We start from the raw sequence: 60,948 nt of genomic DNA, 5'->3' as shown, positions 1-60,948 counted from the left end.
CAGAAATGGCTACATTACTCTTTATTTCATCTGCTAGATCATTAATAAATAGATTGAAAGGGATTGGACCTATTACTGACCATGGTGGGACTGCTAACAGTATCCCATTTTGAATAGGACCCATTTAACAACATTCTTTGCCTTCCACCCCCCAGTTCTCTATTAACATACACACACTGGCCCATATGCAATTCACTTTTCTTTTTTAAACATATTTTATTGTCAAGTTTTTAGTTTACACCAATTGCTATTAAGATGTCGCCATAGGTACACACAAATACATGGTCTTTAACACAATAACAAGGAGATTGGTGAACAGTGCATATTTAGTGTTTCTTCTTTAGAACCCAAAAACCCTTCAAACCAGCCCTCCCTAACACAGAACCCAAAACAAACTCCCTTTCCACTCTCTTTGTGTAATTGTAAAACCAAATTGCAACCAGAATATTAATACCATATCAAGATCATGTTTACACATCACAATTTCTCCTCAGGCTTTATGCTTTAGCACCCCCAGCGAGTCACTAATATCCTTCAAACAATACCACGTGGTCGATACAAAGTTTACCATTTGCTTATTAATTTCATCAAGTGTCTAGAATAAATTTCCTCCAAACTTTAAAGAAACCTTTGGATCTTTTCTCCACACTCTGGTACACATATAGTATAACTTTTCCAAAGTAAACATAGACAGCATTTCTTTCCTTAGCATAGATACAGAAGGTTACCCTGGAGATATCCATATTTGAAAAATAACACGTTGAGCCATTGCCAATATGATATGAAAGAGCGCTGATGGCTTACATTTATTGTCCTCTTCCCCAGAGCCATAATAGTTAAACAGACAGAGCATAACCTCTCTAGTAACTGTTTTAGAACACATCCTATTTGCATAAGTGATTGCTTGATCCCAAAAGTGACCTATTATGTAACAGTCCCAGATGAGGTGCATTAGGTTCGCATTAGGATGAGCACACTTTGGACAAGCCAAAGTGTAATGAGAGGGGGATGTCTATACTTAAAGAGACTCTGTAACAACAAAAACCTCCCCTGGGGGGTACTCACCTCGGGTGGGGGAAGCCTCCGGATCCTAATGAGGCTTCCCACACCGTCCTCTGTCCCACGGGGGTCTCGCTGCAGCCCTCCGAACAGCCGGCGACAGAGCCGACTGTAGCTTCAATATTTACCTTTGCTGGCTCAAGCGGGGGCGCTGTGGCGGCTTTCGGCACGGAAATAGTCGGAAATACCCGATCTCCGTCGGGTCCGCTCTACGGCGCAGGCGCCGGAAACTTGCGCCTGCGCAGTATAGCAGACCCGACGGCGATCGGGTATTTCCGCCTACTTCAGAACCGACAGCCGTCAGAGCGCCTGCGCAGGAGCCAGGAAGGTAAATATTACGTCACCGCTGCACGGAGGGCTGCAGCAAGACCCCTGATGGATGGAGGACGGCGTGGGAAGCCTCATTAGGATCCGGAGGCTTCCCCCACCCGAGGTGAGTACCCCCCAGGGGACATTTTGTCGTTACAGTTCCTCTTTAAAGTGGATCCAAGACAAACTTACTTATTGCATAATTGTGTTCCTTTCATATAGTTTATAGGGCATTCCTCAAGCCAAATACTTTTTTTGTTTCGTTTTAATACTCAAATTCCCTATAAACTAAACAAGTCTCGCCCACAGCTTCCGTTGAAGCTGTTTGCAGCTAGATTTGCTGTGTAAACTATCTACACTTTAGATATATTCCGAATATTTGTATAGCGCTTTTCTCCTGTCAGACTCAAAGCGCTCAAGAGCTGCAGCCACTGGGACGCGCTCAAGAGGCCACCCTGCAGTGTTAGGGAGTCTTGCCTTGAACTCCTTACTGAATAGGAACTGACCCTAGCCAGGATTCGAACCCTGGTCTCCCATGTCGGAGGCAGAGCCCTTAACCAGTACACTATCCTGTCCCCTAGATAAGATATATAGACAAGTTACTTATTACATTTAGTTTTTCATCACGGATCTACTTTAACCACTTGCCGACCACCCACAGCCGATGTGCGGCGGCAAGGGCTGGGCCCAAACGACCGCAATACGCCCATCGGCGGTGGCAGCGGGCGTGGTTATGTGGTGATTGCGTCATTCGTGACGTGATCAGCCGTTGGCGACAGGGTTACTAGCTGCCTGATCGCCACATACAAAGTGTATAATATGCTTTATAATGTATACAAAGCATATAATACAGGTTGCCTCCTGCCCTGGTGGTCCCAGTGATCGAGGGACCACCAGGGCAGGCTGCAGCCATGCAGGTAAGCACCCAAGCACACTGATCTGCCCCCCCTTCCCTCTGATCGCCTACAGCACCCCTCAGACCCCCCCTGCCCACCCCTCAGACCCCTGTTTGCACCCAATCACCCCCCTGTCAATACTATTTTTATGATTAGGTCCTAAACTGCTCCCTGGGGGCTCCTGATCACCCCCCCCCACAATCTCAGATCCTCCCCAGACCCCCCCCCCCCCCCGTGTACTGTATACATCTATCCTCCCCTGTAATCACCTGTCAATCACTCGTCAATCACCACCTGTCACTGCCCCCAGATCAGACTCTAACCTGCCTCTTACGGGCATCTGATCACTCACCCACACCATCAGATCGCCCGCAGATCCACCCTCAGATCACCTCCAAAGTGCATTATTTACATCTGTTCTTCCATCTAATCACCCACTGATCACCCATCAATCACCCAGTCACCACCTGTCACTGCTACCCATCAGATCAGAACCCTATCTGCCCCTAGGGCACCCAATCACCCGCCCACACCCTCAGAACGACTTCAGACCCCCCCAGACCCCCCCCCCCGTGTACTGTATACATCTACTCTCCCCTGTAATCACCTGTTAATCACCCGTCAATCACCCCATCACCACCTGTCACTGCCACCCATCAGATCAGACCCTAACCTGCCTCTTACGGGCATCTGATCACCCTCCCACACCATCAGATCGCCTGCAGACCCACCCTCAGATCACCTCCAAAGTGCATTGTTTACATCTTTTCTACCATCTAATCACCCACTGATCACCCATCAATCACCCCCTGTCACCACCTGTCACTGCTACCCATCAGATCAGACCCTAATCTGTCCCTTGGGCACCCAATCACCCGCCCACACCCTCAGAACGCCCTCAGACCCCAGCCCTGATCACCTCGCCAGTGCATTGCTTGCATCTATTCCCCCCTCTAATCACACCTTGAGACACCCATCAATCACCTCCTGTCACCCCCTAGCACACCTACCCATCAGATCAGGCCCTAATTCGCCCCGTGTGGGCTCCTGATCACTCGGCCAAAGCCTCAGATCCCCCTCAGACCCCCTTCCAAACACCTCCCCAGCGCATTGATTGCATCTATTTTCCCCTCTAATCACCCCCTGAGACACCCATCAATCACATGCCCATGTTCTCTACTGCTTCCTGCACTTCAGTGCCAATACAACCTGTCATCGAAGAGGCCACCCTGCTTATGACCAGTTCCTCAAAATTTGCCCCCTCATAGACCACCTGTCATCAAAATTTGCAGATGCTTATACCCCTGAACAGTCATTTTGAGGCATTTGGTTTCCAGACTACTAACAGTTTTGGGCCCCTAAAATGCCAGGGCAGTATAGGAACCCCACAAGTGACCCCATTTTAGAAAAAATGTAGAAAAACCGAGAGCACAATATAGTGTAGTATGTTAAAACATAAACGAAGTAAGGCAAATCAGTGAGAAGAATATACTCACAAACGTGGGTTACCACACAGGAGACCACTGTATAAGCAGGTGAGGAGATTAGACCTGTCCTCACTCAGGGATAAGAAGTCGCTTTCTGTAGATGAGAAAAAGGGGTAGATCACCCCTCCACCAGGGGTGGACACGATTTTGCAGTAGGAGAACAGAGGCGCCAGCAGAATAAAAGTGGATACAATTTTTAAAATTTTCTAGGAGGAAGTGGTGGACTTACCTCCATAAAGCAGACACGAAAGACTGTCTGAAAAGTAGCAATCACATGTATTATATAGAACCCCAAAAGAACATTTTTGGGGTACTGTATAATAAATGTGATTGCTACTTTTCAGACAGTCTTTCGTGTCTGCTTAATGGAGGTAAGTCCACCATTTTAGAAAAAAGACACCCCAAGGTATTCCGTTAGGTGTATGACGAGTTCATAGAAGATTTTATTTTTTGTCCAAAGTTAGCGGAAATTTATTTTTATTGTTTTTTTTCACAAAGTGTCATTTTCCACTAACTTGTGACAAAAAATAAAATCTTCTATGAACTTCTATGAACTAAAATGGGGTCACTTGTGGGGTTCCTATACTTCCCTGGCATTTTAGGGGCCCTAAACTGTGAGGAGTAGTCTAGAAACCAAATGCCTCAAAATGACCTGTGAATAGGACGTTGGGCCCCTTAGCGCACCTAGGCTGCAAAAAAGTGTCACACATGTGGTATTGCCTGAAAGGAGTCGTATCTATTTAAGTTCATGTCAGATATCAGATGCTTTAGACTACTTCATTTCCTGGCGCCAGGACATGTCACATAACGTGGTTAACAGGACACACACACACACAGGAGTTGTGAGCACAAATTATGCTGGTTGTTTATTACAATTGCTTTCCTTATATCCTACTCAATACAGGATTTTGCTCATGCGCAGTTTATCATCATATGTCACCATAATTACAGAAAGTCATGTGATTTACGAGAATTAACACAGTTCAATGATCACGGGGAAAACATGTTATTTATGACCTTGCAGATGTCCCCATTGGGGAATTTATGGGTTTTGCCCAGAGAGAAGAATTTGGCTATTCTTTACCTCATGCAGCCAGCCAGCTCTTCCTGCACAGATGTGTGTGGGTGGCTGATTGTTCTATAGACACATTAATATCACCCTGAATAGATACATGAGACACAGACTTAGATACATGTATGCTTGTATATGAAATTGATCTATATACTAATATATATACATACATATATATATATATACATATATACCTACATATCCTTTCAGTCCCCCCTTTGGTCATTTCTTCCAAAGGAAGAAGATGACCATACTAAAGCCAATACCTAAAGCAGGCAGAGCTAGCATCACAGTGGGCAAAATTTTTGGTCGAAGTCTCCTAATGGTCAAACCACGAATAGCTATTTGGTAAAGTACTCATAACAAAGAAAATGATTAACTAACCTGTAACCTTAAATAATCAATTAACCACTTTGTCCTCCTTGACGTATAAAAACGTCAAGGAGGACAGGCGCGCTCCCGCGCGCTCCCGCGGCCGATCGCGCGCGTGCACGCGCACTCCCGGCCGCGGAGTCGGTAGCCACGGAATCAATGTATCGGGCTGGGGAGCCCGATCATTGATTCCTCTCCCCCGCTGAAAAAGCGACAGCTTCTCTCGGAAGCTTCGCTCTTTCTGAAGCTGTGTCCCTCTAAGCGTACATTGTACGCTTAGAGTGACGTCATGTAAAAAAAATCGAGATTGCCATCTTGTGGCCAAAAAGTAAAACTACAAGCAAATACCCAAAAACATTACACTACACCAATATTTCCCCAAATAAAACACTTTTATATCCCACCCTCCCAAAAATGCCCACATAAAATGTTTAATAAAAAAAACAAAAAAAACATTACTATAAAAAAAAAACAACATAAATATTTACCTAAGGGTCTAAACTTTTTAAATATCTATGTAAAGATGAAATATTTCTCTCTATTTTTTTTTTTATAAGCTTGTAAATAGTGATGTATGCAAAACGGAAAAAATGCTCTTTTATTTCCAAATAAAATATTGTCGCGATACATTGTGATAGGGGCATAATTTAAATGGTGAAATAACCGTGACAAATGGGCAATAACAATACGTGGGTTTTAATTATGGTTGCATGTATTATTTTAAAACTATAATGGCCGAAAACTGACAAATAATGAATTTTTTCATTTTTTTTCTTATTCTTCCTGTTAAAATGCATTTACAGTAAATTGGCTCTTAGCAAAATGTACCCCCCAAAGAAAGCCTAATTGGTGGCGGAAAAAACAAGATATAGATCAGTTCATTGTGATTAGTAGTGATAAAGTTATAGGCTAATGAATGGGAGGTGAACATTGCTCGGATGCATAAGCTGAAAACGACTGAGATGTTAAGTGGTTAAACAATGTTGGCCAATCTAATGGCCGAACAAATCAGAAAAATCAGAAAAGAACCAAATCAGAAATTATTCAGGAAAAAACCCAATAATTATTTTTCCTGATGCAAGAACATTTCTCTTTCCTGATGTGATCTAGTAAAGATCTTATGCGGACTACATGTGAGGGTACACTCATGTGTTTAACTTAGCCTGCGCCAGGGATATTTCTCTTAGATCAATATAAGAAGCTTTCTTATCTCAGCACTTACTCCAAGAGAAACTTCCATCTGCTCTATTTTAGAAAAGGGCTTGTCTAAATACTAGGCCTCAGGTAGGCCAGGGTCAAAAACCCTTATGATGGCAACTAACTTATGCATAAGGTGGCTATATTTGGGAGATAGTGGTCTTGACTCGACAACCATTTGTGAGGCATGGCAAACTTCTCACCTTCCATCAGCCATTGTACTCCAAGCTATCTCTGTATCCTTTACTCAAAGTCACACACTCCTGTTAACCCAGGGGGTGGGCACCAACCCAAATACAATCATACTCAGGCCTTAATGCCCAGAGTACAGAGGCTGAGATCAGAAATACAGGAGTACTACCAGAACTCACTAAGCAAGTCAAAACGTAGCTACAGGCCTCAGTACAGGACACATCTGTGAGAAGGAATGCACAGATCACAGCAGAAATCTAGGGAATAAGGCTACATGAGACCCTCAACATCTTTGGCCTTCCAATTATCCCATATTAAATATACCAATCAGGTTGCTCAAGGCAACTGTGTTGCTGTGAAATTGTAGTCCATCACACCAATCATACTGACCAAAGTCTGTTATGCTTGCTCAGACAAACAGATACAGCTCTGATTTAACAAGGGAAGGGAATGTTAACTAATTGACTTTTTACCACAGTAGTGGTAAATATCTATACAGACATACTACAAATCAAAGCAGAAAAAGATGTAACTAATAGCAACCGCTGCCAAAGATACTCTTTCTAGGTCAGGACTAACAGGACAACTGTAATGATGGCTACCTTCAGATTTAACCATACTAGAAGGACTCTGCTAATCACACATATGGACACTCACCAACTATATTCACAATCAGGATAGGACACAACACAATAGCAATATGGACCCTTCACAAAACAATTATGGCCAGATTGAATCTACTGAAGACCAAGGTATCAGAGAATAGGAGACTTGTTCCATGAAAATTGCCCACTGAGATCAGGTCTGCTGAATTATATGTGTAGTAACACATATGCGTATGTATGTATATATATATATTTTACTGTCTGATAAATATACAATTTTATAGTTATCTGGGTTGAAGAAAGATGTGTGTACATAAAGTTTAACCAAAAACAAAGCACCACACCGGCCCATTTCACTGCTGATCCAGAGGAAGGCAAAAACCCTTATAGGGCATAGTGTAATTAGCCCCAGAAAGGGAAAAATTCCTTCCCGACTCCAAAATGGCAATCAGAAAAAATCCCTGGATAATCAGCACTTGGCCTTATTTAGTAATTGAGATAAAAAAAATATCAGCTCATTACATATCAACCCATTATCTAGCTTACAAAAACCCTAATCCTAATCTTTACTTAACGAATGATATAGCAAAAAAAAGGCTTTTTACTATTCAGAAAGCATTAACCCACAATGTGACTTCCAACTAACTCTCCATCTAGAATATCCTTAATATCGTAGCCCACCCCTCTAGTACTGAACCAATAGAAGTAATTTTTAGATAAACCAAGGTTTTCCCCATAGCTACTATTAATAGCTTTCCTATGGGCCCAATACACATAAGAATGTCCCACAATCCATACAATCTTCCTGGGTCTGAGATCCAGATCTTGTTCCATTCTTCAACAGATGACACACGCAACTATGAAACTGATGAAAAGTCTCTTTTTGGGATTCAGGACTTAGTTGAACTATTTCACCCAAAACAGTGGATCCAGTAGAAAATCCTTCTGTAAAGATAGCCTCAGGATAGCCTCTGGTCCCTCTGGATGGATTCATCTGGATGGGTTACCTCCGGATGGACTCCAGTCAGGCAGTCTTATCCTCCTCAGGATAGATGTCTGGCAAGTTGTTTCTGAAAGAATAAAGAAAAATGTGCGAGTATCATGTTTTTCCCAAAAATCCAATAAGTCATTTATTTTTCCTAGTACTTGTAATACTACTATGATTCATACTCTCCACCATCAACTTCAAAACATATTTATCGGATCTTTCTATGATCCTAACGGATCTCTCGCAATACCCCGTTCGCATGACGTCGTGTCGCTGTACCCGTGCGAGTATGTGACTCCATACATGGCAGAGAGGATAAATTCCCAATGAATTTTTACACCATAATGAATTCCCATTTTTCCATTACAAGTCACCATAATGAATTCCCATTTTTCCATTACAAGTCACACTCTCATACCAAACCCTAAATAGTGATGTATTTAAAGAACTTAGGTGGCCCTAGTGCAGCCTCACTACCCCTTCTTACTACACCACTACATGAAATGACATGACACAGATCACTAGGCCTGAGCAGGGCTGGACATGTGTATAGACAACAAACTAACATGACCGTTCCATATACCTCCTTTCCCCCATTTGACCATACATTAAAGTTATTTTAATGTCTGGTCAGAGTTAGTAAGCTATAAGGCATACTATGAGCAGGGTCCCAGTACAGGGTTGGATCCCCTTCCGGGTTTAAAACTACAGACATACAAAGAACATCTTTAGTGTCCTTTTCCCCATAGTGCGCTTAAGGTACTATAGCTATAGTTGTCCCCGAGACACACTTCTATAGGCACATATACAAAGAACAGCACTACAGAGACTAGGCTAAGGCCTCCTTACTAAACAGACACTGAACTACAGATCAAGCAGAACAGAAATTAAACTCCTGTCAGAGGTAAAGCTTCTAAGCAGCACACTATAAAACAGTGTATGTTTTCTCTCTAGAGTCTTCAGAACAGTGAAAAATCTATAGTATGACAACATCAAATAACTCTACAGTTTGTCAAAAAGTTCAAGCAAACTAAAATAAACTATTCTCCTAAGGATAAAAAATGTACTTATTTTCTTATGCTGCGTGCAAGGATTTTGGGCTTATAAAAAAACATATATTCTCACTAAAACCACGAGTGACTTAGAGTCAGAGCCTTAAACAACTCTCTGCTAATATATGTCATTAATTACATACACGCAAAGATGTTGTGTCACCCGCAGAGGAGATATTAATTTAAAGGAGGTGGATTTATTAACAGGAAGAGGGGTTATTAAGGTCAAAACCCCACCATTGGAAAGGAATTCCCATAATCTAAAGGGTGATATGAAATAAACAGCAATCGTGACCCAGAACTACACATGCGATCTTAATTGACCTAAAACTGTATACCTGTCCTGACTATTTAATATGTCCTCAATGTTTTCCATACATTTTCCCAAATGAATATGGCTTTCAGAGTTTCACAATATCCACTAAAATATAAGTACAAACAGTATACAATGCATTATTTTTTCTCAATAGTTGCATGGCATTTAGAAATATTGAAGTTACAATAACTGTGCTTTATCAGTATGGCTTGGAGGAGGAGCAAGCTGAGAGAATTCGTTCAACTGGGTGACCAGGCCAGTGAAGAATTAAATTAGACACAGTTTAGTTACAATAGCACGTAACACTTCAACAATGAGTTGCAAACACCATTAAATGCCTTTTCTGCTGCGATTTATATAAAATACAGCCTACCAACTATGATACAATATTCAAGAAGGAACTTATCCATGGAGAACTATTGAGTAAATCATTTGAATCTATATGCTTCAAAGCTACAAGCTATATAAATTCTGTCCAAATATGAACATTATTCTATCAAACTTATGGCAAACTACCATGCCATGGGGAAATGATTTAACTCTACTCACTTGTATAAGTCTGGGTGACAAATGTCATCAGTTAATTAATCCACTTTAGACCAAGGGAATTAGGTTGTACTAAAAACTCAATTCACTTTACACTATGAAACTAAGGTAACACAGTGACGTAGCAGCCAGTGCTCTCGCCTTGCAATGTTATTCAAATCTCTGCCTGGTTAACATCTGCAGGGAGTCCGCATGTCCTCCCCGTGTCTGCATGGGTTTCCCCCAGGCACTCAGTTTCCTCACCCCAAAAAAAAACCCACAGACAAATCTATTCTGTAATATGAGAAACTTCATTCACATACATATAGACCGGGGTGACAGTTGGTAATTTTAATCTAAGGACACTAAGTTTCAGGAAAAAAAACATTCTCAAAAAACTTCCTATACTAGACTTTTGGACTTATTTAAAGACTGCCACGTGTGTAGTGAACACAGAAGCAGGTATATTAAAGAAAGATAGGGACAAAAGAAATATATATATAAATTATTCACTGTTCCAAATACTCCAATAATATAAATCATAAAATACATATATACATATGTATGTATACATGCATACAGATATATGGTATATTTTAAATGTACTTTTTTCCTCTGAAAAGTAGTACGTTAGTTCCTCTTTTTTCTGCTGGCAGAAGAAAAAAACCCACAAACAGGTGTTTTGTGCAGCCACCCGGAAACACCAATTAAAGAAAGAAAAAAAATGAATCCTTTGTCACAGAACCGGGCCTATTTAGATACAATTTAACTCTTTTATTTCTAACTATTAAGAATACATCCGTATATATGCAGAAATCATTTATTAACAGAAAAAAAAAGAGATAAAAATACTACTATTTCATAAGGCAAATATCCCTGACATTTCTCCATATATACGGACATATATGTTCTCAAATAATCTAATGTTTTAATGTTAAACCCCATTAGATTAAAAAGTAATAAACTTTGTACTTCCTCATTTCTGTACTCATTTTACTTTTCCTGTCACTGACTCCTTCAGAAGAGGAACCCACACAGATGTTGGCAGGCGTAGATTAGATCCCTTAAAAATGACATGTCCTCATCTTTAACCCTTTCAAACTTAAAGGGGAATTCTAACACTATTTAATAAAACTAATACTTTCTGATTATTTCAGAATTACATCTGCATTTAGCTAAAAACCTGGTGTAGGTTTTACATTAGGGCCCCCCTCCCCCAAGAACTTTATACATAGCAATTGATACAGACTGTGATAGAGAGTGGACCCTTCGGGGCCCTTCTAGACCAAGGGCCTTGGTGTGGTCACTACCTCTACACCAAGCATGTACTCAATACAATCTCTCAATTTACACACAATATATATGAATACATTATGATACATGGTATTTTATAACTATATCCTAATTTACAGGAATTACATTACTATATTTCTGAAATTTTCTCTTACAAAAAAAGCTTATATTAAATGACCCATGGATAATTCAGATAATTTCTGACGGTCAATGTACAAATCTCAGTATAACCAGATATTTGTTAAATATGGCATCTGAAACCAGGTTTGTACGTACATAGAATTTATACTGTAGATTTTGATAAGTGACCGTTCTCATCCGAATTTCATGAGTGTCCCCAATATTACTAATCATCTCTTTAGAAATCTTCAGAAAATACAGTAATGATCTTATAACACTTTATATAATACTTTGTCATCGCTGGCGCAACCAGACGGAGAACAGACATAAAACACACATTACTAGTCAAGATTAATACACAAACAAGACAGACTTGGACATATATAATTCTAATCACCGTTAGACATGGTTCTTTAACCAATTGTATATGGATTGAACTATTACTCCTCTCTCCCCCCCAAGGGAATGACAGCCCAAGACTAATATACTATATTATATTCTAACCAAAAATGAACAAAATATTTTTCTTCCAGATATTCTGGCAACACAAAGGTTCATAAATTTCATCTATATTAGGGATTGGGATAGGAAACATTTTGACAATATTTTGACCCATTGATCTAATTTCAGTTTTATACTGTAATTTATTGGCCCTCTATTAAATCTATGTGTCAAATATAAGATATTGCCGTACCAATAGACAATTCTTATCTAGATAAATTATAATTTATATATTTTTAAACTTTATCAACACTATTTTTTTATCAATAACTACTATTTATCAATAATTCTATCTATAATTCCCATCTCATGAGAACAAAACAAACTTTGTCTAGGGATTTTATCTTTCTACAACCTCACTAAACCCAAACTGTTTCTCAGAATTTAATAACTTTTTTCTTAACCTTACTAATAAAACAGATTATTAGTTACAAAACAAACGCAGACAAATAATCTAAAACATCTGAATCTTATCTGACATTATAAAAACCTTACAAAAATAAACTGTAATAAACCCATTCAAAACCTAAGAAGAACTACAAATACCCAGAAATCCATACCATATGGTGTCCTGTTCATTTCCCAAATGAACTCTATTTTCTTGCCAAAAGAAAATGTATTGAAGTTGATCAGACTTCAAATTTGCTAGATTTTTCCCAAAAAATCTATATTTCCCTTAGACCTACTAAGAGAAGTGTAATAGACTTACCAAAAGTCTACATTCTCCCTAATTTTTTTTTTTTTATTAAACTAAGGCCTTCTAAAAACCTTATAATGTATATAATTAAATTATACTATCAAAAAACACAAACTCCAACACCGGATTCGTTTTGGTATCAACAGAAATTTCACATAAATAATATAGACACCTCTCTCTTTGAAAAAAAATAAAAAGAGAAATATAGTCATATTACTTACGTGATTTCTTGAAGAAGACCATCCGCGGCGAGCCCTCAGCTGAAAGGAGTCGTATCTATTTAAGTTCATGTCAGATATCAGATGCTTTAGACTACTTCATTTCCTGGCGCCAGGACATGTCACATAACGTGGTTAACAGGACACACACACACACAGGAGTTGTGAGCACAAATTATGCTGGTTGTTTATTACAATTGCTTTCCTTATATCCTACTCAATACAGGATTTTGCTCATGCGCAGTTTATCATCATATGTCACCATAATTACAGAAAGTCATGTGATTTACGAGAATTAACACAGTTCAATGATCACGGGGAAAACATGTTATTTATGACCTTGCAGATGTCCCCATTGGGGAATTTATGGGTTTTGCCCAGAGAGAAGAATTTGGCTATTCTTTACCTCATGCAGCCAGCCAGCTCTTCCTGCACAGATGTGTGTGGGTGGCTGATTGTTCTATAGACACATTAATATCACCCTGAATAGATACATGAGACACAGACTTAGATACATGTATGCTTGTATATGAAATTGATCTATATACTAATATATATACATACATATATATATATACATATATACCTACATATCCTTTCATTGCCGTACTCAAGAGAAGTAGTATAATGTGTTTTGGGGTTTATTTTTACACATATCCATAATGGGTGGGAGAAATCTCTCTGTAAATGGACAATTGTGTGTAAAAAAAATTAAAAAATTGTCATTTACAGAGAGATTTCTCCCACCCAGCATGGGTATGTGTAAAAATACACCCCAAAACACATTGTACTACTTCTCCCGAGTACGGCGATACCACATGTGTGGCACTTTTTTGCACCCTAACTGTGCTAAGGGGCCCAAAGTCCAATGAGTACCTTTAGGATTTCACAGGTCATTGAGACATTTGGTTTCAAGACTACTCCTCACGGTTTAGGGCCCCTAAAATGCCAGGGCAGTATAGGAACCCCACAAATGACCCCATTTTTTGAAAGAAGACACCTCAAGGTATTCCGTTAGGAGTATGGTGAGTTCATAGAAGATTTTATTTTTTGTCACAAGTTAGCGGAAATTGATTTTTAATGTTTTTTTTCACAAAGTGTCATTTTCCGCTAACTTGTGACAAAAAATAAAATCTTCTATGAACTCACCATACTCCTAACGAAATATCTTGGGGTGTCTTCTTTCTAAAATGGGGTCATTTGTGGGGTTTCTATACTGCCCTGGCATTTTAGGGGCCCAAAACCGTGAGGAGTAGTCTTGAAATCAAATGTCTCAAAATGACCTGTGAAATCCTAACGGTACTCATTGGACTTTGGGCCCTTTAGCGCAGTTAGGGTGCAAAAAAGTGCCACACACGTTGTATTGCTGTTCTCAGGAGAAGTAGTATAATGTGTTTTGGGGTGTATTTTTACACATACCCATGCTGGCTGGGAGAAATCTCTCTGTAAATGGACAATTGTGTGTAAAAAAAATTAAAACATTGTAATTTACAGAGATATTTCTCCCACCCAGCATGGGTGTATGTAAAAATACACCCCAAAACACATTATACTACTTCTCCTGAGTACGGCAATACCACATGTATGGCACTTTTTTGCAGCCTAACTGCGCTAAGGGGCCCAAAGTCCAATGAGCACCTTTAGGCTTTACAATGGTGCTTATAATTTAGCACCCCCCAAAATGCCAGGACAGTAAACACCCCACAAATGGTGGTAGTAAGTGGGAAAGTAGACACTTCAAGGTATTCAGAGAGGGGCATGGTGAGTCCGTGGCAGATTTCATTTTTTTTTTGTCACAAGTTAGCAGAAATAGAAACTTTTTTTTTTTTCGTTTCAAAGTGTCATTTTCCGCTAACTTGTGACAAAAAATAAAATCTTCTATGAACTCACCATGCTTCTTAGTAAATACTTTGGGATGTCTTCTTTCCAAAATGGGGTCATTTGGGGGGTATTTATACTATCCTGGAATTTTAGCCCCTCATGAAACCTGACAGGTGGTCAGGAAAGTCAGAGATGCTTTAAAATGGGAAAATTCACTTTTGGCACCATAGTTTGTAAATGCTATAACTTTTACCCAAACCAATAAATATACACTGAATGGTTTTTTTTAATCAAAGACATGTAGCACAATAAATTTGGACAAAAATGTATACAGAAATTTTACTTTATTTGACAAATTTTATCACAGAAAGTAAAAAAAAAACATTTTTTTGATAAAATTCATGTCTTTTTTGATGAATATAATAAAAACTAAAACTCGCAGCAGCAATCAAATAGCACTAAAAGAAAGCTGTATTAGTGACAAGAAAAGGAGGTAAAATTTATTTAGGTGGTAGGTTGTATGACCGAGCAATAAACCGTGAAAGCTGCAGTGGTCTGAATGAAAAAAAAGGTTCTGGTCCTTAAGGGGCAAAAAGACTGTGGTCCTCAAGTGATTAATGTTAAACGCATACTCAGCTTTATGAATAAAGAGGAGATGTGGGCCCATATGCAATTTCAATTTTCTCCTAGGTGATCATTTTTCATTTTCTATTTAAAATAATTTTCCAGCACTTTTCAACTGAAAAAGTATTGAGAAGTACAAACGTACGATAAACATTATTTTGAGTATTTTCTTTCTTGCTGGTGGCTTAGCAGGCATTTTATGGACAAATTTAAAAATATCACCTATGAGAAAACTCCGGTGAAAAAATGAATTGCATATGGCCCATGAAGTTCCATGAAATTCACTTTTTCACCTGAGTTTTCTCCTAGGAAATAATTTTCACTCAGGTGTTAAAAGCCTTTACAGAAAATAATAATATGAGTAGTAATAATAATAATAGAAACTTGGAAATAATAAATCCAGAATGGCTGAACTTTTTAGGTGAAATTTACATTAAATCATTTTGTAAAGTTTCCAACAGCAAATATGCAAATCTAATTAGAGCACTACACTGCATTCCAAATTATTATGCAAATTGTATTTAAGTGTCATAAAGATTAAATATTTTGTTTTTCAATTTAGCTTATGTATTGTACTGCGTCTCAGAACTCTTTTGATCACTGCAACGCATCTCGGTGACGTCTAATAACTAGTTTACCAGATGAGCCAGATTAAAGGAAAAACTACTAAAAAAGGGTGTTCCACATTTTTAAGCAGACCACCATTTTCAAGCAATATGAGAAAGAAAAATGATCTCTCTGCTGCAGAAAAGTGTGAAATCGTTGAATGCATTGGACAAGGTATGAAAACCTCAGATATTTCATAAAAACTTAAGGGCCATCATCGTACTGTTAAAAGATCTGTGGCTGACTCAGAGCACTCACAAGTTTTTGCAGATAAAGGCAAAATCAGAAATAGATTGGATTAAGAGAGTAGCTGCTAAAATGCGATTACAAAGCAGGAAACAGGTATTTGAAGCTACTGCTGCCCCTAGAGTCCCACAAGCATCAGGGTGCAGGATCCTCCAGTGGATTGCTGTTGTGCATAAACCTTCTATTCCGCCACCCCTAACCAATGCTTACAAGCAGAAATGGCTGCAGTGGGCCCAGAAATACAGTACATGACAACACATTTTTAAACCGTCTTATTTACTGTTGAGTGCCATGCAACCTTGGATGGTCCAAAAGCATGGAGTGGTGGATGGTCACTAAGTCCCAACAAGGCTGCAACATCAGCAAGGAGGTGGCGGAGTAATGTTTTGGGCTGGAATCATGGGAAGAGAGCTGTTAGGCACATTTAGGGTCACTGAAGGCGTGAAAATAACCTCTGAAAAGTATGTGGAGTTTCCGACTGACCACTTTCTTCCATAGCACAAAAAAAAGAACTGTGCTTTCCATGATAAAATCATCTTCATGCATGACAATGTACCATCTCATGCTGCAAGGATTACTTTTGCGTCATTGGCTGCTATTGGCATACAATGAGAGAACCTCATGGTGTGGCCCCATCTTCCCCTGACCTCAATCCTACTGAGAACCAGGGCAGTTTCTAGGGTAAATTGCCCCCAGGGCGAAGGTGTAAAAATTACGCCCACCACTCAATGAACTTGCGAACCCTTACTCTTTAGGGACAGTCACACAGCCACAGGTCACAAGTAGATCTGCCTACTTAGTTGTGACCAGCCGCTCATCCAGGAGGAAGCAGGGACCAGGAAAACACACAGGCGAAGAAGGCTAGGGAAGCCGACTCCTCCATGGGCACCGCGCACTGAAAGCCTGCAGTACCGCTACAGGACATCAGGTGTCATCACGTGGTGGTGACATGATGATGACTTGACGTCGGACACAGGCAGCCCAGGAGGAGTCAAGGCAGGTAATTGTGCTGGTAATCTTCTTTCTTCTTCCATAGCAGTTTTGTCCTTCTGCCTGCGCCCCCCTTTTTCTACTTGCTGGTCTGCGCCCAGGGCGATCGCCCTGCCCGCACTGCCCAAGAAACAGCCCTCCTGAGAACCTTTGGAGCATCCTCAAGCAAATGATCTATGGGAGTGGGAGACAGTTTACATCCAAACAACAGCTCTGGGAGGCTATTCTGACATCTTTCAAAGAAATTCAAGCAGAAACTATCAAAAAAATCTCACAAGTTCAATAAAAGCAAGAATTTTAAAGCTGCTATCAAATAAGGGGTGCTATGTTAATATGTAATTTGACCGGTTGATATGTTTTTGATTGTAATAGCTTTTGATCTCAGACAATATGACCTCCCAATGCAGAAATTTCAGCAAATGACCATTTTCATTTTTTCCACAACCTATAAAATGTTTTTAAACTCTTTTGTGCATTTTAAGTTTTATACAGACACTAATGGGAAAAAGGTAAAAAAAAAAAATACAAAAAGTTGGTCTTAAACTAATTTCAATATTTTATTAAATTTACAAATATAAAAAATACCAGTATCAAGTCATAAAAAAGGACCCAAACTAGTGGAGATTTGGCACATAGCAAGGGAGTAGTGTACCCATAATTTTCAACCTAAAAATACCAATATCAAAAAATGACTGGCCAGTCATGAGAGGGGGGGAGGGGGGGGGGGGGGGTATCCCCTCGAGCAAGTATTCTCAGCTCAAGTAGCACACAGAGTCTTATGAACTATAAATGTGAAGTCTAATGTTCCTAGTGAATTGTTATTATGCAGAGAGCAAAGTTCCAAGGGATCAGTATCACTCTGGTATATCCTTGCTAATATAGGTGTTAGGGAGCAGAAAGTCCACCAGCGGTGATACTACTTATGCAGTCCTCCTCGATATATCAGATTTCTGGTATGTCACAAGATTGCAGTTCACAAGGCACTACTGGGTCTCAAAGATGGAAGCAAAACCAGATAAGACCTCTTATGTAGTCCTCCTTGTATACTGACAACAGAAGTCCACTGGAGAAACTTAAATACCATTAGCATTGATCAGAAAGGTGTGAGCAAATAACCATTAGTGTTGTAGACCAATAAACATCAGATGCACGTGGCAAAGCTGTATACATTCCTTGTCAAGGATAAATGGTTTCAATGTAATATCTTGATGTACAAAAGACCAGCAGTATATCACAGCTCATAAAGCAGAGTGTATAGATGTTTTGCTAGAGATCGTCAAAACAGTGAGCCAATGTCCATCAGATGTATATACCATGACTAATACGCAAGACACCGCAAGCAGTCCCTGGCACCTTGCTATCGCCAAGCAACCCAATGGCATGGGTATGCATTGTGGCCAAGTACTGCCTCTCGTGGTGGGAGAAGGGCCAAACACCACGACTTCCCATTAGTGTCTGTATAAAATTAATGCTTTAGGCCTTAGGCCTTGGAAAAACACAATATAAGTTGACAGCAGGTGACCCTATTGTATATTCTTTAGTGCATTTTAAGTTTTTTATTTTTGAAAAATATACCATTATCATTAGGAGGTTTGTTCAGCAAAATGTGAAGTATACTCTAATGGTTGATGACTCAAACATTATGCTGACTGCCACTTGCATCCACTATTTAGGAAAAGCAGAGAAAAATATAATATAAATAATAATTTGGAACGTGGTGTATATCATTATATGACAGCTACACTGTATTAGAGTTATTCTTGGTCAATTTGCAGCTTATATTCTTTTGGAAAGCCTTTTTAATGTCCTTGTTTCTCAAGCTGTATATAACAGGATTCATCATGGGAGTTAATACTGTGTATAACATGGCCACCATAGAGTCCACATCTGAGGAGTAGGAGGCTGTTGGGCGAATATACATGAAGATAAGGGGCAAGAAAAATACATTCACAACTGCAAAGTGAGAGGCACAAGTGGAAAATGTTTTCTTACGTCCCACATGGGAATTTATTTTGAGTATTGCTAATATAATGTTAACATAAGAAATAAAAACTAGAGTAAAGCTTATCAAAACAATGAAGGCAGCAAAGGAGGAACCAACGGTTACGTTAAGTGATGTGTTGGCACAAGCCAACTGCAATAATGGAGGATGATCACAGTAGTAATGGTGAATGATATTGGGACCACAAAATGGTAACCTCAAGGCTAAAATTAAGACTGTGAATGGAGTTGCAAAGCCTCCAATCCACACTAAAGCTGCAAGTATAAGGTACCGTTTTTTCGTCATGATATTTGGGTAGTGTAAGGGGGAGCATATTGCTAAGTAGCGATCGTAGGCCATTACCGTAAGGAGTAAACACTCTGCTGAACCTAAAGATAGGAAAATATACATTTGGGCAAAACACGCAGTGTATGAAATAGTATCGAGGTTCATCAAGAACTTGGCCAGCATCTTTGGGATGGTTACTGAGGCGTAGCTCATGTCAATGAAGGACAAATAACAAACAAAGAAATACATCGGAGTCTTGAGATGTGAGGTAAAAGTGACCAAAAAGAAGATGATCCCATTGCCAGATAGGGTGAAAAGGTAGATGCAAAGGAACACACAGAAAAGTATAACATTATATTTCTGAAGGCTTGGAAAGCCAAATATAATAAATTCTGTTACATGGTTAACCGTTACATTTCCAGAAAGGGTCGATGGAACATAATCTTTGTTGGCCTAAATAAGATTGAGAGAAAATGAATAAGAATATTATCAGAAGTCATTTGCCATGTTTCCCCCAAAATAAAGGTTTTTTACCAATGCTCATCATATAAGCCCTACTGAAAAAGAAACAAGCCCTGGTTAGCCTTCATAGAAAAGTGAATGTACTATTATATATATTGTAAAGTTCAGACCAAAGGTCTGCTGAGTTCTGCTTTGGGTTTGGAGGAAGAGATCCTGGATGATGACTGTGGTTGTTGCAAGTTTGCAACTCCACTGGCATACAGATTTATTTGGGATCCCGATTGGCATGTATTGGGTGAAGGATGGGCTTTACACACCACTCCTTCCAGCCCAGGCCTGAACCAGCAGATACACGGGTAATCGGTTCACATGCATCAACTGCATAAGGGGCTGCAACTCTCATTATGCAGTGGGCTGTGTGTGGAGCAAGGTGGCTCCTGACAAGCTGTGCAGCCGAGGGGCTGCTAAGTTTGATGTAGCAGAGAAGCTAATAACGTGCTAGAGTGAGTGGGACTCCAGTACTGGAGATCCAGGAGAAGCCTGGACCACTGAGTGGCAGATAGAGCCATTAGGCCTGTAGCAGATTTACTCAGAGTGGTGAGTGACCCTGGAGATAACCCGAGGTGAAAATTGGCACACAAGCAGAGTGTGGTGTTTCTTGTGTGGCCATTGTCTCTGGTCACTCAAGAACCAGGCTGGTGAATAGGGGGTGTATCCAGTGACCCCAAAGATAATCCAAGGTAGGGCTGTGTATATTGTGTGACTGCATCTCCTGCTGAATACCCAGTGTGGTATATTGTTTTGTCATGGACATTGTTTGGCTGACAAAATAAAGCTGTGTTATATTTGTAACCCTAAAAGACTCAATGGCTGCTATGATGTGACATTTCTATGCTATAATCCCCACTACCAAAGTGAGCCAAACCATCACAACTTCCCCAGGATATTCCATGTTTACATGTATATATATATATATGTATATATATATATATATATATATATATATATATATATATATATATATACCTATATATACCTATATATACCTATATATATATATATATATATATATATAGAGAGAGAGAGAGAGAGAGAGAGAGAGAGAGAGAGAGAGAGAGAGAGAGATTTCCACAAATAAATATGTAACCTTGGGTTGTAGCAACCCTATTTGTATATGAACCAAAAGTCCAAAAGATCGAGCTGAGGTGATTCCAAAATTGGTGCACAAATGCAATTTTTATTGGACAATGACTGGTCAATTTTACCTCCTCCAGATATAGTATAAGGGCCAACAGATTTTGAATACAGGTATTGTGTAGGTAAGCTCTCATACTACGTGGAGGTGGTAAAACTAGCCAATCAAAATTGTATGCATGTACCAGGCTTTAGGTGTATTTAGGGGAGGGGTAATGTGAGAGTTAGGTTAGATTTCAGTTCTTTTCTTGCTACTTTGGGAGATGTGTTCCAGTTAGAGGTGGCCCGAACGGATTGCCGGTGAACGGGAACCGGCGAACTTCCGGGGTTCGCGATCGCAGAGTACTGCAAACTTTACCGGAAGTTCGATACTGCATCATGAGGGTCAACTTTGACCCTCTACATCACAGTCAGCAGGCACATTGTAGCCAATCAGGCTACACTCCCTCCTGGAGCAGCACCCCCCTTATAAAAGGCAGGCAGCGTCAGACTTTTCACTCACTCGTGTGCCTGCAGTAATTAGAGAAGGGAGAGCTGCTGCAGAGAGATATATAGGGAAAGCTTAGTTAGGCTCTTATAGGCTTGTTAGCTTGCTCCTTGGTGATTCTTATTGCTAAAAAAGCACCCCTCAACAGCTCTTTTGAGAGCTAATCTTGTTCTTGTGATCCATTTTTTTTTGTGTGTTTGTGTGGCCCACTTGCGTTATATACAGCCCTGTCAGTCAGTCGCAGCTGGCCTTCGGCCCCTTGGTGGTAATTACTACTGTGCCAGGTGCAGATTTCTAATACCCATCACTGCATATAGCTACCTGTTGTTCACAGTGCACCCACCTACCTATGTGAGCGCACGCAGTGTCACTGTGACTGCCCAGTACCTGTCTGTGTGTGACAGGTGCACATTATAATACCCATCACTGCATATACCTACCTGTTGTTCACAGTGCACCCACCTACCTACGTGAGCGCATGCAGTGTCACACTGCCTGCCCGGTACCTGTCTGTGTATGACAGGTGCACATCATAATACTCATCACTGCATATACCTCCCTGTTGTTCACAGTGCACCCACCTAACTACGTGAGCGCAAGCAGTGTCATTGTGCCTGTCCGGTACCTGTCTGTGTGTGACAGGTGCACATTGTAATACTCATCACTGCATATACCTACCTGTTGTTCCCTTCAGTGCACCCACCTACCTACGTGAGCGCACGCAGTGTCACTGTGCCTGTCCGGTACCTGTCTGTGTTTGACAAGTGCACATTATAATACCCTTCACTGCGTATACCTACCTGTTGTTCACAGTGCACCCACCTACCTACGTGAGCGCACGCAGTGTCACTGTGCCTGTCCGGTACCTGTGTGTGTGTGACAGGTGCACATTTGTAATACTAGTCATTGCATAATTGTTAACAGTACCTGTGTGACCGCACGCTGTGTAATATACCACTCCGACCATACCTGTTAACTGCACCTGTGTGACAGCTGCACATTGTATTGTAATACCAGTCACTGCATACCTTTCTCTGCATCTGTGACTGCACATCGTATTATACCTGGCAGTCAGTGCATATCTTTCACTTGAATGGATGGCAGACTTGCCCTCCATAACAGATTCTCGTTAAAGGTTTTAAAATTGATTCGTCTCATATACAGCAGGGCCTCGAAAGTCCTCCTGTATTGTTATTTTTTGTCACTACCTCGGGACTTGCATGCCATGCCTGCTGCCTTCCATGGATGTGTGGTGTTAGCCGTTTCTCAGGCTCTAACTCCGGACCAGAATCGAACCCTGACTCCCCGGCTGTACGCTTTCTTTAACAATGGTAGAGAACCATCAACAGTATGAGCAGCGATGGACTACTGGGTGCGCAGGCTTGACCTGTGGCCAGAGCTGTCCCAATTTGCCATCCAACTTCTGTCTTGCCCTGCCTCAAGCGTCCTGGCAGAAAGGACCTTCAGTGCAGCGGGAGGCATAGTCACTGAGAAGAGAAGTCGCCTAAGTCTTAAAATGAATGAGGCATGGATCCCGGAGGGCTACTGCCCGCCCGAAGACTAAGTCAGTCCCCACACACAGCATCTCTGCCTGCACGCCGTGTGACAGCCTGCCCCAAGACTAACTCGCTACCCACACAGCATCTCTGCCGGCACCGCTTGACTGCCCTCTCCGCCACTACCAACAGGGTCCAGGACTCCAGGTGGATTCCTGAATTTTTAAGGCCGCTGCTAGCAGCGGCCGCTATAATAAATTTTCTGGTGCGTGTACATGCCTGCCTAATTTTTCTGGCTGCACTGCAGCTGCAACAACAACACAAAAGGCATCTTCATGTGTCAATTCCCCTTCGTGATCATTACCTTGCAGCGGTGAAGGGGCTTGCGTATCACAATGAAGCAATGACCGCCAGCTATATGAGTGTCTCGGGGAAGGGGGGGCACACCCAAGATAATAAGGTCGTTGCTTCATTGTGGACAAACCAAATTCGATCAGCTGGACACTCAGTCACTGTTGTTCTATCATTGAGCTACCATAGCCCGGCGACTATATGGGCTTGAAAACCGCCATCAGCTGCACTCTCGCCATGGTGCACATCAGTCCAGCACGGCCGTTACAACATAAACAGCTGTTTGCGGTGTGTTACACAGTGAGTTTGGTGTGTCAGTATGAAGCAGTACTCCAATTACACTCCCTGATTGATGCATACACATGCAAGATGTTTTAAAGCACTTTAGCTCTCCAATTTAGCATTCAATGTGATTTCTGCCCTTAAAACGCTGCTTTGCGTCAAATCCAGATTTTTCTCTGGGACTTTTGGCGTCTATCCCACTCATCCATGCCCCCCTCCAGGTGTTAGACTCCCTTGGAACATCTTTTCCATCACTTTTGTGGCCAGCATAAATGTTTCTAGTTTTTCAATCTTCAATTGCTAGATTGCAAAAAAATCCCATGGCACTGCAATCGCTATGCGATTTTCCTGCATTCCTGCACTCCATGTAGAAGCTCAAGCACACGAAAAGTGGAAAAGGGACATTTCTGTTCAAGATATTAAAGTGTTATGAAACTCAACATTTTCTCTTTGCTCTAAAAGATTATTTACAGCATAAAATCTGCTACCACGAAAAAATAGTTTGTATCAGAACAGCATTCGACACAGTACTTTGGGTTGATTCATTAAGCTGTTCTGCTGAAGCAGCGCAGCTTAATGAGCAGAGCATGAGTTATGCACACATGTCAGGCAGCCTACTGGGCCAATCAAAGTGCGGGGATCACGTCCATAAAAGCCATTGGACCCGCCCGGGTGGGTTCAGTGGAGCAGCCGTTACTTAGAAGGAGCTTGAGTTAGTTAGCAGCGCACACTGCACTGCACTACCATGCATAGCGTGCACATAACTAGCGCTCCTCTGAAGCAGCGTAGCTTAATGAATCAACCCCTTTGTTCTCCAGTGGAAAGTTCCTTGCTTCAGTGGAACAATTCTGACCCCATCCGAAGAGGTGATAAAATTATCTTTTGTTTACAAAAGATACCAAAACTGAGCTGTACTGAGCTGAGAAGCAGAAAAAGCTGAGAAGTGATCACTCAATGGATTTTAATATATAAATACAGCAGCTATGCAATAAAATGCAATGGCAGCTTTCAGAGCAGATAAACTGTTCTTTGGAAATTTGTAATGAGACAATATTACTTTTGCACAAAAGCAAGTATGATAACTGTATGGGTATTAAAACGTAGGAAAACACATTTTTTATTGAATGTTATGTCAGAGTTTTATTCCACTTTATACACCAAACTGAATAGTGTCACCAAATAGCCATGTTGAATTTAATTTATTTTCATGAACAAAATTAGAAACAAATACAGTATACAGTAAATGCCTTCACTATAATGGCAGCAAAGTGAGCCCTGATCAAACTTACCTTCCATAGACTTACTCCCATAGCAAACAGAAAATATTGAAAAATTAGAATAAGTTACTAATTTGATTGTAAAGTAAATAGACAAGATAAAACAAATCAACTAAAGAAAACGCCAAACTGATGTTGTTATTGCAAGATAAAAATAAAATTATCTGAAAGTAAGGAAACTTGTATATTTATAATACTATAAATTCTATACATACAACACACAGCTGTAGTTATCTCTATGATAGCCAGTAAACTATACTTACGTATGTTCTATTTATGCTTCCACTGTAGAAGAAACAAAGGGCTCTACCTATTACCTATTATGAAACGTCCCGTGGGAAATAATAATGTGTTGATTCCTTAATGGCATTAAAGTTTTTAATGGTGTTACTAGTGATGTTGTAATTCACTGCAATGTAAAGTCCCATGAGTGCAATTTTAGTAAACAATATTCAGTTAAGTAGATCAAGTTAATTGCCATAAAAATGTTCTAAGATAATGTCAGTATTGAATTATTATATTATATTGATATAATCTTTAGGATTTAGAAAATATTTGCACTTCTGTGTTATGCAAGACTACGTGTTGTCACTACCACTACTGAGAGAGAAGATCCCCTGGAAGTGGAGTCTAAGTGACCATGGGTTGTCACCAGTGCATCCCATCGGGGGTTCGCTGCACCACACAATGTTCAAACCAGGGCTGTTTCTTGACACATCCATATCAGGCCATGGTCTGGCGGGCCAAGGACATTAAAGGGCGCCGTACTTTGCAACCAAATGTTCAGGAGACTCAAATGTCCTTACACTTATCAGGGCTGTTGCAGGAAGATCAATCTGATAAGAAAAGTGATTAACAAATGCTGCTTGTTAAGGGGGGGGGGGGATAACATATGGATGCTTAAGGAAGGGGGTGGGGAAGGGGTTGGGCTATAACTGAATGCTAAAAATAGAGGAGAGTGGTGAGGGCCATGAATAGTTTAGCACATGGCCCAATGCTTTAGACACATGGCAAACAACTGTAAGAGTGTGGTTCAAGTTACTTCAAGTAACAAAATCCTCTTCATGCATGACAATGCAGCATCTCATGCTGCAAGGAATACCTTTGCATCATTGGCTGCTACGAGCTAAAAAGAGAGAAACTCATGGTGTGGCCCCCATCCTCCCTTCACTTCAATCCTATTAAGGACTTGGAGCACCCTCAAGCAAAAGATCTATGAGAGTGGGAGGCAGTTTACATCCAAACAGCAGCTCTGGCTGACATCCTGCAAAGAAATTAAAAGTAGAAACTCTCCAAAAACTCACAGGTTCAATGGATGTAAGATTGTGAAGCTGCTATCAAATAAGGGGTCCTACTCCTATGTTAACCTCCCTGGCAGTAACCCGGTCCCGGAGTCAGGCTCGGAGTGGAAAAAAGAAGCCAAGAGCGGTAATCCTGAGCCAGACTTATAGTAGCTGTTGGGAGGTCTGTGCAGAGCCTGAAGCACAGCGGGCGTTTTAACTCACCTCCCCCCGGGATCCAGACGCTGGTAGCCATTCATCTTTCGGTCCTTGGTGGTTCTGGATCCCTTCAGTGAGATTGCCATTTGTGGTCATAAGGGTAGGCGGCAATCTCACTATAGTCTTACAATGTCGCCTGGTGGATGGAGGTAGAATTGCAGCACTGGATCTGAGGGAGGTGAGTAATTGTAGGGCTGCTGCAGATCTCACTACGGTATTGTAATGATCTGTTCTGCTGTCTGCACAGGCAGACAACTTTTTGACCATTTTGTAGCTCTGAGCGTTGCAGGTCCCTGGAAAGGAGACCTGTCTTCACTCTGCAACTTGCTGAGCTGCTGTTCTGGTGAGGAATTTGCATCCACTTGTCATGCAAATTGCTTAGCTGCTTCCTCTGATGGCTTGCAGTATAAAGGCCATTTCTTCCCAGAATTCCTTGCTGGTCATGATGGTTTGTTCCTGCTAACTTGCCTGGAAGTCTCAGCCCTCTGCTCATAGTAGGCTATTATTGCTAGCTTAGAGTAGTTACCCCTGGGAGTGCTCCTTGCACTCCTATTTGGCGTAGTCAGGTTGTATTATCTGTTTTGCCTTGTGCTGTCTATCTGTTGCGAGTGTCTTGTCGCCAGCGGCGGTTGACAGGAAATCGTTCTGTCTGTTGGAATCGCATTCGCCCTAGCGGTAGTGGTGGTGGTTCCTTCTGTACTCTGTCTTAGGGGTGCAAGCCAGAGCAGCGGTTGCTACTGGTTGCTCCTTCTGCCTGTCTTGTCTGGAACGAACGCTTGCTGTAGGCTCGGTGAGGTAACCGTTTAGCAAGCGTTCGCGTTCTCTATTCTTTAATCTGTCTGGGAGTGTAGGCCAGAGCTGCGGTTGCTACTGGTTGCTCCTTTAGTCTGTCTTGTCTGGAACGAACGCTTGTTGTTGTAGGCTCGGTGAGGTAACCGTTTAGCAAGCGTTCGCATTCTCTATTCATTTTCGTGTTTCATTGCTTAGTTAGGGTTGGCATGTTTTGTCTCTGTTGTGCTTCTCGTGCGGAGACCGCGCCATTAGGATGCTTTGTCACTGTTGCGCTTTTTGTGCGGCGACCGCGCTTAGCAAGTGCGTTTGTTATTTTCCTTGGCGTTCTGATCATTGTTATTTGCTGTGTCTTTCTTGCTACACTTGTGCTCTGTCTTTACTCGGGCTTGTGTCACTATTGGCAATCGCCACTCTTGCGATTGGGCTCCCACTTGTTTTCCGCTGTTGTGTGTTCACCGTCGCCGGGTGGTGACTAGATTGGTGGACACACATACATTCTGTCCCTGTGCTTTCTCTCTCTAAGGGCTATCTTGCCGTGCATTGCTTCAACTCGTACAATTCCCAACTGGCATCTGTGGCAGTGCGGAGGCTGTGTTCCTCTGCACTCCACAGTTCCATCTGCTGGTGGGAATTCCCCTCTACAGGTGCATTGCACCACAGCTGGGTTCTGTTATATTATACGCTTGTGGGGGATTTCCGTAGTGTCAGCGCGCGTCTTGTGTGCTGACCACGGAAATAATTCCGCAATTGTTACAGTATGACTAGCCAAACCGAAATTCCCAGTGTAGAGGGAATTTCCGATTTGTATGTGTTTGTCAAATATGTTCTTATACCTTTAAGAGCTTCAAAATACTAGACACTGAAACCAAAGAGGACTTCCTTTCTGAATGTGTAAGATTTTTTCTGAATCCTACCTTTCAAATTACTGATCCGTCCTATTGCAAGGAGATCTGTTTGTGTGGGCTTATGAGATATTGGAAAGCAATTCCTGGAATGATAATCTTTATCAGTTTCTTACATTGATTTTTTCCCACTGGTTTAAACTGCCTTGTTTACCACCCATTTTTGATGAGTATGTATCTGCTAATCAGTCAGCTGTTCTATCCCTTCCATGCAAAACCATTCAGTATATTAAAGGAGTAGGAACATCTATGTATGTTCCTGATCCCAACCCGTATGAGTGCTACCTTGATACAGGGTTGTTTGAGCCTCCATTTGCTCCGTGGGAGATTGGGGCTTTGATTGAGGAGTTCGAGATTGATTGGAAGGCGTTTTGTAATTTTTACATCGCAAAAAGCGAAGTGATTCTTAATGCTTGTATCAATTCTGTGTACACTTTGATTGAATCTGATGAATGTGATGAGTGTTATGTGGATCCGCTGATTTGTGTGTGGCAGACGATTTTGGATCAATTGCACACACACCAACCAATTGACTCCAATAAAGTGACACCATTATCAGATGAATATTCCTGCCTTTCTGGGGTAAAGCAAGTGAGTTTAGACACTGTGCGACCTGAAATGAATGAGTGTACCACTGTTGTTGACACCTGTGTGAATTCTGAAAGATTCTCTCCTGCTTGTGTGGAGTTTGAATCTGTGTGATCTGATGCCTGTTTCTCAAGTGTTCCTGCAGATTGTGATTCTTTAAGATCTTCCAACTATGATCCTGCTATGGGGAAAATTTCTAAACCATGCAGCCTCAAGAGTAATGTTCATATGACTAATAAAGTTCCTCTTGTTGTTGTCACAACCTCTGCAAAGAAATCTATGTGTCGCTCTGTTCACACCTGTAATGGCACGTTACCAGATGACAGTTCTGCCAGTGTTTCTGTCTTGAACACTTTGCAGTCTGGTCCACAGATTGCGGAGGCTTGCGCTTTGGAAGCGTTCGTTTCACAACCCAAAGCGATCTTGGATACGCAAATTTTGCGTTCTGACTCCTCGGATTCGACATTGTTAGCCGAGTCTAAGGGTGAGACAGCGCTTTGGTTTTGCGAATCTGATACTGAGGGATCTTTGCTTTGTCCAGTGAATGTTTCTGTGAGTCATGTGGTGTATTAGCAGGTCTTCTTATAGGAGGATCCTACAGAACAAGTTTGCAGGAAGACACAGGTAGCAGCAGGACTTTACTATATCTTTGTTGAGGCCCTTGCCATGAGGCCCTGCTAGAATAGGAAAATGACAGCAATAAATAGAACAGCAGGTGTAATAGCAGGATTTCAGGTTGAAGTACTGCAGGCCCCTTTAATAAAGAAGATAATTGTAGATGTACTGTATACTGTAATGGCATCATCATATTAGGATGGCGCAGTGTAAGTCTTGCCAAGTCTTTGGCCCTTCATGGCCTAGAAAGGATAAATGCCATAATATAAAATCACAGCCATAACAGCAGCATCTTTTTCATACGAAAAAACAACCCTTTAGCCAATTTATTTAGATGCTTACAACTGCTCCAGGCCAGATTATTTTAGCACAATTTTTTATTTCCTATTTGTTCCATTTCTTTCACTCTAATTAGTACTGCTGTAATGTGAATTCCTGGCTACTTGTCACTAGGGGGCAGTGTGAAACAATAACAGAGGACTTCTGCTTTCAGTTTCTATAGTCTCTGCTAGCAGAGAGAAATCAAAGCATTCCAAGAATTTACAGCACAAGGAGTTCTGCTGGCTGAGAACAAAAACAGTGCACTTATCTCAAACGAGATAACTCCATTGACGCTGCTAAATTGTAATATGTAAAATTACACTTAACGTGCCCATTAATGGTACAATTTTTTCATCAAATGCGATCTTTTGAAGCACTTGTGTCGGGCATGCCACTCGCTTGCCTCAGGAGTCCCCCAGGATGAATCTGATAGATTTAATACCTGCAAAAAGCTGCACCACACGATGTTCAAACCAGGGCTGTTTCTAATGTTCCCACTGATATATATTGTAAAATACATGAGGGTGCTTTGTCTCTGGTTCCCTTTAACCTCCTGAACGTTACGCTGCTCAGGAGTTTTTGCAGCCTCAGAGTACCCAGGATGAATCTAATAGATTTGATGCCTGCAAAAGGTTTAGCTAGTACTAGGCTAGCTAGGATAGTTTGCCAGCACCCCCAATTGCCTCTGATCCCCCCGATCCAGCCCTTTATACATTACCCAGCCTGGTTCCAGCGATTGGCGCACCCTCCCCGCACAGCTCCAGTCTTCTCTATGGGGAGGATCATGACTGCGCATGATATCATGACGTCGGTGACGTCATGTACAATCCTCCCCATAGAGAAGACTGGAGCTGTGCGGGGAGGCTGCGCCGATCGCTGGAACCAGGCTGGGTAATGTATAATTGGCTGGATCAGGGGGGATCAGAGGCAATCGGGGGGTGCTGGCAAACTATCCTAGCTAGCCTAGTACTAGCTAAACCTTTTGCAGCGAAACGGCTGTCAGGCCTTTTCACCCCCACCGCTGTGTATCCCCAGGTCTGTACCCTGCTTTTGAATAAAGGTGCCAGCTTGTGGATGATCCGGTGCCTCCTTGCTACCCTGTTTTACGATTGAATGCTGGTCTGTAATAGATAGCGGAGAGGCCGCCGCGGCGGTGAGTGGCATGGCGGCTGTCTCTGCATCTCAGCCAGCGGCCTCCGCCGTGCAGTTGCATGTTGGAGTTTTGCCTGGTCCTTCAGTTGCACATAGACTGAGGGCTACGTGCGCGCGCGCCAGGCGACAGGACCTTTATGCAAGTAGAAGGGGAGTCAGCTGATCAGCCGGTCAGCTGACTCCAGCAGTACTCCGGATTGGCTGAGTGACTGGGGCGGCTCTGTGGAGCGCTCTTAGTATATATATAGGACAGTTGCTCTTCGTCTGCTGTTGCAAATGCTACCTGTTAGCACTCAGACCTTAGTCAGATCCCAAAGTGTGCTAGAACCAGCAGGAGCTGGAGATCCACACTTTTTCACACAGATTCTGTTGATAGCTTAAAGTACTAATTGAATTGTATTATTTGTTATGACCCTCTGCTAGCCTTGACTACTCTTCTGCCTACTGATTCTGTGCCTATGCCTATCTGATCTTGTTGCCGACTCAGCTTGTACCTTACTCTGATTCAGTCTTCTGTCTTTGTACCGTATCTGTCCGTGTGTTGCCGATTCTGCTTGTCTGACTCTCCTGCCCTCACCAGTGAGCTTAGTTCTGGTGAGGGATTCTCAGTTTAGTAATCACCTGCTCCTCAGGTTGATAGCTGCAGTACAGTCTCCATCACCTGCTCCTCAGGTTGATAGCTGCAGTACAGTCTCCATCACCTGCTCCTCAGGTTGATAGCTGCAGTACAGTCTAAATCACCTGCTCCTCAGGGTGTTAGCTGCAGTACAGTCTTAATCACCTGCTCCTCATGTTGATAGCTATAGTACAATCTGAATCACCCGCTCCTCGGGTGATAGGTACCTTCTGTCTACTCTGCATCATCCGCTCCTTGGGTGAACCGATCACTACTTCATCTGCGTCTCCAGCCTGCTGGAGTACTGATTCCAGTGTTCTATAGAGATACCACTCGCTACCAGCTCCTCTGGGAAAGTGGGTATCTCTATCTATATTTACTGTTGCACCAAACACTTATCTTCCACCTGGTTGTCCTGTGTCTTGCTATACTCTCATTATTGGTGATTCTGCAGATTACCACATAATCAGGTATAGCATCTGTATTATTGGTGATACTGCAGATCACCAATAATCAGAAAATCTGTCCTCGCTGACACCAATCATTACAGAACAGCAGACCAAACATTATGGATGCACTGTGTAGTCAGGTTGAAGCCCTGACCACCGCGGTAAACAATCTTACCGGGGTGATCAATACCCAACAGATTCCGATCACTCAACTGTCTGGGACAGTTCAGGTACTTCAAACAACTATTGATGCAGTGCGATCCCCTTCGGTCACGGACCTTCGCATGTCCGTACCCGAAAAGTTTTCTGGACATAGATCTGACTTTCAGAATTTTAGAAATCGTGTACTATCCTATTTTGAGTTAAGGCCTAATCTGTCAGGGTCTGAGAACCAGAGGGTAATGTTTATAAAGACCCTTTTGTCAGGAGATTCACAAACATGGGCATATAGTCTGCACGCAGAGCATGAGGCTTTATCCTCAGTTCAGGAGTTTTTTAAGGCCATGGCCGTTATTTACAATGATCCGGATATTGCTATCACGACTGAGAGAAAACTAAAGACTCTCAGGCAGGGTCGTAATCCGGTGGAGGTTTATGCTGCAGAGTTTAGGAGGTGGGCTGTATCAGCTAGATGGGGAACGTATGCGTTATTAGACTGTTTCCTGTCAGGATTGTCCGATGCAGTTTCTGATCTGATGCTAGGGCATCCTGAGCCTAAATCCCTAGACGAGGCAATTTCATTAGTGGTGCGGGTTGATCGCTGCCTTCGCTATCAAAAACTAACCCGTGGGAAAAACGCTGTAAGATCTATTTCCTACGCCTCTTCTCCACCCTCGTCACCACAGGACGAACCGATGCAAATCGGTCATTCTAGGTTAACGCAAGTGGAAAAGAATCGCAGAAGGTCAGAAAGACTCTGTCTATATTGTGCTGAAGAGGGTCACATTGTCCAGAATTGTCCTAAAAAGTCGGGAAACGCTGCCGCCTAGGTGTAGTCAGAGGTAATGCCCTAGGCGAGCCGTTGGTACCTCTAAATAATAACCGCTTGCTCCTCCCTTGCTCCATTACCTGGGAGGGTCGGGCCACGCCCACAGAGGCATTCGTAGACTCAGGTTCTGCAGCCAATTTTATAGATTATGACTTTGTCAAAAAATTGGGGATTCCCTTACTCCCGTTAGACCGTCAGATTCTGATCACAGCGGTAGATGACTCTCCGTTACAGTGTAGACAGTCTCTTTCCCAGACTCCCTTGTTGTTGTGTGAAATAGGGGTTCTACATAAGGAGAAACTACAGTTCTTTGTCCTGCAAATGGCAACCTCTACCATAATCCTCGGTATGCCCTGGTTGCAACTACACTCCCCTCAGATCGACTGGGCTTCAGGTCAGCTACAGAGCTGGTCAGCCCATTGTCATCATCATTGTTTGGAGAAAGTTGCTGTTTGCGCCACCAAGGTGCAGGTGAAAGGGGTGCCAGTGCAGTACGCAGAATTTTCTGACGTGTTTTGTCCCAAATCAGCAGAGAAACTCCCACCACACCGGAGCTTCGACTATCCCATAGAGTTAAGATCAGGTTGTATGCCCCCTAGAGGTCATCTTTATAATCTGTCGGGGCCAGAGAAGCTGGCGATGCAGGAATACATTAAGGAAAACTTGGCCAAGGGCTTTATCCGTCCTTCCCGGTCACCAGCAGGGGCTGGGTTCTTTTTTGTACAGAAAAAGGACGGTGGGCTTCTACCTTGTATTGACTATCGGGGGTTAAATAAGATCACAGTAAATAATCGTTATCCACTGACGATTTGTTTGCTCAAGTGACCAATGCCAGTATCTTCTCTAAGTTAGACCTACGAGGGGCATACAACCTTGTACGCATTAGGGACGGTGATGAATGGAAGACGGCATTCAACATGCCCGATGGGCACTACGAGTATCTGGTCATGCCCTTCGGGTTGTGTAATGCCCCTGCCGTCTTCCAAGAGTTGATCAATGAAGTCTTTAGGGAAGTTCTGGGAAAATTTGTGCTAGTGTATCTGGATGATATACTGATTTTCTCATCCAATCTAACAGAACATCAGAAACACGTGAAGTTTGTTTTAAGAAAATTGAGGCAGAACTCGTTGTATGCGAAGTTAGAGAAATGCCTGTTCGAAGTCACTAAAGTCCCTTCCTTGGGATATACTATTTCCACTTCAGGTCTCTCCATGGATCCTGAAAAAGTCTCTGCTGTATTGGAGTGGCCTCAACCTGTAGGATTGAAGGCACTCCAAAGGTTTCTGGGCTTTGCCAATTACTACAGGAAGTTCATCAAAGGGTTTTCTTCTGTAGTGTCACCCCTCACCAACCTTACCAAGAAAGGGGCTGACACTTACCATTGGTCAGCAGAGGCACAGTCTGCCTTTGCTACGTTAAAAAAGTTATTTTGTTCTGCTCCCATTTTGAGAGACATGGATGTCACCTTCCCCTTCATTGTTGAGGTGGATGCATCAGAGATTGGGGTTGGGGCTGTGCTGTCTCAGCGCTCTGGCCTTCAAGGCAAACTACATCCCAGTGCCTTCTTTTCTCGTAGGTTCTCTCCAGCTGAGAGGAACTACGATATCGGCAATCGGGAGCTCTTGGCCATTAAGTTAGCCTTTGAAGAATGGCGCCATTGGCTTGAAGGGGCAGAACATACGATCGCGGTCTATACTGATCATAAAAATTTGGAGTACATTGAGGGGGCCAAAAGACTTAGCCCCCGACAGGCTCGCTGGTCCTTGTTCTTTTCAAGGTTCAGATTTATTATAACGTATGCACCGGGAAGTAAGAATGTCAAAGCAGATGCATTATCTAGGTGTTTTGAGCCAGAGACAGTTCAGCCATCAACCCCTGAGACCATCTTACCTCAAAGACTGGTGGTGGCAGCCACGGAAACCTGGCAGGATTGGGTGGTTACCCTAGGGCCTTACCAGCAGGATATCCCAGAAGGGAAGCCCGGGGGGTTCTGTTTGTGCCACTTCCCTTTCGCTTACAACTCCTACAGTTGTTTCACGCCCATAAGAATGCAGGGCATCCTGGGGCTGCTCGAACTCAGGACCTACTGGCCAGATGTGTATGGTGGCCTTCTTTGGCACTTGATTGCAAAGAGTTTTTGAGAGAGTGCTCTGTGTGTGCCAGAAATAAGCCCTCTCGTCAAGCACCAGTAGGTACGCTACAACCGTTGCCAGTGCCAAGTGAACCATAGACTAATTTGTCTATGGACTTTGTAGGAGAACTCCCCAGGTCTGAGGGCAAGACGGTCATCTGGGTGGTAGTTGATAGGTTCAGTAAAATAGCTCATTTCGTCCCGTTGAAAGGACTCCCCTCGGCCCAGGAATTGGCTGATCTCTTCTTTCAGCACATTTTCCGGCTGCATGGCATTCCGGAGAATGTGGTGTCAGATAGGGGAGTCCAGTTTGTGTCTAAATTCTGGAGAGCCTTTTGCCATAAGCTCAGTATGGATCTGTCATTTTCATCAGGCTACCACCCATAGACCAATGGACAGACCGAAAGGGTTAACCAGTCCTTGGAGCAATTTCTTAGGTGTTATGTGGCAGATGCACAGTCAGATTGGGTAAAGTTCCTGCCATTTGCAGAATTTGCACATAATAATCTGAAGAGTTCCTCTTCAGGTTTTTCTCCTTTCCAGATGGTTTCGGGGAGATCTTCCAAATTTTCTCCAATACCAGTGACATCTTCTCCTTTTTCGGCTCTAGAGGATTGGCAAAGGGCATTAAAGGAGATTTGGGTGCTAGTGAAAAGGAATCTGGGGAAAGCCTTCCAGACTCGGCATCTGGCCTTAAAGCAACCATCACCTAAGTTAGGACCCAGATTTGTAGGCCCTTATCCTGTGTCCAGAAAGATTAATGATGTGACATATGTGATTGATCTCCCAGCTAGCATGAGAGGTGTGAGATCATTTCATGTTTCTTTGCTGAAGCCTGCCGTGCATGTGGATTCCTCTCCCGCCCCCCCTCCCCCCTGTGATAATTGACGGCCAACCTGAGTATGAGATCAAGAAGATTTTAGATTCTCGATTGGTGCAGAATTCTGTACAGTACCTGGTCCATTGGAAGGGGTATGGCCTGGAAGAGAGAACTTGGGTGCCGGATTGCCGCATGCATGCTGAGGAGCTAAAAAAAGAGTTTCAAGAGTTACACCCTGAGAAGCCGTGTAAGAAGTGTCCGGGGTCCACTCCTAAGGGGGGGGGGGGGGGTACTGTAATAGATAGCGGAGAGGCCGCCGCGGCGGTGAGCGGCATGGCGGCTGTCTCCGCGTCTCAGCCGGCGGCCTCCGCCGCGAAGTTACATGTTGGAGTTTTGCCTGGTCCCTCAGTTGCGCATAGACTGAGGGCTACGCGCGCGCGCGCCAGGCGACAGGACCTTTATGCAAGTAGAAGGGGAGTCAGCTGATCAGCCGGTCAGCTGACTCCAGCAGTGCTCCGGATTGGCTGAGTGACTGGGGCGGCTCTGTGCTGTTGCACATGCTGCGTGTTAGCACTCAGACCTTAGTCAGATCCCAAAGTATGCTAGAACCAGCAGGAGCTGGGGATCCACACTTAGCCAGATTCTGTTGATAGCTTATAGTACTAATTGAATTGTATTATTTGTTATGACCCTCTGCTAGCCTTGACTACTCTTCTGCCTACTGATTCTGTGCCTATGCCTATCTGATCTTTTCGCCGACTCAGCTTGTACCTTGCTCTGATTCAGTCTTCTGTCTTTGTACCGTATCTGTCCGTGTGTTGCTGATCCTGCTTGTCTGACTCTCCTGCCCTCACCAGTGAGCTTAGCTCTGGTGAGGGATTCTCAGTTTAGTAATCACCTGCTCCTCAGGTTGATAGCTGCAGTACAGTCTCCATCACCTGCTCCTCAGGTTGATAGCTGCAGTACAGTCTCCATCACCTGATCCTCAGGTTGATAGCTGCAGTACAGTCTAAATCACCTGCTCCTCAGGTTGTTAGCTACAGTACAGTCTTAATCACCTGCTCCTCAGGTTGATAGCTATAGTACAGTCTGAATCACCCACTCCTCAGGTGATAGGTACCTTGTGTCTACTGTGCATCATCCGCTCCTCGGGTGAACCGATCACTACTTCATCTGCGTCTCCAGCCTGCTGGAGTACTGATTCCAGTGTTCTATAGAGATACCTCTCGCTACCAGCTCCTCTGGGAAAGTGGGTATCTCTATCTATATTTACTGTTGCACCAAACACTTATCTTACACCTGGTTGTCCTGTGTCTTGCTATATTCGCATTATTGGTGATTCTGCAGATCACCACATAATCAGGTATAGCATCTGTATTATTGGTGATACTGCAGATCACCAATAATCAGAAAATCTGTCCTCACTGACACCAATCGTTACATGGTCTTTTTGGAGTGTACATTTCATCTTGGTTCCGATTCAGCTGGGGCTGCAAACCCCTCTATAGAAACTAGTGTCGGGCTTTTTCTACTTTAAAGGATTAACAATGGTGTGTTGCTTTTGCAGGTGTCAAAACGTGTGTGAACTGCAAATGAGACTGGACAACGACATTAATGCAAAGTCTGCATGCAGCAAGTTAGAATAACATGAACCGTTACAACGAAGCACTGTGAACAGCCCCATAGCGTTGTATAAGCAGTGAGTTAACATGTAGAATAATTCTGCATTGCGACTGGTGTGAACTAGTCCTGAAACATTTTGCAAATAGGAGGAGTTTTCCGACAGCAAATATGATGCAAATCAAATTAGGGCACTATACCATTATATGCAAGAAGTTTTAAATCGGGATGATATCATTTATTGGCTAATTTAAAAAAATAAGAGTAAGCTTTCGGCTATTCGGCTTTCATCAGACTGATGGCTAACACGGTACAAAACTTTACTGCTACTACTATATCATTATATGCCATCTACACTGTATTACAGTTAGTCCTAGTCAATTTGCAGCTTAATTTCTTTAGAAAAGCAACCTTAATGTCCTTGTTTCTCAGGCTGTATATAACGGGATTCATCATGGGAGTTAATACTGTGTATAACAGGGCCACCAAAGAGTCCACATCTGAGGAGTAGGAGGCTGTTGGGCGAATATACATGAAGATAATGGGGAAAAAAAATACATTCACAACCACAAAGTGAGAGGCACAAGTGGAAAACGTTTTCTTACGGCCCGCGTGGGAATTGATTTTGAGGATTGCTAATATAATTTTAACATAAGAAATAAAAATTAGAGTAAAGCTTATAAAAACAATGAGAGCAGCACAGAAGGAACCAATAGCTACATTAAGCGATGTGTTGGCACAAGCCAACTGCAGCAGTGGAGGGTGATCACAGTAGTAATGGTGGATGATATTGGGACCACAAAATGGTAACCTCAAGGCTAAAATCAGAGCGGTGAATGGAGTGGCAAAGCCTCCAATCCACACTACGACGGCAAGTATAAGGTACAATTTTTTTGTCATGATAATTGGGTAGTGTAAGGGGGAGCATATTGCTAAGTAGCGATCGTAGGCCATAGCGGTAAGGAGTATACATTCTGCTGATCCTAAAGACAGGTATATATACATTTGGGCAAAACAGGCAGTGAATGAAATAGTATCGAGGTTCATCAAGAACTTGGCTAACATCTTTGGGATGGTTACTGAGGTGTAGCTCATGTCAATGAAAGACAAATAAGAAACAAAGAAATACATTGGGGTCTTGAGATGGGGGGTGAAAGTGACCAAAAAGAAGATGATCCCATTGCCACATAGAGTGAAAAGGTAGATGCAAAGGAACACACAGAAAAGTATAATTTGATAATTCTGAAGGCTTGGAAATCCAAAAATAATGAATTCTGTCACATAGGTTAACGTTTCGTTTCCAGAAAGAGATGGTGGGACATAATCTTTGTTGGCCTACATGAGATTGAGGCAAAATAAATAAATACATAAATAAAAATTTTTATCATTAGGAATTCATAGCTCTGTATAATGCTATTCTAATTATAACAAGAAAAATACATGATAAAATGTTATATCAAGCATTGATGAAGGCAAGTAGTGCCATGCCAAAAGTCAACATGTGCGTCTGTGATAATAAGGTTGATTGTTGGATGAGGCGGCGGAATTCAAAATATAAGGTTTATCATATTAATTTTTATATCCTTTTAGTTGTCTGGTCACCAGTCACCTCTGAATAACTTGTGGACGAGCAGTGATGCTCGGATGGAGGTCGTGATCACGACTTGCCGTGATTCCACAACCATTTTTCAGCTATCCGCCACAGGTATTCGTCGCCGTGGATCGATTTTCATTCACTAAAATCCGCTTCGGCAGACCGTGAATGAACACATTCACGCCGTGAAAACGGTCGCAGAAGCCGTGGTTAGGTCGTGATTACCAGAAGTAGGCGGAAGTGACTTGCCTGGGCCAATCAGAGGCCCTCACCCAGGCCCTATCAACCAATCATAGGAGGGGAGGCTATGCCCTACCCTCCTGCATATAAAGCGGTGGCCATGATGGAAAAGCTCCGTCCTTGCTAGACTCTGGTACTGAGAGGATCATCTCCAGTCCATTGTTGCTTCAGCAAGCGTGTTTTCTGTGAAAACCCAGCCTTTTTACTCCTAACAGTGCTCTTATATTGTACTTGTCAGTTGTATTTAGTTAGCAAGCCAGTGAGTCATTGCTGTGGTCAGTGTAGTCAGAGTATACTGGTGATTAGTGTGTTTAGTGCAGGCAGGCAGGTCAGGTTCAGAGTGTACTGCTCACTTGTATTCAGCTAGCCCAGGCATGGGCAAGCTTGGCCCTCCAGCTGTTGAGGAACTACAAGTCCCACAATGCATTGCAGGAGTCTGACAGCCACAGTCATGACTCATAAAGGCAAATGCATTGTGGGATTTTGTAGTTCCTTAACAGCTGGAGGGCCAAGTTTGCCCATGCCTGAGCTAGCCAGTCATACACTTCAGCTACTACTTACAGTCAGTCACACCGCCACTGCTGTTCATTCAGTAAGTTTCGTGAGTGACATTGTGTACTACTGTGCTCACTGCTCACTGGTATTATTCATCTCATTACCCAGTGATACCCTTCAGTTACGTTGTACTCTGCTCACTGCTCACTGGTATTATTCATCTCATTACCCAGTGATACCCTTCAGTTACGTTGTACTGTGCTCACTGCTCACTGGTATTATTCATCTAATTTGGCGCGTACGTTAAAAAAGGGCGCCGGGAAAAAAGGGCGCAGGGTTTTAAACGATAATCACGGTTAAAAAAATTTGTGCTATATTTCGTTTAAAAATAATGTTTTATAAAGTTATAAATCATTAAATAATGTGTATGAAATCGGCAATTTTAAAAACGTTAATCTTCTCTGTTTAAAAAGTGAAATTTATAATAACGTTTTATAAAACATTAATAAGAATTTTACTAAAGCTATACCTAACCCTACTCTCACACAGAACCCTCCCTGTACCTATCCCTAACCCCTAGACCCCCCTGTTGGTGCCTAAACCTAAGACCCCCCTGTTGGTGCCTAAACCTAAGACCCCCCTGTTGGTGCCTAAACCTAAGACCCCCCTGGTGGTGCCTAAACCTAAGACCCCCCTGTTGGTGCCTAAACCTAAGACCCCCCTGGTGGTACCTAAACCTAAGACCCCCCTGTTGGTGCCTAAACCTAAGACCCCCCTGGTGGTGCCTAAACCTAAGACCCCCCTGGTGGTGCCTAAACCTAAGACCCCCCTGGTGGTGCCTAAACCTAAGACCCTCCTTGTGATGCCTAAACCTAAGACCCCCCAGTGATAAGCATTAATAACGTTTTTAAAAAAATATGGTGCGGTTTTTCGTTTAAAAATGTTTAAAAAAATAATAATAATTGTACGGTTTTTCGTTCAAAAGTAATGTTTTAAAAAATATTGTACTGTTTTTCGTTTAAAAATAATGTTTAAAAAATTATAAATCATTAAATAATGGGTAATCATGAGAAGCAGTTATAAAACATTAAAAGTCTCCGGGTGCCGCTTTTAAAACGTTATTTTTCTCCGGCGCCCTTTTTTCCTGTTGGGCGCCCATTAAACGATATTTATTATGGGAGTGAATGGCGGCGCCCTTTTTGTCCACCTGCCTCATGCGCCCAAATTTCCTGCTTCCTAATTTGGCAGTGATAACCTTCAGTTATGTTGTACTCTGCTCACTGCTCACTGGTATTAATCATCTCATTACCCAATGATACCCTTCTGTTACGTTGTACTGTGCTCACTGCTCACTGGTGCTCACTGCTCACTGGTGAATTTAAGTATTATATGATTGAATTCGTAGGCCTTAGTTACTTTAACTGAGGTTAGTTAAAAGACTTGATTTGAGTCGGACTGTACAAGGCTACGCGCTGTACAGACAGATAGGCAGTCTTGTTCTGTAAACATCGAGCCAAGTACAGTAAACAAAGTTATTCCTCAGAACAAGATGACCGGTGCCTGGAGTATGGGGTTTTCCAGGCCATGCGCAGTAAAGACTGTGCTTGTCATGATACCACGGGGTATCTCACGGGGTCTTAGCCAATAGCAGGCGATAAGTTATTGATACTTCCCTGTTCACATGATGTTACGTTTAACTCTTTAGTGGTCGGTATTAAAGCAGCCGACGGGCTCCAGAGAGCCACTTCTGACTTCTGCTGCTTCTGACTTCTGGCTTATGACTCCACCCTCTACTTTTATTTGTAATATGTCTTGTCATCTTATCTAACTGTATGCTGTATATAGGGCTATGTGCCATGTAGTATAGATGTAACATAACCGAGGCCTGATCTAGCTATTAGAGATAGATCAAGTATGCAAGGAATGCAAAGAGGACTTACTACAGAACAATTGCTTCTCTGTGTAGAGATAAGCATCTGTATATCTGTTTACTGAATAAACTCCTGAGACTTTGATGAAGTCTAAAGGGACCCATACACCTAACGATTTTCCCGCCGATATACAGCAGATTTGATCACTGTGATCGAATCTGCTGTGAAATCGTTGCGCAAACGCAAATGCAAGCAATTGATTTCTATCTGAAACCAATCGTTCCCGTCGATTCCCGTCGAGCCGTCCGTGCGGAAGATTTTTCTCGATCACCGGCGGGTCAGGAGTGCGTCGATAGCAGCGTTCGAATGCCCGACGACCGATGCAATACAGCGGCAATACATTACCTGCTCCACTGGCGCGTGTCCCCGCAGTTACCGATGTCTTCTCCTCCGCTGAGTTCCGCATTCCGGTCTGGCTGGCTTCACTTCCTGTCCCGGCAGGAAGTTTAAACAGTATAGCGCCCTCTACTGTTTAAACTTCCCAGGACAGAAAGAAGTGAAGCCAACCGGACCGGAACGTGGAACCCAGCGGAGAAGAAGACATCGGTGACAGCAGGGACACACGCCGGCGGAGCAGGTAATGTATGCGGGGGGGAAGGCAGTGGCATCACCACCACAGATTGTGATCGGTTTCATGCTGAAATAAATTCACAATCTGTTTGCAGCAAAGGCAGCCATACGATCCCTCTCTGATCAGATTCGATCAGAGAGGGATCTATCTGTTGGTCGAATCTGATGGAAAATTGACCAGTGTATGGCCACCTTAAGAAGTTCTATCTCCTATGCTGCTTGCTGTGATGAGAGTCAAGTTATCACACTTCCTGTGGAAGTGGTTCGATTTGAGGAGCGTCTAACGGAACAGGAGTTTAACAATATGGAATCGGGAGACAGAGATGCCAGTCGGATAAGTTTCCAGAGGCCAATCCTGGTTTGGAGAACAGCGAGATTTCCGAGATCGGAAAGAGACTAAAAAAACTGACTGAGCAAAGCATAATGCAAATTGCTAATGTTTTTCTTTGCCAAGGAGGTGCTCTCATAATGAAGAGTACCGTGCTGATGGTGATCCTAGGCTGCCATTTCATCCTAGGAGACCGAGGAGAGGACATTCTCATGAACAGTTAGGGGTTAATGAGAACACAAGGCCCAAGCATGTTAATGTTTGGAGAAAATGGTACTGATCCTTTTGCACTTCCCTCTGATTGGCCCAACTGGCCCGAACAGGGAAGGAGGAAAAGATCACTTGTGCCAGGTGGAAACAAATTTCATGGCACAATGTTGGTGAAAAGTATGAAGGGCCAAGTGTGCTGGAAGTGTGATGTGAACGGCAGCTTAAATCTGCTCTGGAATGTCACACTCCCGGAACCGAAGCACCGATCCAAACTCTTGTTAAAAGGTACATTGCAGTACAATGGGTACATGCAAAAGGTGGAGTGTGTTGCTCAGGATTACCTTGTCTTGGTTCTCTGGAGTGAGATGGTTCTATATTGGAGAGGAACGAGCAGTAAGCGTCACTGGGGACACCTGTTTCTTCCACACATGTCTTACACCATGACCTGAGAGGTTAACATTTTTTGGTGCTAGATGGGGAGGTGAAACAAGTAGACTTGTCGTCATGCTGGGAATTCTCAGAGAACTACCTGTGTTTGCCGGGGCAAGTCAGATGGAGTGAGGAAGCATGCTGGCTCAATAACACAGAATGCGCAGCTGCCATTCAAAAGATCCATCCTAAAGCCAAACCAATATCTCTGGTGGCTGAAGGAAAATTTTGTTTTTTAACCACTTCAGGATTCTGCGTACGCTTAACTACGCCCCTGAATCCTGAAGTGGATTGCATTCCATGTCAGTTCACGGAGGGTGTCTCCGTGAACACCCTACGAGCCACCGATCGCGGCTCGCAGGGTAAATGTAAACACGCGGGGAAGATCTTCCCTGGTGTTTACATATATACGGCGCTGCTGCGCAGCAGCGCCATAGAGGAGATCGGCGATCCCCGGCCTCTGATTGGCCGGGGATCACCGGTATCTGATAGGCTAAAGCCTATCCGGCGCAGGTGGGCTTTCCGTCCTGCGCCGCACACAGGGGACGGGAGAGGGAGGGAAGGAGGCAGAGGGAGGACTAGTGCTGCGGAGGGGGGCTTTGAGGAGCCCCCCCCGCTAGGCACAGCAGCGCGGCGGCGATCAGACCCCCCCAGCAGGACATCCCCCTAGTGGGGAAAAAAGGGGGGAAGTCTGATCGCCCTGCCTGATTTCTGATCTGTGCTGCGGGCTGAAGAGCCCCCGCAGCACAGATCAGCCAAACCACCCGGAATCCGGAAGTGGTTAAACATGATGTCTACTGACACATTCATGGTACATTTTTATAATTGTTCCGACAAGGTTGATCTTCCAAGCGGAACTTATTGTGTGAGCGGAGATCCCATATGGATCAAGTCATCTAGGTTTGACTACGTTATTCCTCAAATTGTTAAGAGAACTCTAAAGTTCAAAGCTCCACAGGAAGTGCCCATCCTGAGGGATAACACGCCATGGGACGAATGGGTACAGGTTTTGACACAAAACCACACTTTGTTACAATGGTTAAACAAAGAGAACACTAAATTAGAGGTGACATTTCACAATGATCAAGGGGATCTTAAAGAGGTTGAACACAAATATAATCAGGTGAGTTCCAGTCTGACCTGGTGGAGAAGATTTCTGGCGATGTTCCAGGGACACTCGGACTGGACCTCTACAGTTCAAAATCTCTTTCTACACCCACTAGTCGTAATGATGGGGATGACAATCTTGGGCGTCTGTGAGAAAACGCGGAAAAGCCGCCGCATGTGCCATACTACCTGACACGCGTCAGGTAGTATGGTGGAATGCGGAAAAGCCACCGCATGTCCTGACAGCAAAGCAGCTGTTTCCACGTCCAACGCGGCGGTTTGCATGCAGCAGCGTGCGCTTGTTGTGGCTGGGTCTGTTAGTGCACATAGGCAGATGGAGAGCTACAAGCGCGTGGGCCTGAACTCAGGACCTTTATACCAGCAGGGGAAGTGTCAGCTTATTCCTTGATTCCTGCAGGACTCATGATTGGCTGAATGGCTCAGGCAGGGCAGCAGAGTCCAGCAACTATATATTCTGCTGCTTGTCAGTTGCTGGTTGTCTGCCATTGCTAACACTTACGTGAAGGCACTCAGACCATAGTCAGATCCTTACAGTGTGTTTGAACTAGGTGGACCTGGGAATTCACACTTAGCCAGATTCTGTTGATAGCTTAAAGTACTAATTGAATTGTATTATTTGTTAGACCAGTTCCAAGGTGTTGAGATCAAGGCCCTCACACCCCAGACTAGGAATACTGTGTATCTTCTGTGTATTCTCTAGCATAGTTCCAGGGTGTTGAGATCAAGGCTCTCACACCCAAGATTAGGGAACTGTATTGTCTTTGTGTTATATTCCAGACTAGTTCCAGGGTGTTGATGATCACGGAACTCACACCCAAGACTAGGGAATTGTATTATCATTTATGTTATGCTCCAGACTAGTTCCAGGGTGTTGTGACTACGGACCTCACACCCAAGACTAGGATTGTGCTACTACTGTATTACGCTAGCCCAGTTCAGGGCAAGACCTTATATCAGCAGCAGGGCTTCCTGCAACCCCAGCCTCGGTCCCTCGCTCAGGGGTCCACAGGCTACAGGAATATCACCCACAGTCAGGGGTGAGTTCCTCAGGAGTCTTAGGCCGCCAGCTCCTCTGGTGGTCTTCACTCAGAGTTGTTACTGTTGCACCAAACACTTACATTCTCTCAGGTGTCTAGAGGTTAGACATATCCGATTATTGACGATTCCGCAGATCCTCAATAATCGGGTATATCTGTATTCTTGGGGATACTGCGGATCGCCAAGGATCAGATTCTCTCTCTGGTTGCTGACACCGATCGTTACAGCGTCATTACACATGTGAGGTTGTGTGTGAAATTACGCAAACAAATCAACATGGTTAAGAGATTGGTGTCAGATAAACAATCTCATAAGCCAATATTTCCAAGCTAAGCGATATACAAGGTGAGGTGTCTAGCTTTCAGCAGTACCTATGGGGATGGAGCTGATTGTATAAAGGTGGTTTTCTAGAAGACCCCTAGCACGGCTCCGTCACTTTGGGTACAAACAAGTTTCACTTTTCCATGGTCAAGTGGGGTATGTAAGGGATACGCCTATGATGAGAATGCTGAGCAGAGAATGGGATGAGGGCATTCCCAGAGAGATAAGAGGTCTTGCTCTCCCTCCCAGGGGCATTCACCTAGAGCCGAGAGAGTGTGTTGGGAAACGAGCATGGAGGGGTAAAACATAACAAAAACAGGCTCATGGGTACTGTCTGAACAAGTAGAAGGGATCTGCAGATCAAGCCTTTTCAGGGGGGATTGTTAAAATTGAAGTATTATATGATTGAATTCGTAGGCCTCAGTTACTTTCACTGAGGTTAGTTAAAAGACTTGATTTGCAGAGTATACCTTTAAAGAGGATTTCTAGAAGCACTGAAGAACAGTGTGAGTCGGACTGTTCAAGGCTACGCGGGGTACAGACAGATAGGCAGTCTTGTTCTGTAAACATCGAAAACTATTTGCCCCTTTCCTGATTTCTTATTCTTTTGCATGTTTGTCACACTTAAATGTTTCTGCTCATCAAAAACCGTTAACTATTAGTCAAAGATAACATAATTGAACACAAAATGCAGTTTTAAATGATGGTTTTTATTATTTAGCGAGAAAAAAAACTCAAAACCTACATGGCCCTGTGTGAAAAAGAAATTGCCCCCTGAACCTAATAACTGGTTGGGCCACCCTTAGCAGCAATAACTGCAATCAAGCGTTTGCGATAACTTGCAACAAGTCTTTTACAGCGCTCTGGAGGAATTTTGGCCCACTCATCTTTGCAGAATTGTTGTAATTCAGCTTTATTTGAAGGTTTTCTAGCATGAACTGCCTTTTTAAGGTCATGCCACAACATCTTAATAGGATTCATGTCAGGGCTTTGACTAGGCCACTCCAAAGTCTTCATTTTGTTTTTCTTCAGCCATTCAGAGGTGGATTTGCTGGTGTCTTTTGGGTCATTGTCCTGCTGCAGCACCCAAGATCGCTTCAGCTTGAGTTGACGAACAGATGGCCGGACATTCTCCTTCAGGATTTTTTGGTAGACAGTAGAATTCATGGTTCCATCTATCACAGCAAGCCTTCCAGGTCCTGAAGCAGCAAAACAACCCCAGACCATCACACTACCACCACCATATTTTACTGTTGGTATGATATTCTTTTGCTGAAATGCTGTGTTACTTCTACGACAGATTTAACAGGACACGCACCTTCCAAAAAGTTCAACTTTTGTCTCGGCGGTCCACAAGGTATTTTCCCATAAGTCTTGGCAATCATTGAGATGTTTTTTTAGCAAAATTGAGACGAGCCTTAATGTTCTTTTTGCTTAAAAGTGGTTTGCGCCTTGGATATCTGCCATGCAGGCCGTTTTTGCCCAATCTCTTTCTTATGGTGGAGTTGTGAAAACTGACCTTAATTGAGGCAAGTGAGGCCTGCAGTTCTTTAGATGTTGTCCTGGGGTCTTTTGTGGCCTCTCGGATGAGTTTTCTCTGCGCTCTTGGGGTAATTTTGGTCGGCCAGCCACTCCTGGGAATGTTCATCACTGTTCCATGTTTTTGCCATTTGTGGATAATGGCTCTCACTGTGGTTCGCTGGAGTCCCAAAGCTTTAGAAATGGCTTTATAACCTTTACCAGACTGATAGATCTCAATTACAGTACTTTTGTTCTCATTTGTTCCTGAATTTCTTTGGATCTTGGCATGATGTCTAGCTTTTGAGGTGCTTTTGGTCTACTTCTCTGTGTCAGATAGCTCCTATTTAAGTGATTTCTTGATTGAAACAGGTGTGGCAGTAATCAGGCCTGGGGGTGACTACAGAAATTGAACTCAGGTGTGATAAACTACAGTTAAGTTATTTTTTAACAAGGGGGGCAATCACTTTTTCACACAGGGCCATATAGGTTTTGAGTTTTTTTTCCTCACTAAATAATAAAAACCATCATTTAAAACTGCATTTTGTGTTCAATTATGTTATCTTTGACTAATAGTTAACGGTTTTTGATGAGCAGAAACATTTAAGTGTGACAAACATGCAAAAGAATAAGAAATCAGGAAGGGGGCAAATAGTTTTTCACACCACTGTAGATGTAACATAAGAGAGGCCTGATCTAGCTATTAGACATAGATCAAGTATGCAAGGAATGCAAAGAGGACTTACTACAGAACAATTGATTCACTGTGTAGAGATAAGCATCTGTATATCTGTTTACTGAATAAACTCCTGAGACTTTGATGACGTCTAAAGAGGCCCATACACCTAACGATTTTCCCGCCGAAATACGGCCGTTTCGATCACAGTGATAGAAACGGCCATGAAATCGCTGCGCACACCGCTGACAGTCGATCCATCCGTGCAGAAGATTTTTCTCGGTCGCTGGCAGGTCGGGAGTGCGTCGATAGAAAGAGTGCGTTCGAATGCCCGACGACCGACGCAATACAGCGGGTATACATTACCTGCTCCGCCGGCATGAGTCCACCGCTGTCTTCTCCGTCTGGTCCCGGCATCTTCTCCGCTTCAGCTTCCGCATCCCGGCATCCGGCATAACTTCCTGTGTCACTGCAGTGACAGCGGAAGTACAAATAGAGGGCGCTCTATTTGAACTTCCGCTGTCACTGGAGTGACAGAAAGTTATACGCGGATGCCAGCCGGGAGCCGATGCGGAGAAGATGCTGGGACCAGGCGGAGAAGAACGCGGTGGACCAGGGGGCTCGCGCCGGTAATGTATGCAGGGGGGGGGGGGACGGCGGCAGCTCCACAGATTGTGATTGGTTTCAGGCTGAAATCGATTCACAATCTGTTTGCAGTAAAGGTGGCCATACGATCCCTCTCTGATCAGATTCGATCAGAGAGGGATCTATCTTTTGGTCGAATCTGATGGCAAATCGACCAGTGTATGGCCACCTTAAGAAGTTCTATCTCCTATGCTGCTTGCTGTGATGAGAGTCAAGTTATCACACTTCCTGTGATATGGTGCCGAACGAAGGTGTAGTATTGTTGCCAATAGCAACCAAAGTATAGATTCTTGGAACTGATATTAATCATCTCATTACCCAGTGATACCCTTCAGTTACGTTGTACTGTGCTCACTGCTCACTGGTATTATTCATCTCATTACCCAGTGATACCCTTCAGTTACGTTGTACTGTTCTTACTGGTATTATTCATCTCATTAGCCAGTGATACCCTTCAGTTACGTTGTACTTCTCACTGCTCACTGGTATTATTCAGCTCATTAACCAGTGATTCGCTTCAGTTACTATTTACAGACAGTCAGACTGCCACTGCAGTTCGTTCACCACGTTTCGTGAGCCCATCATGAGTTTCTCACAGACCTCCGCTGTGACCAGCACTCCCCTAGATTTGGTAAGATTGGATGAAAAAGATTGGATCATTAGTGGCCACCTTTAGACCCAAGTGTCCCCAGCAACCAGCAAGTCCCCATCATCACTGCAACTCAGTGGACACTGATGCAGCAAGTATGCCTGGTGCTGAGTCCCCTCCTGGAGGTAAGCAAGATGGTCAGCGAGGAGCGAGCCTCCATGTGTCAGTGGGTGCCCATGGTTTGCCTGCTGGACCAGGCAATGTGCAATTAAATTGAGCATGGGGAGGCAGCCCTGAGGCCGCTGGATTAAGGAGCAGATGGCAGCACAAGAGGGCTCACGGGTAGTGGAAGAGTTGGTGGTCCCTAACCTGAATGCTAAGGAGGAGGAACAGAGCGCTGCTGGTGTTGTACGGGGATGGCGGCTTGGGGAGGAGGACACGGCACAGGAACAGGACAGGCATGTGTGATATGGGACAATGAGAACGAGGTCACCGAGAAGCGCTCTCGGCTCTCCCACGCCTCTGTCGACAAACTCACCTTCCTGAAAATCAACCAGGCTTGGGTGGAAGGTGAGTTCCTGGCCTCTATAGTCAGACACAGGGGGACATGAAGTGGCTGCTGTAATGTGTTAACCATGCCTGCCTTTGCAAAGAAAGTTACAACCTGCCTACCTTGGTTCATTTTTTGGCTGTGGTACTACCAGTGAGTTGCCCGGGTCCACTGACGCATCTAATTTTTTGGGCAGCACTATTACACTGTGGTACTACCAGTGAATTGCCATGGTCTTTCTGTGCTGCCGAACTGACCGGCCGCTTTGTCCTCCTGACTCAGTCACTCACTACTACACTCTCCGTTCACACTGCCCGGGTCACCGGACGCATTTCATTTTTTGAGCAGCACTATTACACTGTGGTACTACCAGTGAGTTGCCATGGTCCTTGTATGCTGCCGAACTGTCTCCTGACTCAGTCGCTACTACACTCTGCGTTCACACTGCCAACTCTGCTGCCTGTCATGTCATTGCTAATCGCTGCAACCCCCCCCCCCCCCAAAAAAAATTACAAAAACCTCTCTGGGTCTTTTTGGCGTCAGCCACTCACCCTCCTCCAGTGGTACCATCACCGCCAAGTGCCATTGGGACTCGCCTTTACCTCTGTGATTGCTTAACATGTATTTCCCTGTTTAAAACCACTTATTACCAAGTAATAGCCCCATTTAAAGTGTTGATTTCACTCTGTAACATCAATTTTCTCAAAAACAAAAAATCATTTTTGGAATTTTTTTGTTTAAGTTGTAGCCCCGTATCACCTTGATAATCCATGCAATTTGGGGGATTGTAACATGTATGGGGGCTTTGCTATTAACATTAAAAGAAAATCCGGATCTGGCCGTGGATCCGGCCGTGATTGCCTCATTCACGACCAAAAATCCGCGTCGTGGCGTGGACGCGTATCACAATACGGAACCAATCACGCCGGAGGCGGAGTTTTTTTGGCAACACCCGTGGTTGTCGATTTTGTGGATCGGGACATCCAAGCATCACTATGGACGAGTTAAGAAGTGGTCTACCACGGCTATTCACCGGCGGTAGTGCTTCTGATTCATACCGATGTGTCTCTAGGACTTGCTTAGCGAACTTCTCCACAGAGTCACAGTTACATGTTTGTCGTGCATCCTGAGCGACTGCTCCACGGGGTAACGTTTACATGTCTGTTATACCTCCTGAGTGACTTGCTACATACAGTCATGGTTACATGTCTGTCTGTCATACCTCCTGAGCAACCTGCTCCATGCGGTAATGGTTACATGTCTGTCATACCTCCTTAGCGACCAGCTCCACAGGATCACCATTATGTGTCTTACATGCCTCCTGAGTTACCTGCTCCACAATTATATGTCTGTCACACCTCCTGAGTGACCTGCTGATCAAGGTCAAGGTTACTTATCTGTCATACCTCCTGAGCGAACTGCTACACAGGGTCACAGTTACATGTCTGTCACACTTCCCGAGCAACCTGCTGCACAAGGTCATGGTTATGTGCCTGTCATTCCACCTGAGTGATCCATGGTTAGGAATCCATACAAATCCGTGTAAAGGTATCAAAAGAGAAGAGACGGCCCCTCGCCTCTGTGCACTCTTGACAATAATGAGGAATTTCACCAGGTCTAGAAAGTCATTGGTCCAAAACAAATAAAGTTGTCCAAGATATTAGAATGGCAAGTGTAATGGACAAAGGAATAAATATCTGTGGGACACTCTTTGGAAAGATGCAGCTAAATAGCTTTATAAATAAACTTAGGTTCATAGCATATCAAAAATTGAACTAATTGAGTAATTATGAGAAATGTTTTTTTGCAGAGGTTTAGGCCCCCCCAAAAAATCACTGTTCAAAATATATAGAGAAAATAGCAGGGCTGTGGAGTCGGTACAAAAATCTTCCGACTCCAACTCCGACTCCTCAGTTTCTGAAACCATAATTCCGACTCCGGGTACTCAAAATTGCTCAGACTCCGACTCCTCGACTCCGACTCCTTAGTCTAATACTTAACAGGGCTGTGGATTTTGTACAAAAATCCTGACTCCGACTCCTCAGTTTCTGAAACCACGACTCCGACTCCAACACCGACTCCGGGTGCCCAAAATTGCCCCGACTCCGACTCCTCGACTCCGACTCCACAGCCCTGGAAAATACCCATAAATATAAGAAGCTTATTATGGTTTGGGAGAAAGGTCTGTGAATAGAAATTAGAGAAGACCTATGGAGTAAGCTCTGTACCAATATCTGGATACCTTGCAATTCCATATACCAAAAAAATGAAGATAAAAAAAAAATGGTATTTAAGGGAGTCTGACGTGAGGAACAAAAAAACATACACTCAACTAAGGAGAGGGAAGGCTCTAGGTCCGATAGAGTCTTCCCGTTCCTCCTACGGTCCCCGCGTTCCACCGCTGTTTGCCCTGTTAGCAGCAGCCTCCGATCAATGGGTCAGAGATTGCTCACTTCCACTGCTGTGGGAGGCTTCAGCAATCTTCAGGAGCCCGAGTGCTCCCGCAGATTGCCGAAGCATCCCACAGCAGCAGAAGTGAGCAGTCTCTGACACATCAGTTGAAGACTGGAGATGTAGCGAACGGTTCGCCGGCGAACGGTTCCAGGCAAACTTTGGGGGTCAGCGTTCGCATGTACCAAGCGAACTTTTGCGGAAGTTCGATTCGCCCCATAATGCTCTATGAGGGTCAACTTTGACCCTCTGCATCACAGTCAGCAGGCACATTGTAGCCATTCAGGCTACACTAAGCCCTGGAGCCCCCCCCCCCCCCCCCCCTTATATAAGGCAGGTTTGCCGGCCATTACACTCACTCGTGTGCCTGCTAGAGACAGACTAGGGACAGCTGCTGCAGACTTGTTCTCCTAGGGAAAGATTACTTAGGCTCTTGGTCTTGGCTTGCTCCTGGCTGATTGTTATTGCTAAAATAGCACCCCTCAACAGCTCTTTTGAGAGATAATGTTTTCCAGATGTGTTTTTTTTTTTGTGTGTGTGTGTTGCTCACTGACATTATACAGCCCTATCTGTTGCAGCTGGACCTTGGTAATTGTTATTACTGTGCCAGCCAGGCCCTGCCTAACTATCTATACTGGGACACCTACCTATGCCTACCTAACTACTGGGACACTTACTTACCTATACGGGGACACCTACCTACCTACCTATACTAGGGGACCTACCTATGCCTACCTACCTATACTGGGTCTCCTACCTATGCCTAGCTAACTACTGGGACACCTACCTATGCCTACCTACCTATACTGGGTATCCTACCTATGCCTAGCTAACTACTGGGACACCTACCTATACTGGGACTCCTACCTATACCTACCTACTTATACTGGGACTCCTACCCATGCCTAGCTAACTACTGGGACACCTACATATGCCTACCTACATACAAGAAGATAATAAGGTCGTTGCTTCATTGTGGACAGACCAAATTTGATCAGCTGGACAGTCACTGTTGTTCTATCATTGAGCTACCACAGCCCGGCGACCATATGGGCTTGAAAACTGCCACGGCCTACACTTTCGCCACGGTGCGCACCAGTCCAGCACGGCCGTCACTAAGCAAACAGCTGTGTGTGGTGCGTTACACAATGAGTTTGGTGTGTCAGTGTGAAGCAGTACTCTAATTACACTCCCTGATTGATGTATACACATGCAAGATGTTTGACAGCACTTTAGGCCTGCAATTTAGAATTCAATGTCATTTCTGCCCTTAAAACGCTGCTTTGCGTCACATCCAGATTTTTCCCCGGGACTTTGGGCATGTATCCCACTCCGCCATGCCCCCCTCCAGGTGTTAGACCCCTTGAAACATGTTTTCCATCACTTTTGTGGCCAGCATAATTTTTTCGATTTTTCAAAGTTCGCATCCCCATTGAAGTCTATTGCGGTTCGCGAACTTTTCCGCGAATCGAACCTTCCGCGAAGGTTCGCGAACGGGGTCCTAAAATCGGAGGTTCGGCCCATCTCTACTCCTAAGCAGGACAACTAGGCGAGGCGCCGGCCACTGCATATACTGAGCTATACATTTTGTGTTTCAGCAGAAGCTTTTCTTACGGGGGTTCGCGAACCGAAAATCGGAGGTTCTCGACCTCTCTATTGGAGACACAGTAACTCATACTGTACAGAGATACAGGCACACACTGCACAGACATACTCACTCATACTATACAGAGACGGAGACACAGACACACACTGTATAGACATACACATCGCACAGACACACTCATATTGTACAGAGGCACAGACGCACACTGCACAGGAATACACATCGCACAGACATACTCACTCACACTATACGGAGACGGAGAGACAGACACTGCATAGACATACACATCGCACAGACACACTCACTCATACTGTACAGTAACACAGACACACACACTGCACAGACATGCACATCGCACAGACATACTCATACTGTACAGAGACACAGACACACACTGCACAGACATACACATTGCACAGACGCACACACTGAGGGCTGGTGCACACCAGCGTGGTTCTGGAGCGTTTCTTAAAACGCTTGCAGGCGGAAAACCGCTTGGCTAATGAAAGTGAATGGGATGGTGCACACCAGAGCGGTTTGTTTTTTCCAAAAACGCAAATTCGGGGGCTGCAGCATTTTTTTAGATTTCTGAGGCGTTTCTGCCTCAGTGTTAAAGTATAGGAAAGTGGAAAACAGCTCTGAAAAATGCTAGATCAGAGTGGTTTTCCGGGCGTTTTTGTTACAGTAGCTGTTCAGTAACAAATTTACTGTAACAATATTTGTAATCGCTAAAAAAAATGCTAGGCATGTTTAGAAAACGTCTCTAAACATGCCTAGAATCGCTCTGAAATCTGCTTCAAAAACCTCTAGCATTTTGCAGATCTGCTAAAGGTTTTTGGTGTGCACTGGGCCTCATACTGTACAGAGACACAGACAAACTGCACAAACACACACATTGCACAGGCAAATGCACTTTGCCCAGGAACACACACATTGCACAAACACACTCACTCACACTGTACAGAGACACATGCATATACATTTCACAGACAAACACACTCACATAGTGCACAGAGACACACACATTGCACAGACACACACATTGCACAGATACACACATTGCACACACACACCGATTGCACAAACACACTTACTTACATTGCGCAGAGACACATACACACATTGCGCAGAGACACTCACTCAAATATATATGCACATGTTCTGCAACTTCCTTGCTGATGTAATAAGTGAATTATGAATGCTTATTTGAAAGTTTGAACTGGATTATAAATATGGGCTTATAATCTTTATTGTCCAAGAAATTAACACACAAATGAAGAGTGTAACCAAATAACCATGACTATTTCCATTTATTTTCATAAATAAAAATGTGACAAAATATATACCAATTGCCTTCACTATAAATGCAGCAAAGTAAGCCCTGGCCAAACTTACCTTCCATAAACTTTCTCCCATAGCAAACAGAAAGTATTAGAGAATAAGTACAGTAAATAATTTGATCTAGTTGCAAAATAAATGGACCAAATAAAATAAATAAACTGCAGAAAACTCCAAACTACAGTAATGTGAATGAAAAATAAAATAATTTGAAAGTAAGAAGGGTTCTTATATTTATAAATTAATACTACAAATTCTATACATACAACACACAGCTCTAGTTAGCTCTGCTGAGAGCTAAACTGTATCATCACACTTGCTTTATTTATACTTCCACGGTCGAAGAACCACAGGGTTCTAATGGTTATTAAAAGTCCCGTGGGAAATAATAATGTTTTGTCTCCTTGATGGCTTTGACGTTTTTAATGGTGTTACTAGTGAAGTTGTTATTTACAGCAACACAAATTCCCATGTGTGTTATTCTAGTTAATTAATAACAATTAGTTGGTTAGCTAGATCAAGCTAATTACAATAAAAAGTAACTAAGGTAATTCCGGTAATAAATGATTATTGTTATTATTATATACTGATATAATATTTAGGGTTTAGAAAAACTTTGTATATGTGTAAGACCAGGCTACCTGTTGTCTCTACCACTACTGAAAGAAGATCCACTACTGAGAGAAGTGCAGTCTAAGTGACCATGGCAGGTCACCAGAGTGTCCCGGGAAAGGATCAGTGGACTTTGCAGCCTAGTGCCCAGCAGATGGCCTCAAGGGATCACAAACCAGTGACAGTGTCAGTGAGAACAGGAGACAAACTTAAAAGGAGAATTAGGTGAAATTTAAAGTTTTAGTTACTTACCTGGGGCTTCTTACAGCCCCCTGAAGTCCTCCTTGTGCCTTGGCGTCATTCTCTGCTACTCTGTTCTACCAGCGTCCTGCTCCTAAGCCACTGCATATACTGACTGAGCTATACATTTTGGGTTTCAGCAGAAGCTTATCTTATCAGCTACCTCAGACCAGCAACTTTCAGCCACTTCCTCTTGCCAGCAATGGCAAGATTATGAGCCCAGGGACCTAGTTGTATATTTGACCTAGTTGTATATAAACTTATACTACTAGTTTTCTTATAAATGAGAGGATTGTATGGCAGGGTCATATAGATGTAAGTTTAGTAAACACATTATGGTGGTTTTCAAAATTTTGATATTTGCAGTTTAATACCTCTTTAATACGGAATTCAGGAGGTCTCTGAGAAGAACTTAGCTTCAGGCAGACAAGAGTAAGGCTAATTTTGCCCTAGGACCCAATTGTTACTTGAACCGGCCCTGACCATTGGAGCAGATCATGGATGGTCAGTCAAGGATAGTCAGTAGCAGAGGTTTAAAACAAGCTCAGCACAGGTAATGCAAAGCGCAAAGTAGCACAAGGTTAGGCAACACCTCAACAGCTATCAGCGCAAGTTGTAAAGTAAGGATGCTTTCTGTAGGCCAAGTGGAGCTGTGAATTTCTGTGTGCCATGCATGTATTTTGCAAACTCAACACATTTGTATGCAGACTTGGACAATGTGCTGGGCATATATGTGCCTGAACTCAGCCAGGATCATTAATACTTACTTAGCAGGGTACACAAACATGTAAAACTAACAGACATGACCACAGCAGGGACAGCTGAGTGTAGGGTTGCCACCTACTCAGTATTTTTACGAAAAAGCAGATGCCAGTGTTTAATATTTGCAAAAAAGTTTGCGAATCGGTGAACCGCAATAGACTTCAATGGACAGGCATTCTTGAAAAACTACAAACACTAATTCTGGCCACAAAAGTGATGGAAAAGATGTTTCAAGGGTTCTAACACCTGTAGAGGGGCATGACCGAGTGGAATACACGCCAAAAGTCCAGGGGAAAATTACGGATTTGACGCACAGCAGGGTTATGATCTCTAAAAGGCTGAAATCACATTGCATTCCTAAATTGGAGGCCTAAAGTGCTTGAAAACATCTTGCGCGTGTAGACATGGATCAGGTAGTGTAAGTAGTGTACTGCTTCACACTGACAGATCAAACTCACTGTGTAACGCACCGCAAACAGATGGCCGTGCTGGTGCGCACATTGGCGAGAGTACAGGTGATGGCAGCTTTCCAGCCCATATGGTCGGGCTGAGGTAGCTCAATGACAGAACAATAGTGACTGTTTAGCTGACCGAATTTGGTCTGTCCACAATGAAGCAACAACCTTATTTTATTGGGTGTGCCCCCCAACACACTCATATAGTCGGTCATTGCTTCATTGTGATACGCAAGCCCCTTCACCACGGCAAGGTAACGATCATGAAGGGAAATTGACACATGTACATGCCTTTTGTTTTGTTGTTGCAGCTGCAGTGCAGCCAGAAAAATTAGGCAGGCATGTACACGCATCAGAAAAATTATTATAGCCGCTGCTGCTAGTATTTCAGGAATCCACCTGGAGTCCTGGACCCTGTTGGTGGTGGCGGAGAAGGCAGTCAAGCGGCCTGTAGGCAGAGATGCTGTGTGGGGACTGACTTAGTCTTCGGGCAGGCAGTCACACGGCCTGCAGGCATAGATGCTGTGTGTGGGGACTGACTTAGTCTTCGGGCAGGCAGTAGCCCTCCGGGATCCATGCCTCATTCATTTTGATAAAGGTGAGGTACTGAACACTTTTTTGACCTAGGCAACTTCTCTTCTCACTGACAATGCCTCCAGCTGCGCTGAAGGTCCTTTCTGACAGGATGCTTGAGGCAGGGCAAGTCAGAAGTTGGATGGCAAATTGTGACAGCTTTGGCCACAGGTAAGGCCTGCGCACCCAGTAGTCCAGGGGTTCATCGCTGCTCAGAGTGTCTATATTTGCACTTAAGGCCAGGTAGTCGGCTACCTGCCGGTCGAGGAGTTGGTGGAGGGTGGATCCGCAAGGGCTAAGGCGAGGCGTTGGACTAAAGAATGTCCGACATCACCATGAGATTGCTAGAGTGTTCTGTCCTTGCCTGCGTGGACATGGGAGAAGGAGAAAGATTACATGCAGTGGCACCTTGTGCTGTGACATCACCCTTAACCACTTAAGGAAAGGCCGAGTTTTGGCAGATCTGTGCTGCGTGGGCTTTTCAGCCCGCAGCACAGATCGGGTAATAGGCAGGGCGATCAGACTGCCCCCCTTTTTTCCCCACTAGGGGGATGTCCTGCCGGGGGGGTCTGATCGCTGCCGGCCATCTGCGTTTTGCGGGGGAGGGGGGGCTCCTCAAAGCCCCCCTCCGCAGCCATTTCCGCCCTCACGCTGCTTACCTCCCTCTCCCTCTTCTCCTTCCTGCGCATTGAAGGATAGGCTTCCGCCCATCAGATGCCGGCGATCCCCGGCCAATCAGAGGCCGGGGATCGCCGATCTGCCTTACGGAGCTGCTGCGCAGCAGCGCTGTATGATGTAAACAGCGGGGATTTGTTCCCCGCGTGTTTACATTTTGCTGGCGAGCCGCGATCGGCGGCTCTCCGGCTGTTCACGGAGACACCCTCCGTGAACTGACATGGAAAGGCCGCTTGATCGAGCGGCCGTTTCCATGGTAACCCACTTAAGACCTGCTGATGCCTATGGGCGTTAGCTGATCGTTAAGTGGTTAAATGCACTGTAAAGCATACTTCCCAAATTGTGTTGCAAGTGCTGCATCCTTTCAGCCTTGTGGTTATTTACTAACATCTCTGCCACTTTGGGCTTATACTGGGGGTCCTCAACAGGCTGGACAGCATGAAAGACCCCATCTGCACAAAGTTGGATGTCGACGTACAAGCCATCTCGTCTTGCTTTTCCTCAGTGAAGTCAGGCAAGTTCTCCTCCTCCCACCAGCTATGAACAATACCACGGGTAAGGTGAGCAGCACAAGCCCCCTGCGATGCCTGCTGCGGTTGTTCTTCCACCTCCTCCTCAAAAACGACTCCTCCTCGCCCCTCCTCTATAATGCCACAGGTGTTGATGATGCCACAGGTGATGTTTCCAACAACTCTTCCTCCTCTTCCTGTTCACGCTCCTCTACAGCTTAAACCACACTCTACGCACGGCACGCTCCAGGAAGAAAGCATATGGGATCAAGTCGCTGATGATGCCTTCACTGTGACTCACCAGGTTTGTCACCTCCTCAAACGGATGCATGAGCCTGCAGGAATTATATTTATTATTAATAAGTGTCCAGTACTTCGGCCAGAAAAAACCCAGCTCCCTAGATCATGACCTTTCACTGTAGGTGTACAGAAAGTCGTTAATGTCTTTCTCCTGTTGTAGCAGGCAGTCAAACATGAGGAGCATTGAATTCCAGTGAGTCGGGCTATCGCAAATCAAGCGCCTCACCGGCAAGTTATTTCTCCACTAAATATCGGCCAAGCGCTCCATGGTCAAGTAGGAACACCTGAAATGCCCTCACACCTTCCTGGACTGCTTCAGGACCTCCTGCAAGCTTGGGTACTTAGACACAAATCTTTGGATTATAAGATTGAGCACATGTGTCAACTTTCCCAAACTGAAAGCCATCAAGAGATTGCTGCCGTTGTCACACACCACCGTGCCGATCTCCAGTTGGTGCGGGGTCAGCCACTGATCCACCTGTTTGTTCAGAGCAGCCAGGAGAGCTGCTCCAGTGTGGCTCTCGGCTTTGAGGCAAGACATGTTCAAGATGGCGTGACACCGTCGTACCTGGCATGCAACATAGGCCCTGGGGAGCTGGGGGTGTGTAGTTGGAGAGGAGATAGCAGTACCAGTAGAGTGGCACTGCCACTCAGCTGAGGAGGAGGATTACGACAGTGAAGAGGATGTAGCAGAAGGAGAGGAGGTGGCAGCAGGCCTGCCTGCAAGCCATGGAGGTGTCACAACTAGGTCCGCTGCACAGCCGCGTACTCCCTGCTTGCCAGCGGTCACCAGGTTGACCCAATGTGCCGTATAAGTAATGTACCTGCCCTGACCATGCTTTGCAGACCAGGCATCCATGGTCAGATGGACCCTTGACCCAACGCTGCGTGCCAGAGATGACACCACTTGCCTTTCAACATCACTGTCCGTTTTGGTATCGCCTTTTTAGAGAAATAATTGCGACCTGGTATCTTCCACTGCGGTGTCCTAATCGCCATGAATTTTAGGAAGGCCTCAGAATCCACCGGCTGGTATGGTAACAGCTGGCAAACTAACAGTTCCACAAAGCCAGCTGTCAGACGCCGGGCAACGGGGTGACTGGCAGACATTGGCTTCTTCCGCTCAAAGATTTCCTTCACAGACACCTGGCTACTGCTGTGGGCAGAGGAGCAGGAACCGCTCAAGGTGAGAGGTGGAGTGGAGGAAGGTGGCTGTGAAGCGGCAAGGGATAAAGTGGCTGAAGATGCTGCACCTGAAGGAGGAAGGGGAGACGGAGGGTGGCTTTGTGTTTATGTGCTGCTATTCCTCAGGTGGTCATCCCATTGCTTTTTGTGCTTTTTCATCATGTGCTCATCATGTGCTTTCATAAGGCAGTTGTCCCTACGTGGGTTTTGGTCTTTCCACGACTCAATTTTTGGTGGCAGAGAGTACAGATGGCATTGCTCTCATCTGATGGCACTTTGGTGGTGGCGTCAGTAGCTGACCTTGAAGGGCATGTTGGCTGGCTGTCCAGAGGTGGTGATACATGCTGCCGGACACTGCCACTAGCTGTTTTTGATGATGAGCTCCCCCTGCTTCTTTCAGCAACTCGTCTCCTCCTAATCCTCTCTGACTCCCCCTCTGAACTGTCCCCCTGTTCATCTTCTCTATTGGGAACCGACGTGACA

General features: G+C 43.9%; 2 protein-coding genes across 2 annotated transcripts; both read right to left on the bottom strand.

Moving 5' to 3' along the window:
* Positions 1–18,924: 18,924 nt before the first annotated feature.
* LOC137544807 (olfactory receptor 6N1-like) lies at positions 18,925–26,599 on the bottom strand. The gene is made up of 2 exons (XM_068265894.1): positions 26,510–26,599; positions 18,925–19,908 (listed from the first exon to the last, which is right to left on the bottom strand). The coding sequence occupies exons 1-2, from the start codon at positions 26,597–26,599 to the stop codon at positions 18,925–18,927; spliced, it is 1,074 nt and encodes a 357-aa protein (XP_068121995.1).
* An 11,249-nt stretch (positions 26,600–37,848) lies between these two features.
* LOC137544806 (olfactory receptor 6N1-like) lies at positions 37,849–42,163 on the bottom strand. Its single transcript, XM_068265893.1, has 2 exons — positions 42,134–42,163; positions 37,849–38,832 (listed from the first exon to the last, which is right to left on the bottom strand). Exons 1-2 carry the CDS (start codon positions 42,161–42,163, stop codon positions 37,849–37,851), a joined length of 1,014 nt encoding a protein of 337 aa, XP_068121994.1.
* Between the last annotated feature and the right edge of the window lie 18,785 nt (positions 42,164–60,948).

Source organism: Hyperolius riggenbachi, chromosome 2 (assembly GCF_040937935.1).
Source record: "Hyperolius riggenbachi isolate aHypRig1 chromosome 2, aHypRig1.pri, whole genome shotgun sequence".
Classification (NCBI taxonomy): domain Eukaryota; kingdom Metazoa; phylum Chordata; class Amphibia; order Anura; family Hyperoliidae; genus Hyperolius; species Hyperolius riggenbachi.
The sequence above is the reverse complement of the archived record's forward strand: the minus strand, read 5'-3'. Positions and strand labels throughout refer to the sequence as shown.

Bases quoted from the DNA above. Each gene is read 5' to 3' on its own strand.
- LOC137544807 (XM_068265894.1), bottom strand. From the start codon at position 26,599: ATGACCACAAATGGCAATCTCACTGAAGGGATCCAGAACCACCAAGGA. The intron at 19,909-26,509 runs GTGAGTTAAAAC...AATCTTATTTAG, and splicing joins CGTCTGGATCCCGGGGGGAG to GCCAACAAAGATTATGTTCC.
- LOC137544806 (XM_068265893.1), bottom strand. From the start codon at position 42,163: ATGCGGAACTCAGCGGAGGAGAAGACATCG. The intron at 38,833-42,133 runs GTAACTGCGGGG...AATCTCATGTAG, and splicing joins CAGCGGAGGAGAAGACATCG to GCCAACAAAGATTATGTCCC.